Source organism: Maylandia zebra, linkage group LG6, assembly GCF_041146795.1.
Source record: "Maylandia zebra isolate NMK-2024a linkage group LG6, Mzebra_GT3a, whole genome shotgun sequence".
NCBI classification, from domain to species: Eukaryota; Metazoa; Chordata; class Actinopteri; order Cichliformes; family Cichlidae; genus Maylandia; species Maylandia zebra.
Genome location: NC_135172.1, coordinates 19,761,077 through 19,823,712, shown reverse-complemented (window position 1 = coordinate 19,823,712; position 62,636 = coordinate 19,761,077). Strand labels below are relative to the sequence as shown.

General features: G+C 42.1%; 1 protein-coding gene across 3 annotated transcripts; it reads right to left on the bottom strand.

The window, feature by feature from the left end:
• Positions 1–2,099: 2,099 nt before the first annotated feature.
• On the bottom strand, positions 2,100–30,754 carry si:dkey-27h10.2 (uncharacterized). 3 transcript variants are annotated; one of them, XM_076884822.1, is made up of 11 exons: positions 30,687–30,754; positions 30,474–30,528; positions 29,454–29,663; positions 29,156–29,305; positions 28,528–28,569; positions 27,552–27,631; positions 27,176–27,263; positions 26,951–27,061; positions 20,809–21,051; positions 17,886–17,970; positions 2,100–3,657 (listed from the first exon to the last, which is right to left on the bottom strand). In XM_076884822.1, the coding sequence occupies exons 2-10, from the start codon at positions 30,499–30,501 to the stop codon at positions 17,909–17,911; spliced, it is 1,014 nt and encodes a 337-aa protein (XP_076740937.1). In that variant the 5' UTR covers positions 30,502–30,528; positions 30,687–30,754; the 3' UTR covers positions 2,100–3,657; positions 17,886–17,908. The 3 variants fall into 3 exon arrangements, 2 of the variants coding, with proteins under 2 accessions (XP_076740937.1, XP_024658425.2); XR_013098937.1 differs by lacking the exon at positions 30,687–30,754 and having other exon boundaries at positions 20,805–21,051; positions 30,474–30,612; XM_024802657.2 differs by lacking the exon at positions 30,687–30,754 and having other exon boundaries at positions 30,474–30,612.
• Between the last annotated feature and the right edge of the window lie 31,882 nt (positions 30,755–62,636).

Here is a 62,636-nt window from a genome sequence, read left to right as displayed (position 1 = left end):
AAATCATAGCATGCTGTTTTCTTGGCTCCAATGGTAATCCAGTTAAGAGGTGACTGTGTGTGATTTTATAGCTGACAAAATCACCCTACACAGAAGCTGGAGGTGATAGCAGTGCTGGGATTTTGTTTTTTGTTTTGTATGATGATCCCAAGTTATTTATTTATTTATTTGTTCATTTGTGTGAGAACCACCAGACACTGCAACAGGTCTGACAACTGTAGGGAATTTCTTTTTTAAATTTATGTATCTTTTTATTTGGCATCAACCTCGCCTGCGTTTGTCTTTGATTTTAAAAAAAGAAAGAAAGATGGGAAGTGTTTTAAAAAATGGGTCAAGAAAGCGACTTAGTAAACTGGAACTAGTTTAACATTCCACAGCTTAACACGCTGACATAAGCCTTAATGGGTGTTTTGCTTTTTTGAAAGCTGAAAGTTTTAGTGCTCATTCTTCAGATTCTCAGCGTGCCCGCAACTCTTTTCAGGCATGAACATCTCAACTATTTTTAAAGTAGATGAAACAGCTCTCTCCAGCTTTTGATGTGTAAGTGTCTGTAGAGTTACCAGAATACCTGATGTATGAAGATATTCAGAAACACTGGATATCTCAGTACATTATTATAAACATCACATCACATTTTGCTGCATCATTTGTTTCACATTTTGGATTTTCTGGCATAATTCAAGGCTCCTGTTTGAGGACAGCTATGTGGGTGACGATCGTGTGCTGCATCCTGTCCAACCGTATATTTAGTTCTGAATCAGATTGCGGTTGTGCCTCGTGGTTCTCTCCTCATCTCTTGGCATACAAGCATACACTCACCAGGCTTTATTAAGCTACTACCTGCATGAACCACCTTTTCCCGTCAAAGCTGCCTCAATTCTTCGTGGCACAGACTCTGACTTGATCACATCACACTGTTGCTGCAGATCTAACTGCTCCACACGAACACAGACGTTGGAAAACCTTCCACCTTCTCATCTCACATAGATGAAAGAAAGATCAAGGATGTTGAGTCCTGAACATCTCAACGTGGGTGGTTTTAAAAACTATGGTTACACATAGATTTGTGAATGACGCTCTTGTTGTTTGTGCACTGATTCAGTGTAACCGACTCTCTTCTTTTCTCTCTCCCTGGTGTCTTTTGCAGTCTAGATCTCAGCCTCACATAAATTATCTGATTATGTAGAAGTTATAAAAGAAAAAGCTGTTAGGGATCAGCTGCAGGAGGTGATAAGCACCTTGGTAAAGGAGCTCTGACAGATTCTTTGAAAACAAGCTTTGACATCAGAGAGGTGGCTCACCCCTGATAAACCCCTTGTCTCCTCAGAATAGCCGAGGAAGATTTCCCCCACATTCTCTTTGCTCTTGCGCTACTCGCTAGCATCCTAATCATCCGGCCCGTTGTAAATATACACTGCGTATAAATAGGGGATAACTGAGACCTTTGGATCCAGTTCCGAGGAGGAAGAGGTTTGTGTTTTGCTGCACTGGGTGGTTTGACGCAGGGTGTCCATGACTGCGGTCAGGCCGGAGGGGCGTGCATACGAATTTTAGAACCGCTCCTGCCGTCACTGCTGCTCTGCGGGCTCAGTGCAACATTTCATCTGCTTAATGGCGGATTAAAGCATCCTGTGGGGCAGATTGATATAGGCTGATGCTGTCATTTGTCATTAAAGGGGAGCGGAAGCCCATGGAAACAGGCTGGATATAGCAGCTGGATCGGCCCCAAACACTGGGCAGCTCATTGCTGTAGATGGAAATTATAAGAATATTATGTGCCTCATGAATTTAGACAGGAAACATAAATATAGGCCAGTCTATTAGCGATGAGCTGAAAATGGACATGGCAGTTAATTAGGCTTTATTGTGTGTTAAATTGCACGGCCGCGTCTGTAATCGTATTCATGTAGATGTAAATTTGCTGTACAGTACCATTAAATATGATTCTCATTTCAGCCAATATGTTCAGATTTAATTAGTACTAATCATGGCCTCACTACACTAAAAGGAGAAGCAGGTATCAACCTATGTGCAGCACAGTGTTACACCTCACCAAATGTTAATTACTATTTGCTAACGGTGGGGGAAGAAAAATAGGCTTCTGGACAAAGAAAAAAAGTTTTTATTTAATACAAATCAAATGAAATTCAAACGAAAGTCACGTCATAACAAGTGGTGCAACACGAAGCTTCACACTGTTATAGGAAGAACGTAAAACAGCAAAATGGAGCTTCTGTAAAGCACTTCCTCTTAAACTGAGGAAAGCACAATTTGATCAGATCTGACAAGCCTCTGTCATTTTCATATTATTCATATTTTACAAATACATGCCAAAAATGAGTAAAGAGTTTTGGAGCCAGGATTCAAATAACTTTGTTTGGTGAAGTAGCAGTGACCATATCAAGCCAATCATTGTATATACACACACTTATGCATGGATTTATTTACATTATTTATATCAAGGCCAGTAATACCAATGTAGAAAACCTTAATATGCATGTTTTAGTTTAAAATTGTGCTTAAATGATTAGTTAATAGATCCATTAGTTAGGAGTGCTTTTACATTATTTCTGAATGCCTGAAACGGGTGATTCTTAAACAACCATTTTGGAAATGATTACCACTTACAGCCAGTGTATTTATTAAGTGAGCAAATCTGAATGCATATTCTCTGCTTCACACTCACCTTGTAAATTTATAACACTTTTTTTTTTTTTTACAATATGGCAAAAACGTGTAGTAAGTGCTTTTGTGTGCCTCTCAAATGGATTATGTATAATGTTTTAAATTAAATTAACATTTTTGTTTGTTTGTTTTTGATTGGTTAACAATAAGTGTAAACCAAACAAAATGGTTTGATTGGTGTTTGTCAGCCATTGGGTAAGAGGTGCAGTACACACTTGGACAGAGCGCCAGTCTATTGAAGGGGTTATGACCTGAACAGTGATGAATAAAAGCCACAATACATATTCAGAAGACAAGTTCAGTAATTACTAAAACAACGAAAAGCGAACAATTAACTTTGAAAAAGCTTACAGCACTGTCCAAAAGTCTTGAGATACACCTCAATTTAAAAAGTATTTTGCTTTCAAGAAGCCAGACGTTCTGGTAGCAGGGTCTTGATCAATAGTTCTCCAGGCTTTCTGAAGGTCTTTCAAGGTTTTCTTTGGACATTGGCTGTTGTTTCACTCCAGTCGTAGTACCTGACATTTTCAGAGAAACATCCATCAGATTTTCATCCACTATGCCAGCGGTCCCCAAACGCAGTCGTTTGGTACCGAGCCAACATCCAAAGAAGAGCTTTGAATGTCCTTCAAGAGGCCTGGAGAACTATTCCTGAAGGCTACTTTAAGAAATGACAAGAAAGCTTTCCGTTGTCATACCAAATATTAACTTCACACCTCACTAGAATTATGCAAACTCAGTATTTGATTACATATTGTACGTCCACGTATACTTGGACATGTTTAAAAATAAAAAATGTTTCCGATTTGTCTCGCAAAATACAAAGAAATATTGGCTGGCTCAAGACTTTTCCACATTACTGTATATGCTACAAAAAAAACAAAAAAAAAACCAAGCTTGTATCACAGTTATCAGTGAATACACTTTGAATAGAAATATCCTTTTCCCCGACGGCCTCTTTTTTCCTTTGGTCTGCAAAAAAAATAAAGAGAGAGAGTGAGAAAAAAGAAACAGAGCAATGAAAACAGTGCATCCTTTCCCACAGTCACGTGTTCTGCAATCACCTGCTTTTTCCACTTGTAACTTCTGCTTTGGCCAAGTTTATGTGGCCTTTGACATGACCTTTGATCCCTATGGAGAACCATCTGTTTGAGGGAAAGGATGACTGACATAATGCTAACTCTACATCTATTGCTGTGTTTTATGGTTAACTAGTAAGTGTTTAAACAGAAACAAACCAAGTCCCGGAGGTACAAATGACAACAGCACTGCAGGGCTCATTTTTAGAGTTTTTACAAATCTTTGTCCAAATAATGAGCTGACTTTTAATTTTTATAAAAGGTATTTTCAGAATCTTTACTTGAATACATCAATTTTCAAATTATGTACGGAAGCTTCAAAAGAACAATTAAAAAATTGGTTTAAACAAGAACCGTGACTACTCGAACAAAACAAATTTAAATACATCAACTTTACTTTTCTCTTCTGATAATAACCATCCATTCAAAATCCCATTTGTATAATTGCTGCTCATTGACTCTCATGATACCTCACCCACACAATTAACAGCTGAAAAGGTTACACCATGTGTCATGACCTTAAGTTGTGTGTTTTTTGTGAAGTTTTTATTAGGACTACTGACTTATACAGACTTGCACAAAAATACCTGGATGATAAAATGCTTCAGACCTGACAGATTGATTAGTCTAAGGTTAACTTTCCTGAACCAAGAGAAACGGTGCTCACAGAGGAACATGATGGCGATTTATAGTTTACCTGTAAATAATCACAACATCACCTCATATAATGACAAAAAATATTACAATCTGTGGCTTTGAGGTTCATAATCACAGAGATCTATGGACACTTACACTACGCTTTCATAAAAATAGCCTCAGACAAAGTTTCAGTTCACATCTTGCAGACTAACTGCAGCACCTTCATCTTTTGTGTATTCTGTGGCTTTTATAACACACTGTTACTTTTAATGCAGTGCCTCCACCCAGACAACATAATCAGCGAGTCAAAGTAATAGTAATCTTAATATCATTACTCATGGAAGAATACACACACATTCAATGACTACAGTACAGGAATACGATGCGGTAAGATAAGAAACACTAATTTATCTCATATGGTAGAACTATTGAAGTTGGTGAGCTGCTCTCATAAGGTAGCTTAAAACAGCAGAAATTTTTAGTAATGTAGATTTTTAGCATCTACGAAACTATTTAAATATATGTTTATAAAAGACAGACATCAAACATGGTTTTTGAATCAATGGTTTGAAGCCTCCAGTTTGGAATTTATGCCAGATATGATCATATTTTGGATGACAGAGTAGAGCTGGACAGTTTGCTAAGTGGCTAGCAGTTTTAGCTAATTTGATTAGCAGGGTGCAGCTGTAATTCAGTGATATTTGATGGGGTGCTAGCACAATACATGCTTAAAACACATGTACATGCAGAAAAACAAGCAAGTGCAACCTTAATGACTCTACCTCAACCTTTAAAGCTTCCCGTGACCTAAACCAAACTTAAACGTGACCTAAGTTCAGCTATAAAAACAGTAAAAATTAGACAAAGATACCATTTTTATTTATTTACCAGACTGCAAGCATGTTCATTTTTGAGTTTCAAGTTGTCATTTAAGGATCTATACGACTGCATTTGCTTCATTTTTTCACCTCTAGAAGTTAATGTTTTGCTTTTTTAGTGTTGTGGTACCAACAGTTTTACTTAGATTAGCTTAATGATTTTTTTCCCTCTTGAACACGTCTTTAGTGACTTAAACAACACCTGGGGACACGAGGAGCTGCTGCTGACTAGCGCTATAAAGGCGCGGGGTTCCTGGCTAGCTAGCATATTTGCCAGTTGGTCAATAATTAGTGCCGCTAGTAGTCGCTACCAGTGTTGGTCAAGTTACTTGAAAAAAGTAATCAGTAACTAATTACTGATTACTCCCCCCAAAAAGTAATCCCGTTACTTTACTGATTACTTATTTTCAAAAGTAATTAATTACTTAGTTACTTAGTTACTTAGTTACTTTTTAAAAACACGATTTACAACCTGAAGAGGTGATAAAGTGATAGATCTTTCAGCCCAATTCTACTTTTTCTACATAATCCATCATACAAAATGTAATCAAATGGAAAAGTCTCTTTTTTTAACTTGTTTTATCAGTTTTAATCTTTTAACTTTATGCATCAAGCAAAACATTTAATTATATGCAACATTCTCTGACTTGAATAAATTAGTTTAACATTTAAACCTATTTTCTACACATTCCAGCACATAAAATAAAATATTTTTTGTGTTTTCACTCACTCTTTCAAACAGATGCAAGTAAAACACAGCAGAAAATAAATAAAGTCAAAGACTCAGCGGTCCTTTTGCTCTATTTTCACCTGTAAAGCAGGAGCAGGGTAGGCGGAGGGTTACCCTGGTGTAGGTGTGCTGCGGTCAGTTGAAGAATCCGCGCGAGTGTCTCTGTGAATTTCCCATCACGTCGTAGCTACTCGGTGCTTGCTCGGAAGTTTAGGGGTTTTTTTCGCTGTAAAAAGAAGTTTTCTTCCCACGCACGATGGACGCTAATGTTTTTGTCACTTTTTATGGAATCAAACTCAAAGTAAGGTCAGTACTTCCACACTTTAAACGCTGCACGCTCATACTCTCTCCCGCACTCGATATATTATCCATTGTTGATCTGCACACAGCTGCTGTCACCAACGTCGCACTTGCTTACGTCACTGTCATGAGACATTCTCGCAAAAAAAATCACGGTTTTAGTAACGCAGTAACGCAGCGTTCCTACGGGAAAGTAACGGTAATCTAATTACCGATTTTGCAATAGTAATCCCTTACTTTACTCGTTACTTGAAAAATGTAATCAGATTACAGTAACGCGTTACAAGTAACGCGTTACTGCCCATCTCTGGTCGCTACACATCAAGTTTGTGGTGTGTATCCATTATAGTGAAATTATGGTTCAGTGGTAGTCGAGTGTTGGCAGCGTGTTGAAAGAAAGTGTCTGTCTTAGATGGGGCAGGTGTCAGAAGTCTGTACTATAGCCGGTCTCTACTCTTGCTTGTGGCCTGTCATGAAGAAGATTGAATTATAACCAGTGTTGGGACTGTAACGCGTTACTTAATAACGCGTTACAGTAACTACGTCATTATTGTGGTAACGAGCACGGTAACTAGTTATTATGCCAAAATCAGGAACGCGTTAGTCGTTACTGGGATTTAGATAGGGTCGTTACTCGTTACTTCGTGTGGTGGCTATCGCGGAGCTTCCACAGATTCAGTAACATTAGCAAGTGGTGGAGGCCAGCAGGTGGATGAGAGAAAGGGGACGCACAAGGAAGAGAGACCCGAGGCAGCCGCTGGTCCGAGTGTGAACTGAACTTCAGGTAAGAAGTTATGACCTGCAGTCTATCTGTGTCAGATATAACCCAAGTTTAGGTGGAGTTTATTTTCGTTATTCTGACTTTTTCGTACTGCGTACTAGCTAGCATGATGGAGTTTCTATACAGCTGGGTGGGTGCTATGATGTTAATGATGTTGAACTTTATTTTGTTCATAAGGTTAATTATTAGAGTTGCCAAAAAACGGAATCGTCTCGTATTCAGAGAAAATATCACGCGTTTCGTATTGAGGTGAAAAGAAACACAGCGGATGTCGCGCTAAACAACAGCAGCACGTTTAAGCTTGATCAGCTGTTGTTAGAATTTATTTAATATTAATATCTAGTATCAGCTGATGTTTGCAGGAGCCACAGCTGTAAAAGCTGCTGGTCATGATATCTGTTTGGTTATCTGGTGAGAGGGAAACATGAAGATGAAACCAGGAGATGTCCTTACTGAATCATCAGAGCTGAACAGGTGATGGAGAAACAGGTTTACCTTTTAGGTAACATGAATGAGTTGAAGGGAAGTTATGAACTGTTTCTGAGAGACAAATAACACCAGGATCCTTTTTTACATAGCTGACAGCTGGTAACTGTGCAGGGGCGGGTCTAGCAAAGTGTTGCCAGGGGGCCAGGTAGGGCATTAACAGGGAGAGGGGGGCACAAGGAAATACGTTTCTCTCTTATTCTCATTTAAAATGTCCAGCTTTTAAAAAATAATTATCTGAGTCTTACAACAAACGATTGTATACCATCAAAACAGTGTACATCACTGTCACAACAGCGTTTGTTTTCATTCAAAGGCTTTATGATTTTTCCCTATAATGGCGGGCTGGTCTCTAGTCAAAAGACTGGCAAAGTTATGGAGGCAACACATTAACAAGAAAATTATGAATAAAACCAAAGTTACTTTCCCTAGTAACTAGTTACTTTGAAAGTAACGAGTAACTTGAAGTAACTGAGTTACTTATGATACTAGATTACTAGTTACTAGTAATGTAACTAAGTTACTAATTTAAAGTAACTTACCCAACACTGATTATAACATACTTTTCATGCTGTCTTTTAATGTTTTTAATCTGTGTTGGAGTTTTGTTTTCTTTTCAGCTTTTCTTCCTTTTCTGTTCTGGCCCACTCAAAATGTCAGCATTTGACAGATGCACAAGCGACACGCAGTAAGTTTTTTTACAGACTGAGCATGTTTGTGGCAGTTGAAAGCCCCTTTTTTAGGCTCCCTGTAGGCAAATACCTCCACAAATGCGCACAACCACAACAACATAAATTAAACATTAGTGTCTGTCAATGTAATATGCGGATTATAGTCTGCAGGTCTGCATAGATTTTAAAAGAGTCTAGTTTTTCCATTTGAATGCTTCGATATAGAAGAACTAAAAGCTTGACTCACTTCACAACATAAAAGCAAAACAAAGTTTCGACTTTTTAGGATCTGTCATGTGACCCAAGTTCACTTTAAACCGTGTGTTACTGATGAGAAACAGAGATGTAATAAAGTCACAGTGTGTTTCTGACAGTTTGACACCGCCTGAGGAATGTGAAGCTGATGCCGGAGGCGATACCAGCAGGTGGATGAATGTCCATCTGTCAGCAGGCCCTACTGATCACAGCAGCCCTGCCAACTGCTCTAAGCCCGAAGAGGAATGTTTAAAAACCAGCCCGGAGAGGACAACCAGAGAGGAAGCATTATGTTGTAGGCTTTTTGGGGGAATCGTAGGTCAGCTACATTAAGTTTTGGACATGAAAATGGTTGCATCTCTTGCCTTCATTGTTTTGGAGTAAATTTTGTTGGTCCACAGATCGGAAGATATCAGATTTGGTCCAGATAACACTCTATTTTTCCTCCATTCAGTCAGACAGGCTCACAGTGTTGGTTTCTACTTCTACTTCTTTGCACCTGTAGAAATTTAATGCAGGGTTTGGAATCCCTGAAAGTCCAGCTAGTCTAAATTAGCCATAATAACTTTGATCAGTCATGTTTAACATTTGTAGAACGCTTTGGTTTGTAAATGCCAGGAAAACTTAATACATGCCCTCACCTTTGTTTTCTGCATCAGTTAACATATGTTACCATGGCAACAAGCTAAACTAAGATAATGAATATCGCAAACGTGACCTTTGGAGCATTGGTATGTCAACATCGGCAATGTGAACATGCTAACAGTCACCATATAGGTCTTAACCTAATTATAGCCTTAGACAGAGGCTAGCATGGCCACTTTCAGATTAGCTGAATTTGAACTGTATCATGTCTGAGTGTGACTGTCCCCGCCTCCCAGCAGTTACACTATTGATTGTGTCTAAAGATGCTTACATCATTCAAGATTCATGACAGCTATGCTTGAAGAAGTGACTGCTGAACAATGTGATATAGTATCCTCATCATTCCTTAATATTGAAAAGGACATGGGCAGGGATGGTCATACCAGGGGACTAGTGTACAGGGTTTATCTATGCAGGCTGAGCTGTAATGTACAGCAGCTGAATACAGCACAGAAAGTAGTGTGAAATGAATCAAAACTCTTTAATATATATCCAAGTTAACAATCTCATATGTTTTACATATATACAAAATCTCCCATGAATAATTCTGTGAATCAATTATCATGCCAAGTTCATGAACTACGTTCAGCTGCCATTGATCAAATTGCTAAAAAACTAGTAACCAGGCAGAGTAAAGGCAATACAGATACAGACTGCAAAAAACTGACCCACTGTGACACCACATTTTTAGTGACGGGCTAGTAACTCGTGTCATTCACCCAATCACACACATTCATACAGCGCTTTTACCTTATACACACTCTCACTTCCACTCTGATGAATGCATTGGAGGCAGCTCAGGGTTCAGCATCTTGCCCAAGGATACGTCAATTCACAGTAGTTCTAAGCTATTATTTCTGCTTTCTCCACAAAGTGTTTTCACTGTGCTTTCCCCACTGTCCTGTCCTTTGAGTGAAATGCAGCATGGTACACACATAAACTCCTAAATTAGTTCCTTTAAATGTTTTGTGGTTCCACATTCAAAGCACAAAAGAAGAATCTAGAAAATGTGACACTGTGTAAAATGCTTCAAGTGTAAATAGCGAAGGTCAAGGTCAGGCATTCTTTGACAACTCTTAAAATAAAAAGATTGAGGCCAAAGGTAAAGTACAAATGAGACGTTTCCAGTATTTTTTAATTTCTATGTCTGGGAGTATGCACAAGTTCTCTTGGGTCAGTGCAATGTTAATATCATCGTCAAAGGGCCAATGCAAGGCTCTGTATTGGCGTCTGTGTGTCTGTTTGTCTGTGGACTGCACTCCCACCAGTTATGCATGCCTCCTCCAAGGAAAAGTATACAGTGGGGCAAAAAAGTATTTAGTCAGCCACCGATTGTGCAAGTTCCCCCACCTAAAATGATGACAGAGGTCAGTAATTTGCACCAGAGGTACACTTCAACTGTGAGAGACAGAATGTGAAAAAAAAATCCATGAATCCACATGGTAGGATTTGTAAAGAATTTATTCGTAAATTAGGGTGGAAAATAAGTATTTGGTCACCTCAAACATGGAAAATCTCTGGCTCTCACAGACCTGTAACGTCTTCTGTAAGAAGCTTTTCTGTCCCCCACTCGTTACCTGTATGAATGGCACCTGTTTGAACTCATCATCTGTATAAAAGACACCTGTCCACAGCCTCAAACAGTCAGACTCCAAACGCCGCCATGGCCAAGACCAAAGAGCTTTCGAAGGACACCAGGAAAAGTATTGTAGACCTGCACCAGACTGAGAAGAGTGAATCTACAATAGGCAAGCAGCTTGGTGTGAAAAAATCAACTGTGGGAGCAATCATCAGAAAATGGAAGACATACAAGACCACTGATAATCTCCCTCGATCTGGGGCTCCACGCAAGGTCTCATCCCGTGGGGTCAAAATGATCATGAGAACGGTGAGCAAAGATCTCAGAACCACACGGGGGGACCTGGTGAATGACCTGCAGAGAGCTGGGACCAAAGTAACAAAGGTCACCATCAGTAACACACTACAACGGCAGGGAATCAAATCCCGCAGTGCCAGACGTGTTCCGCTGCTGAAGCCAGTGCATGTCCAGGCCCGTCTGAAGTTTGCCAGAGAGCACATGGATGATACAGCAGAGGATTGGGAGAATGTCATGTGGTCAGATGAAACCAAAGTAGAACTTTTTGGTATAAACTCAACTCGTCGTGTTTGGAGGAAGAAGAATACTGAGTTGCATCCCAAGAACACCATACCTACTGTGAAGCATGGGGGTGGAAACATCATGCTATGGGGCTGTTTTTCTGCCAAGGGGACAGGACGACTGATCCGTGTTAAGGACAGAATGAATGGGGCCATGTATCGTGAGATTTTGAGCCAAAACCTCCTTCCATCAGTGAGAACTTTGAAGATGAAACGAGGCTGGGTCTTCCAACATGACAATGATCCAAAACACACCGCCTGGGCAACAAAGGAGTGGCTCCGTAAGAAGCATTTGAAAGTCCTGGAGTGGCCTAGCCAGTCTCCAGACCTCAACCCCATAGAAAATCTGTGGCGGGAGTTGAAAGTCCGTGTTGCTCGGCGACAGCCCCAAAACATCACTGCTCTCGAGAAGATCTGCATGGAGGAATGGGCCAAAATACCAGCTACAGTGTGTGCAAACCTGGTAAAGACCTATAGTAAACGTTTGACCTCTGTTATTGCCAACAAAGGTTATGTTACAAAGTATTGAGTTGTATTTTTGTTGTTGACCAAATACTTATTTTCCACCCTGATTTACGAATAAATTCTTTACAAATCCTACCATGTGGATTCATGGATTTTTTTTTCACATTCTGTCTCTCACAGTTGAAGTGTACCTCTGGTGCAAATTACTGACCTCTGTCATCATTTTAGGTGGGGGAACTTGCACAATCGGTGGCTGACTAAATACTTTTTTGCCCCACTGTAACAGGAGCAGCTACTTGGCTGTAGTGTCTGCAGCTGCCCTGACCTTAACAGAGCACTCACTCTCATTGTTGCTTTTGTATATTCTTCAGCAGGATTCCAGTTTAATATCATGCAGTAAAAAATAGGTGTATGATGGAGAAATACAGCTCCACTTAGAGTAGAGTGACTAGACGAATTGTTAAATGTGTGTTGGACGACTCATCGCAACGGCTGCTGCGAACACAGTTCTGCAGAGACTTGTTCAGTGACAGGCAAAGAATGTGAGCCAGTTCATTCTGACACTGAGGCCACATTATCCTTCTGCAGTCACTGTGTACCCTGTAATAAGGACTATGTGACCTATGACCTTTGTGAAGGATTTAAACCCAGAACCTCTAAAGTCAAGCAGCCAAAGAAAGAGGGTAAACTCTGTGGTTTTGTTAAAGATCGATGATGAAGTTCTACATATAAAAACACAGCACATAGTGTTAATCTGCTGTAAGTGTTGCAACGTCATGCTTTAAAGTTTTGCCCTGATTTCAGGTTGAAAAAGTCTGGATGACCTCGTCTGCGAGTGTTTGAGCCTTCTTACCAAATCAAATTATGACCTCAAAAGAGGCTCACTCCAAACAAGCACACTAAACAAAAACATGTCCCATCACTCAGTTTTGTTTAGAGCACATTTTTCTAAGAGATTTGAAAGGTGTTACAGAAAATGTCATCTCCAAAGGTCAAAGGCCAAACGCTACTGACAGATTTATCCTCTTTACATTTCATCAGGAAGAGTCAGTCACTTGTATGCCTGGAATGGTTAGTCAATGATTTGTTGACCTTGACCTCTGCTACAGGTCAGTTCCTTCCAAGCATTTTAAAGAATTCAACTAAAGCACAGTCTCATTTCCTTTAATGTCCCTAAAAACACGAGTTCAATTCCTAACTTTAGAAGCACATTTTATAGATTGTTTCTATATTGGATGCGCTAACTTGCAAACTATCATTTTCTGAAGACGATCTGAAAATAAAACTGTGAGTTGGTGATCATTGTTTGGAAGTTTGATTCAATTCTGAGCAATACTCCAGGAGAAATGGCGATTCTAGTAAATCATGGACCAAAACGAACAAACTTATGAGATAAGAAAAAAATCCAGCAAAGACCTGACACAGGACCTGAGAGACACAGCTATCATTCAGTTGATCCATTTATTGTTAATTAAAGCCTCATCACAAATGGTCCCAGTGGATGGGTAGCTGTCAGGAAGCAATGCTTAAGGAAGGGGAACTGGGAGAAAAAGCTGAGTTGTGCCAAAAAACCTCCCCACAAGACTGAAAATTAGTGGCAACTGATCTGATGGAGTGATGAATCCAAATGTGAAGTTTTTGGTTCAGTAAGTAAGGATGAGCTCAGGAGAGAGGTACAATAGTGAGTATCTACAGTCATCTGTAAAACACGATGCTGGCTCCTTCCATTGTTTGGGACTATATTTGAACCAGTGGTGTTGGGGATCTATCAAAATTTATTGAAATATGAACAAAGAAATGTGCCATCAGATTTTAATCCACCATGTAATACCATGTTGAAAGCATCTGACTGGCAGTGGCTTTTTCAGCAAGACAATGATCCCAAACACTGCCAATGCAGTAAAAGCATACCTGGATAGAAAAACACACAATGGAACATTTATCAGTCATGGATTGGCCTCCCCAGACCCGGCATCTCAACATGAATAAAGAGTGTGGGATCATCTCGACAGAGAACAGAACAAAAATCAGCCAACATCCAAAGAAGAGCTTTGAATGTCCTTCAAGAAGCCTGGAGAACTATTCCTGAAGACAACTTAAAGAAATTAGAAGAAAGATCACCCGAGAGAGTTCAGGCTGTGTTGAAGAATAAAAATTGCTACAATTGTACAAACTCTGTTTTTGCCTTAACATACTGTATTTCCATCCATTTTTGCACACGTTCCAATAACTCACTCTGACTATTTCCCATTTTCCGAGCAAAATATAAAGAAATGAGTGATTCAAAACTTTTGCACAGTAATGTAAATCTGATATAGTAATTGATTTAAGAATATTTTGGCGATCGTGAGAGACTTTGATATAGATGACCATTTACTTATGATTTAGCAAGACTATAATTAAACAAAAAGAAAATCCCCTGCTCTGTGATCAGTCCATCCATCCACTAATGCTCATTTACTGCTATTTTAATCCATTATGTTATGCAGATACGATCAACCCTTACAGACATTTAGACGATGAATGTATTTTACCACAAGATACTTTAAACATGCCTTCTTAAATCGCATAAACTCAATGCTCCTGAAACTTCTCTCATCTCATAATAAATCATTGCAGTAAAACCGTTCACTCCACCATTCTCTCAAAGCTGCATGCACAGGATCATTCTGCAAACGCAGTGCAAATAACACAGGTGTAATTGCTGTCTTGTGACTTTGCAGTTGAAAAGTTTTAGCAAAAACTTGGTGCTTAGCAGCACAACGTGTAGGGAAAAAGGGGCTGATCCAGCCTCCGCCAGCTGTTTCTTTCTTTCTTCACTGTTTCTGCAGTGTGAAGGGCTTGTCGGTGTTTTCCAGCAGTCCCTCCCTTCTGCAAAGCTTCCCAGGTGTAACGGCTGACCTGCCAGATTGAACCACATCAAACCTCACGAGCAGGAAGCTTTCCTTCACTGTTATTACTGAGATAAAGACCCTGTGTTCAGCACTGCGCTATTGTCATCCAGCCCGCCACAAATTTATGTTTATATGTCTCCCAAGAAAATTGTAAGAAAATAGAGACAGCTTCTAAAAAAACCAGAAAAAAGTTTGTATTAATATTTTTATTTTCTTTTGTACTGTTTGTGTTACTTTGTGTTCCACACACAAAAGCTCAGGAAAGGCAAACCACCATCTTCAGCCACAGATCTTCATCTCTCTTCATCTCTTTGACCTGTTTCTACACCACCTTTCCAGTAAGTGCCTCTGCTGCTTCCCGCTAACTACTAGCTTTGCTTGTCTCAAAGAGTAAAATCTGAGTCTATCCTTCTTTCACTTCTGCCTCTTCCTCACCGTGAAATATTCTTCCCAGGCGGTACCGGCAGTTTCCACCAACATTAACCATCAGACATGAAAGCTTTGCTCTGACTGGAAAATAACACAGCAAAGTCTCAGGTCTAATTATGCTGGTTTAGTTTATGACCTGGCAGCTCATGTCCATTATCTTCCCCTCCAGCCTTTAAACTTCACCTTGCTCATCACTTCCCAAACCAGGTGGGGATCAGTGCAGTCTTCACTTTTCTTTTTTCTGATGGTTCTCCAGACTGCCTGTTCTCATTCCCAGGCCAGCTAAGAGATTCACACAGGGTGTCTTTTGGCATCTGAGGCATCATGTCTCACTCTTAACTTGTTAGGTATAAAAATGTAGTTGCTTTCTTAGAAGCCTTTCATCTCTCTTCAAGTACACCTTTAAAACGTGCTGGGTTAGAGCTGAGTACTTTTTGGATTTATGAAAAAACAAAATAAAACAGAGCATTCTGGATGAGAAACTTTTGATGTCTGCCACCTTTGTGCCTAACTATATAGACTGCTAGTGATACTAAAAACACAGCAAGTGATATTATTTGGCACATAACTGCATAAAAATCCTCCAAACTTCAAAACTTAGAGGATTAAAGATCAAGCCTTGCAAGCAGCTGGTAACATCGACCTGTCACTCGTGTGCAGATTAGGCAGTTTTAACAGGTGAGTAAGAAGAGGGAAAATTAGTAACCAAAGGTTTTTTTAAAAAATTATTTTCATGTACACTTCTACTGTACAGGTGGGTATTTTAACGTGTCTCTAAGACTGACCATTCCATGAACTGCAGTCTTTGGCACCTCTGCACAAACACATGCTAGCTGTTTGATCTATGCCATCCATTTGGACCATGAATTAAAAAGAATAATAATTACTTCTTGACATGACTAAGATAGAAAACAATGTTTTTATGTTGTATGTCATGCTTATTGTAAATGAATCCTGCAGGGTAACTTATAAAAGCAAACTTTGTCTATAAAACATAGTCATATTTGGCTTTCCTGTTATGCAGAATTTACATATTTCTAGAGACAGTTACATTGTTCCATTGCACTTTGAATAAAGTAAGGTGCTATGGATGGCACACGCTAAAGTGGTTCTGTGAGTTTTAGACTCCGTAAGCGCTTTAGTAAGTGCTTTGTTAAGCATGCTCATTACTCACTCTGAAGCCTAAAATAATGCTCATTTCAGAGCACTAGACCACATCCAGCTAAGCTTCTCAGACTAATGAACACACACGGCATCAAACTGATTGCATTTATATGCTTGGTGTATTATGCAGAGTTAGAGAGCTTGCATGTATATTTTCTGGGACTGTTGTGGAGGGCTGCACTGTTGAACTGAATTCAGTATTGAACTGAATTAAGTATTAGTATGTGTCTAGTTATATGCTTTATGTCATTTTTCTATTAATATTGTTATTGACATTATTATTGTTATTACGCAGCTTTCCACAACAGTCCCAGTTTCTCATGTGACTCCTTAGGAAAATTAATTGCCCACTCAGCAATATAATTAGAGAGGCATTTCATTGGTCCAACATAGCCAGGCATATAAAAAATGAACTTCAGTTACAGGAAAAGAAAAACTAATTGCCACCACAGAGTCTAAATCCACAAACAAAGCTGCCTGCCAACTACTGAAGAAAAGATTTGTCACAGAATGTACTTTGACGTGACACTGTAGAAAAATCACAGCTGCTGTTAGCAAAATGAAAGCAGTCTCAGTCCCATTCATCATTGATAATGGGAAAACCTGCACTTTTCCTACGGACAGCACAATAAGAACGTTTTGAAATAGAGGTTTGGATGCCAATGATCAAATAGTTAACTGTAATATTGTGTAAATGCATAGCTGATTTCACAGTCATGCTGATTGCCTTCATTTTTCTTATCTTAAAGACCCACTAAACATGTGAGCAAGTATCAGAGACAGAACTAGAAGCGATTGCCTTTGCAGAAATGGACATTCCCGGCATTTCTGAAGCTGCTGTTTCTGTGAGAGCGGAAATGATCCGTGACTGAAAACGCCGAGCTCCCGAGCAGTTAGCCTCTCAGATGTGAGCTTATCATCAGCTGTTAAGAGCAGTGTGAATTCCTCAGGCCTCTGGCTGCAGCCCGGAGCATTGTTGAGCTGATAGGAAGAGAGGGTGGACTGCAGGTGCAGATGTGGGCCTTACATCCAAAGCATGTGATGATTAGACCGAGAGGATCCATGTTACTACTCGTGTGAGAGAAGGATGTCATCCATCAGCGAAAAACAGAGCGGGAGACGTCAGATGAATAAAGGAGTGATGTCAAGCATGACTCAGAGTTTGCAGAAACACATTTTGATAGAAGTGTTTGGCTTGGGTGTGTCTCTCTGTTATTGCCTAATTGTGGAAATGATGGCGATCCAGTCAGCAGCTTGCAAAATTGACTTTGATTCAACAATCAACTTAACTAACTCGTGTATGTAATACTACTTCATGTTTCACTTATGCTCGGTTTTGGTTGCAGTTTCCCATGATGAGTATTTATAAGCCGCTGGATGTCAGGCTGTCAAGATGATTTACAATTTCAGGACTTGGACATTAGACAAATTTAGATTTTATGGTTATGGTATTTCTATTTTTAATAAGTTACTTCAGGACAGGAAGCTGTAACACTGCACGCCCGCTGGTCGTATGTGGTTGACTTTCAGCTGGTGGCGGGAGTTGTCCTTTTATTAACAGCTAAGCTGGCTGAGCGGTGGAGCAGCTGCAGCACAGCATTTGTCTTGTAGTGTTATGTAGTCTTACCAAGTTTCTGAGGAACAGCACGGTTACCAGGCTGCCACAATATCTCCCACCGGACAGTCGAGAGGAACTTCCCAGAAGATCAAATCTATTCAAAAGAAACAGAAATAGGGTGTAGCTGTGGGTGCGTTGTGGATGCACACTATCATGTCAAAAACCACTTGCTTGACGGTCAAAACTAGAGGAGAAGTCAAATCAAGGATAAAACAAGAAGCGCACACCTCTGCAGAGGCAACTCACTCTCTGGGGAGCATTTACTTTTAAGGGAATAACGCTGTATTTAGTACATATTCATTTTGTTTTCGCCTTTCTGTTTAAATGTGCTTTAAGAAGTTTGCAGTGCAGCAAAAATCAGATAAGAGCGACGTGACAGATGTTTACTTTGATTACACAAACATTATGTAGGAGTAGATATTGATTAAGTAAATAAGTGGACACGAATAACGTGAACTTAATATGTAGCATTATAATACGGTATATGTCTAACTGGCTGGCAACACTCTCTTTAAAGGTGTAACAAATTTGGGGATCAGCTTAAAAGTAAGGCAGATGTGAAATGTAAAAGTGAGGTAAAATGTGATATTTAGAATCCCCATATCCTCGTAAAACCCCGCTATTAATTTTTGTCCTCTGTTGGGGGATATGAGACTGAGACCGCTACACCAAGCACCTTTTATGCAACCTATATGACATCCTGGGCTTCCATATTTTATGGCCACAAGGAAGGTTAAGTGATACTTCTATTGCTTAGACTCAAATTTCTTCAATTTGAGGATCTTAACTTTAGTAAGAGTTCAGAAATGCACCCCATTCAAAGTGAAACTTGTATTCAGTGTCCTTTGTAGTGGATAGCGGGACTTATAGCTCACATTTTTAACCATGAGGAAGCAGAGGGCAGGATGAGGCAGAAAGGATTTTACTCAGGACGGGGAGTCAGTCTGTCAGAGAAGAAGGTGGAGGAGGGCCAGACATCAGAGCAGGAAGGTGAGTGCTCAGTTGACATATTAGCTTTTGAGGAGTCTAAGCTGGCACCGACTGTCTGTAATAATAAGAACTGTTTAATGTAGGGCTCTGAAGGTTTGGGGGGAAATACACACCAGCTCAGAGTTTGATTTCTTCTTTTATCCTGTGGATTTATGAATTTATTAATATCTATGCTAAAATGCATTAAACTGTAGGTCTTCTGTCTTTATCAATTCAGTTTCAATCATACTGGAATTGGGTTGCAAATATTTTGAAAACAGGACATTACTACCCAAAATCACCACAAAGGACGTCCTCTCATTACATTGAACAGAAAACAGGCAACCAGGTTTTAGAAAAATAAAGTCAGAGCTCACAAACAAGGGGGTGGTGCTCATCACTGAACTGAAAGTAGCATTAATACCATACTGAAACTGGGTTGATTTGTTTTTAATGACACATGAAAACAGGACAATGCTGCAGTATTTAAACTGAAAAATACTTAAACTGACAACCCATCACCTGACAGTGATGGGTTGGAGGTTAGAGTCCACTTCCACAGTTATGTACAAAATATTTCTCTGCCCCACTAAGCCATTATGTGATCAAACAAGACCTGATGTCCAGAAGATATTAAAGACATTTTGTGAAAGTTTGACCTTATTTGACCTTGAAGAACAGGTTAGAGGTCCGAAGTAACGTGATATTAAAAATCCACATATCCATATCATTGCCCGTATGCCCATATGGTGCCAATACAAACAATGGCAGTAAAAACATAGTTTTAAATAGCTCTATACAGCATTATTATCTCTTTACCGATCAATCATACTTGATATTTTTAATCTTTTTCCAGTAATTTAAGTTGACTATACACACGGCTTTTTGTCATTTTCCAACCAATAAATTAATAATTAAGTTGACACTGAAGACCTTGATGGACTTAAGCCAAATTTGAATGGTGTCATGGTTGTTGACAGAGTGTTTTGTGTTATTTATAGTCATTGATTTCATTATTTATGATTTTCTCTTGGTGTCTGCTTCTGTGCGCCTCCAATGCTCCATGTTCCACGTTCCCTGTCTTCTCAGTCAGTGTCATGTCTGTGTCTTTGGGATTCCTGGTTCTTAGGTTTTGTCCCTTTGCCTTCCATGTTTAGTGTGTCACATCTCTAGTGTAGGGTTTGTTCTTTCTATGTTTAGTCATCTGTCTTCCCTCTCAGCCGTGTCTCGTGGTTAGTTCTCGGTCGCCGTGCTTGTCCTGTGTTTCCTGGTTTACTTTGACAGTGGGGGAGCCTATCCCAGATGCCACAGAGTAAGAAGTGGGGTACACCCTGGATACACCTCTAGTCTGTCACAGTACTCTTTAAGTGATTTTGCTTACATAAATTTATCACAAAAAGACAATTTTTAGAAGATCAGTTTGATTCGAGTTCAGCTGATCGCAAAGATCACACCTACACATGCTGTTATTCCCTATTACTTACACTATTCAACCACTAGAAGGGGCATTCTTTCACACTCATTTTAGAGAAGATCCTTTACACAATTACACTGACTAAGAACTGTGTACACATGTCAGGCTGAAAGAAAAAGTCTTAATCTACCTTCCAATGTTTCACAGTAATCTAGATTTTCAGGGTAAATAGAGGAAGGAATTCACAATATGCACGAAAGTTCTGCTTTTGTTGTTTCTCTGTTAGACGGCAGTGTGTTGAAATGTTGCATTTTGTTGTAACTCGGATATGAACACGGAAGAGCTGAACGTTTACCCCATATAGCAGAACAGTAAGTTCGCGAGCGAGTTTGGGATTTGTTAAGACAAATCCATGAGACCTGAGTGTTTGAAGGCCTGCATCATACTCAGTGTACTATACGGGCGTTTCTGTAAACTGTATTTTAGGATTTCCGAAGGTGAAGGACCTGTGATGAATGTTTAGAGGGAACAAATGATCTAAATACCAACTTCTCGTCTGAATGAAGCCAGCGTTGTTGCTGTTGTTCTCATTTGTCTCCTTCAGGGACTCCACTGAAGTCTTGTTGGAGACAGCGGCCTCATCATCAGTTTTGACTTCCACAGTGGACTCCACAGGTGCAGGAGGCTCAGCTACATCCGCTTTGGGCTTGTCCTCAGAGCTGTCTGGAGCGGGAGCAGGAGCTGGAGTTGCAGACTCAGTGCTGGGATCAGCAACAGATTTATCAGTCTCAGCTGTAAAGGACAACAAAAGCAGAAAGCACAGCTGTTTTTTGTGGTTCTCAAGATAAAAAACAGTGATTAAAATAAATGGAAACTGAAACAATGTGGATAAGTAGAATAAACACACGGACTGAGTTTGAAAATACTGGAATGCCCCTGTATTTGTGTCATACCTTTTCGACAGAATGTTAAACTTTTGCAATAAGTTAATTGTGTGAAATTCTTGAAACATTTCTTCATTTTTTCCTTTAAATCTAGATGACATTGCAGAACCGCTGTTTGAATTATTTAGGTGCCCCATAATCACAGCATTTCCACTTAAACAGCCTGAAGTAGTTTGTCCTCAGGCATGATATTTCTTGGGCAAAAGCATTTGAGGGGGCCACCATGTTGGTAATGATGCAGCTGATTAGTGATCACTTCCTAATGAGCCACAGCCATGCAGCTGTTGGAGGCTGTGGGAAAGTAGGGCGGCCCCATTATTATCTGACCCAGTCTTAGGGAGAGGGAAAGGAGAAATTAGGGAAAGAGGAAGATGGCTGTTCTTCAAGACGTAATTGTGGAATGACTAAGCTGGCTGGTCAGTCGTTATTTGAGCCTTTGCTAAACTATTCTTCACAGGTGGATTCCTGGCATGAATCAGCCTCTAACTACTATTTCGTTTGGGTTTTAAACATGAAGCCAATGCGCAACTCTTTGCTTTTTTTTCAACTGCCACCAGGGGGCAACACATCTATTTGCAAACAACAGGTCTAACGTTCTCAGTACTTCTTCATCACCACTCTCAAAGCAAACATCACGTCTGTAGAGCTCATTCTTGACATGAAACCATGCTGCTGCTCACTGATAATCACCTCTCTTCTTAACCTTGGCTTCAACAACTAGCTTCATGGTATGATTCTTCAGTTTTATCTTCTGTAGTGACGCAGCTCTGCACACTTCCATTCCTCAGGCATGATCTCTCCCTCCAGAACTGTGTTAAACATCCTGGTTAAACGTATCTTCATACCGTCCATCTGGACCAGCTGCCTCTTCCACTCCTCTGCAAGTCCTCTGCACTTCCTGATTCACTGTCCTCCATCCGTCGTCCTTTTTCTCTCATTTCCCTTAATTATTAGCTCCTCAAAGTACTCTTTCTCAACATACTCTCTTCACTTTTTATAAGAGTTCAATGTCTATCCTTAACCACCCTAATCTGCTGCACATCCTTTCCAGTTTGAGCTCTGCCTAGCCGATCTTTACAAGCCTTTTTCTCATTTCTGTTCAGCCCCACATACAGCTCACCATAAGCCTTTACCTTAAGAGTAAAATATAGTATAAAGTGAGGAATACCTTGTAATTGAAAAAGCTGCACATGTACAGTTCTCCGATAAAAACAAAACAAAACAAAAATTATAACTTGGTTTTTTCCTACTTGTGGAAGGCTGTCGGTCTACTGTTTACCTCAGCTGTCAATGTTGGGTGAGAAACTTTATTCACTCTGGAAAAGGACTCTAAAACTATGTGAAAGGAGTGCAATGTGAATCAGCTCACTTTTGACCATGGCAGCCATACCGAGTTGAATTGTTGCTGGGGATATTCTGAGCTGTTGGTAAGTGCTACTGTTTTAGCTACTGTTAGCCTCTGTTAGCTGTTGTTAGCTTGTGTTACCTGCTGTTTGCCAGCATTAGTGAAACCTTTGAAGTGGGTCTAAAATTGCTGGACTCCACCACTAATTAAATAAAATTTCATATGACGTGAGTATGTAACTGTTTATCAGAGGAAAGGTGAGATTTTTAGGATACTCAAGCCTAATATTAACTGACATAATGTTAGCCTATAGCCAGCTGGTGTTTTTATATAGCAAACTTGTCAGCTGTCTGGAGACAGTAAGATTACATGTCTAATCTACTGAGAATAAGAACGTGCAATAATATCTGTAATTAATTAGCATTTGTGTTAGAGCCCTGACTTCAATTCAGTAGATGAGATTTTAGGTGAGGAGGAAAAGGATCAAAAGACCTCGCCTCTAATGATAAACCATAGTTATTATGCTTAATATCTTGAGTTTAAAGTTTGAGGCACAACTTACTACATATGTGGCCGGTTTTTAGCCGCAAATATAAAATGCCATTAGTAAGAAGCGAGGAGTCATTCCTGGCCACTGAATTCAAATATGGTGGGGCAGCTTCCACAAACCACAAACCCACTGCTATGTATTTTTAATAGATTTATTATAAGTTTATGAGAATGCATCGGTTTGTTGGAAGATGTAATAACACAGTGAAATGTGAAACCTAGCTGACATGTATACCAGTCAACTAGGTTTCATTTGACCAGATTCCATTTGGCATTGTAGTTATGTTACAAAGTTACACGGGACATTTACGTAGGATTTTGGGCATAAATATTTTTTTGAGTGCAGCAAAAGCAGCTGGTTAACAGCAGCTTGGATTTGTGTTTCCATTCAAGCACAGTATTGACTTACTCACAGTACAGTACAATCACTATTTAAATATTTACATAAAAAAAGGGGGGAAAAAGTGCTTCTCGTCAAGTTAACACATATAGTCTGATTCTAAATGCTGAAAAATAGAAGCACGTGTGTTCGATTTTTCAGTGGGATGGCTGAAAAAAGCACCTCAAACACTTCCTGTAGATATACCAAGCTATTATACCCACATTTGAGCAAATTATTGTGCGTTTCTAGACTGATGGCAGTTTTTATACATGCTGCCTTTCAGGTCAAGGGCTGTGCAGAGTAACTTGCTATCAAACTGACCTTTGATTGGTTCATTTCAGAGAGAGCCAGGACAGTTGCTTTCCTTGCTTTTGCTGTCAATTGTGAGTAAATCCTGCCTGCTTTGATTTGATGCTTAAACACACCGACAACACGTGAGTAACTATTGCTTTCTGTGTGAGCGTTATTTGATCTGTATATTTGAGATGTATCCACGGTTAAAACACAGTTTTCTGTTTAAAAATGGCCACTGTACAGAGAAAAAAAGAGAAGTATTTGTGATCGGTCCAAATACAAATGATAAATAATGTTGCCAACTCACTGGCCAGAGGAGTACTCGGTCCTGATAAAAGATCATAATGGGTGATAAGAGTCAGCTTTTGTGTCATTAGTTAAATCTTTCTATATAAAATAGCTGTACAGCAATTTTGATCCTGAAGAAAAATATTAAACCCAACCAAAATAAACTGTAACAAATGCACCGTTTGAATCAGTATGCAATATTTCTGGAAGTGCAAAGCTCTCTCAGTGGTCAGCAAGACAAGACAAGTGAAAAGTCTCCTAAAAACGTCAGCCCATACCCCTTTTGCACGACACGCAGTTTGCAAAAGTCACAACAATGTGCTTATCTCAATGTGTGGCTTTAAGATGCCTGTCAATGTGAGCCGCAGTCATTATTTTCTGCTACTCAGGGTCTGTGTTAGATCTGTGTCTCTGCACAAGATTATACACCACTCTATCTGACATGCAAGAAAATAGGCTGATCTTGAGCTACACCTCAATAGTGTGAATGCCTGTGAGGCATTCACACTATTGAGACCCTGTTTCTCTTTATCCTTTATTATTCTAGTTGCTCCATTTCTTAACTACTCCCTCAGTTTTCAGTCGATTTTCACCGTTCAAACTTTAAACTGTTCTGCTATTTCTGCTATATCTTTTGGTGATGATAACTTTTATACTTTTTCAGATATTCAGCCTTTTATGCCATTTTTTGGCCCATTTGCTAACAGGGACCACATTATCAGTGTGATCACTAGTTTTGCTTGCTGGGCTGAGCCACGTTTTAGCTCAGTGAGAGGGGCAGTCGTTCTCTGACCAGGAGGCCCGGGATCGAATCCCGCTTATGGCAACATTTTTTTCAGTTAACACTTCCACTGTTTAAACTCTTTTCCACACAAATTTCAGCTTTTCACCTCTTTTTGCAACATTTTCAGTTTTTCACTACTTTTCAGCACAAATTCCAGCTTCTTAAGCTGTTTTTAGCACAAACTTCAGCTTCTTTTCCTCTTTTCAGCAGAAAGTCTGCTGATTCCCCTCTTATCAGCAGTTTTCAGCCTTTTCACCTCTTTTCAGCACAATTTTCAGGTTCCTTATCTCTTTTTTGCTGAACATTCAGCATTTTCACCTCTTTTCTTCTTCTGCACAGTGCACATTTTTTTTCTCTCTCATCATATCTATGTTTGAGACCAGAACTGGTTTGGCGCAGTCGGATGCGCAGCTGCCGTGAGCTCTGGTGGCAAGGGTTCGAGTACATGTGACAGATGCTGCACATCTTCCCTGCTTACATGTAATCTACTTTCAGCAGAGTTCAGCTTCTACACAGTGTTTTCAACAGATAGCTCTCCTTCTTCTGCTGTTTTCAGATTCCACTACACGGCATTCACACTGCATTTTTGCAGGAAATGCAACTTTTTCTAGTTTGCTTTCAAGAGGTCTTTTTTTTGCCTCATATGCTGTATTTCCATTTATGATTGTGGATTTTTCATTAAATTGCTGCACCTGTTTCCAGTAAAATACAGAAGAAGCAACGACGGGCACAAGATTTTTTACACAGTACTATGTCATAAACTACCTATATGGAAATGACATGTGTTTAGCAGGCTTCAATTTCCAAAGCCTGAAAAGGGCGTATATGCTTGTTTCCTCTCACACCGAATTCAACTATTGCCCCCCCCCCCCCCCCCCCCCCCCAAAATCAACTTTGCCTTCTTCAAATTTAAAATGATTTTTTCAAGCCCTAAAATAGTAGATATAAAAAAAAATTTTAAACAAACAATGAAACTAACTTGCTGTCTTGACACCTCTTTTGCCCACAAAACCAACAGTAGCAGTTCCCCAAATGTCTGCAAGTGAGTGTACATTTCTAGTAGGTGCTACAGATTCTTGTCACAGAGATTAGACAACATTAGTATCAAACGTAGATGGCAAAATTTCATTTTTACTGTCACACGAGAGGGGGAAACAAACAAAAAGCAGACCCTTTTCACAACAACTGGGACAAGACATTGTTGGGGAAGGCAGAGAGACACGCCACAATGTCACACAAGGAGAATACTAGGATCGGACAAACTTTATTCATTTACAAGGAAACGAAAATATTAAAGCAACAACATTTTAATGAGCAAGTGCATGACAAAAAGGGAACAATGTTGTATATAAAAGTCACAGAAGAGCAAAAGCTCATCTCCATGATTCCCTGCACAAAGGCTTAGGGATACAGCTTTCCACAACCTCAGGATTTATTTATTTATTAGATCTTGCATCTACTTGGGTAAAGGGAAACTAACCATACTCCTTGTTTCTTAACTTAGCTCCCATTTCCATCAAGTGGTGGGCTAAAGTACTGCAGGGCATCTGTTGTGGGAGCTTTTTTTAAACTAGAAAACTTTGTTAGCTGTGCACACACACATTTCAGAATACTGGAGAACTGTGTGAGTCAGACTGGTGTGTATTGCATCAGATTTTCCCTCTAAACAAACTGACTTCATTTCATATTTTAAGTTTCGTGTTAACCGTTAAGTCAACGTCTGAGTCATGTACACATAAAGATTTCACTATTTCAATATTTACAGCATCCGTGGATGTTGCTACGGTAACGTGTGAGGAGCGGTGTCACGAACAGGACTTCCTTTTTGTTCTCTTAACACATCTTAAGAAAGAGGAAGTGGCAAACACCGTTATACACTCACACCATTTTTAATCCACCAAACACATGCTGTTTATCTGAGTTTCACACACGCGGAAACCATTTTCTTTAACACATCATAACAGGAAAGGCGCTGGTGTGAAAAATTCAAAGTGAATTATTGGTACAATATCAAAAAACCGTTGTTGAAGTTGTGAGTAAAATCTGGGTTTCCTATTGTGACAAGTCAAATATTGTGAAAAAGATCCAGACAGGTTTGTTCTTACCTTTCTGCTCCTCCTGTGCTTCGGGTTTAACTTCATCTGCGCCTCCTGGCTTTGCCTCCAGTTCTTCTGGCTCTTTCGCAGTAGTTTCTGTACTTTCGAAGGTTTTCAGACCTGAAAAATATTCAGACAGGAAACATGTTTATTTATTCAGATGGAGGAACCTGGTTCAAAAAACAGAACGATGTTATATTTAAGGCGACACATTGTCTCCAGCCAATAACTGACCATTTTGAGGTGCGGTATCAACAGGCGCCACGGTGCTGAGAGGGATGTTGACTTCATCTTGTCTGGAGGAAAAATCAACTGAGTAGCGCTGAGGAGATCCAGAACACAGGGGAACGCATTAGTGCCTTTATTTAAATGTTTTTCTTTACATGCAACACAGATCCCTGGCTTAAACTGAGCAACAAAAGCTGCAGTTATATGACCATGATACCACACATTTTGAAAAAATCTTTGGACCAAACAAGGATATCAGTTCCCCGCACACTCCCAGTCTTTATGAATAAATCGCTGTCTGTACCTACATGTTTAGCAAACAGTATGAAACCCAGTCAAACCATTCTTTGTTGGGTATTGAATGTAGAGCTTCTTTACTTACTCTTCTTCTTTTCTTTGCCACGTAACAGACAAGTAAAAATGCCACAACCACGAGGATGATAATGACTAGAATGATGATACCTGAAGGAGGAAATACAATTCATGTTTAGAGTGAAGCACATCTGCCAACACTGTGGCTATGCACTGTGACCCACAGACCTCCAAGTAAAGACCTACACTCACAGGACACTTCATTAGTTACACTATGCAATCAGTGATGCCTTGATTCTCCGAGGCGTAGATTCAACAGGGTGCTGAGAACATTCCTCAGAAGTTTCTGGTCCATTCTGACATTTATACAAAGCAGGATGGATCCATGCTTTTACAGCATATTGCTGACCCTACCACCAGAACGCCACAGATCAGGTAGCATTTTTCAAATTCAGTTTTCGAGTTTTGTTGAGTTGTGCAAACTGTAACTTCACTTTCCTGTTCTTATACAACAGGAGTGGCACCTGATGGGGCCTCCTGCTGCCGTTGCCCTTCTGCTTCAAGATTTAATGTGTTGTGCATTCAGAGACGCTCTTCTGCACACCTTGTGTCGAGCACAAACTGATAGTTTGAGTTGCTTTTCCCTGCAGTCAATCTATTATCCTCTCCTTCTCCCAGAGTACTGCCGCTCACTAGATATTTTCTGTTTTTCAGATCATTCTATGTAAACCCTAGAGATGGTTGTGTGGGGAAAATCCCACCAGATCAGCAGTTGTCCCAAATACTCAATCCTGCCCCAACAATCACGTGACATTTAAAGTCACTTAAATAAAACTTTCTTCCCATTCTGACGCTCTCTTGTTCATGCACATGCCTAAATGCATTGAGTTGCTGTCATGTGATTGGCTGAGCAGATATTTGATCGATGAGCAGAAGAACAGGTGGACTTAATGAAGTGGCATTTGACTGTAGATTTACACACTAGATTTGACAGAAAAGTTCTAGCCTCTGTGAGGCACAGACATGCTGACGTATGTTTAACTCACCAGTTTTGTCAGAGCCAGCTGTCTTTGGACTGGACGTGGAACCTGTGAGATATACAAGACGCTTGTATGAAATAAAAAACCTGCCAATGAGTTGTCATAAAACGTTAGTCTATCCATAATCCAATCGAAAAACACCCACAGCTGACATTAAGGATATTCATATTCATTTGCACTTTTGTTTCAAGCAATTTCAAGCAACTCTTTCCTCTAGCTCAGGGAAACTCATTTAAGATCAAGGGCCACAAAGATGTCCAGTGGACCAAATTTGTATCTTTGCTAGGCCAATTCTGGCCTCTGGAACTTATGTTTGCCTCCATCATTCTTGTTTTATTCCTGCAGAAAATATCTGGATGTTTAGCTGCAAAACGTGCCTCGATGCAAGCACGCCAGGGTTTATCTGAGGTTTTCCACTAAAAACGGTTGCATGACGAGGCTGTGAGCTAATCCTGTCGAAATGAGGAGAACTGCAAAATCGTGCGAACCTTTTCAATTGGATTGTTGCAACAACTGTTTCATCTGTTTGATCTGCAGATGAAGGGTTTATTACAATCAACACAGTTATTGGCATGCAGAGAGCTATGAATAATCATGCTGATTTTGGTAATGTAAGAAATCAGTCCCAGCTTACTCTTCGGGAATGTGCCTTTTGTGGTTTGAGATGCCACAGGACCACCCGGTGCAGGTGTGGTTTGAGGTTTTGTGGTCCTTTTAGTTTCAGTGACAGTCTGACTGCTGGGCTTTGCTCTACCTGTAGTAGCAACACTTATTGCGCTGTTTCCTACAACAAAACAATCAAAACATTTTTTTTATGTTAAGAAAAATAAGAAACTGTGAAGTTTGGACCATTTACAAGGGTTAAAATATCTGAAAGAACTGCTTTACAGTATAGGCTTTATTGTAAAAGGAGTTCAGATAATAGCTCTCACCAGAAGATTCAGTGCTGACGTTCATTTCAGTACTTGAGTTGCTTGTCTTGATGGTAGTTTGATCATAATTGATGGTCGTGTTCATTGTGCTGGTGTTGGTAATGAAGGTGGTGGTGTTGGTGATGAAGGTGCTGGTGGTGTTGGTGATGGAGGTGATAAGATCTGTCTCAAGTATTGTTTTGTTTGCTATGGCGGTCCCCACAACCAAACCTACACAAAAAATAAATATAATGTTCTAATAGGTCAAAACAATATATCAAACCTGATTACCTTATCATTAAATTCAGTTTCAGCATACCTTTTTTGGCCTTTCTATGCATTTCCTCTTGTCTTTCCCCAGTTCCTTTTACCCAACACGCATTAGACCCACTGTTTCAGAGTGCCTTATCATTTAACACAGTATGAAACTCACAGGTAGTACAATACACACCTATAAAACGTCCACTTTCAGCTCATAATCTTAAAAAAATACGACATATATATAGCAAGAAAATAACTTTAATACAATGCATTAACAACTTGGGAAATTACTCCCCAGATGTTACAAAAACTTTCATTTCTACACATTTCTACAGCCATATGTGAAATCGTGCACAAAAGCACTACAGCAGGATATAAGACCTAGTTCCCATTATATAAAACACACGCAGCCTTATTGAACTGAATCTTCCTGTGTGTTAAGGCAGCGTGCCCGAGAACCTTTTTATGCACACAGTGGTTTAAGTGCAACGTACAACACTCTCACATTTAATCTGCGAAAACAATGTTCTGTCAGATTATGTGATTTTATTAAATTCACATTGTAAAAATTACGATCTGAACCCAGATGGAAGAATTTCTATTGAGGGACACACCCCATTCTCATTCACACACACACACACACACACACACACACACACACACACACACACACACATTATATATATATATATATATATATATATATATATATATATATATATATATATATATATATATAATATCTGTATGTATAATATAATATAATATAAACAGTCTTACCCAGCATAAAGAAGAAACCTGATGGCATTGTAAGTCTGTTGGATGGCAGCAGCAGCTGGAAAAGCCAAACAGAAATAAATATAAAGTATCCGTATTTATATGCCTCCTGTCTAAAGGTTGTGCTTTCATATGCAGCGGTTCTTCCTTAATGCTTCAGAGCATTGCATGCCTGTACAGAAAAAAGAGGATCAACCAAAACTCTGACCACATTACTTGAAATAGCGGCGTTGCTCAAACGCCGTAGACGAGAAGAAACGTTGTTGCTCTGTTGCTTCAGAGGCGACTCTCTTCGCAGACCTGCTGCCACAAAACTCTGTTTGTTCCCCATAAACCTAAAGCTGTGAACAACAAAGCAGAGTGACACCTGTTGCCGACTGTGAGCGAACATCTCACTTCAGATTCACCTCTTTAGACCTGGGAACTTATGTTTCGGTGTATTTTCTCCAAGCAGTTAACACCTGCATGTGTTATTCTGGGGAAACTGTGTGTTTCTAAATATAAGCCTTTTCACCAATTGTTCATTATTGTCACTTCTGGCTTATGCTCACTAGATGTCACTGTGACTAAGGGGATAATGCAGGAAAAAGGTGCATCTTTTCTGATGGAAGCTTAATTATGTAGTAAAAGGGCATACAAAATGCATGAATAAAAAAAAAAAGTTAGGTTTTTCCTGCAGTTTGTCAAGGGGGTAAAGGCATGTTAATAGCAGAGTCCAGTGGTCTGACAGTGATGTTTTTGATTATAGTGAGAGTGGAAGATTGGGTTATTTGCTGATTAAGAGAGATGAAAGATTGATTTTGCACTTTAACATTGTCCTATGTTAATGTCTTTGAGGTTTTCGGACTGTTGGTGACTTAAAACTTAACGTTTGAATCTCCACGAGCCTCGATCTCCACGAGCTCCAGGAAGCTCGTGACTGTATTTGTTGCCATTCGTCATACAACCAGATGACAACCCATACCATCACCGAAAGCAATCTTTTCTTTCTGTATTGCCACCATGTTTTTGGTTGCTTCTGAATGTGTGCGCTATTGTGCAAGTGCGTGAGCCTGACTTGCCTTGTGTTGCGAAGGCGCATGTGTGCTCAGCCTTGTGGGTTCATTTATTACTGTTTATTTCCCCCCATGCCAGCGGTAATCAGCAGCAGGATTAGCGTTAACTGCCACCCAGTCACTGGCAGGCTCCACGTGGGCCGCTGCGCCCCCCTCCCCCTCCCGTCGACCGGGTCTCTTCTGGACCCACTAATCCTGCAGAAAAACCCATGTCTGGCTTCCTCTCTGGGCCACCTATCGCCACATCACAGAGCCCAGGCAACAGCATCAGTCCCGGCCTAGTGGATGAGCTAATCGCGGAGAGGAGAGGAGGAGAGGAGAGGGCATGTGTGTGTGAGAGACACGGAGAGGGGAGAGAGCTGGACCACCCACCCAGAGGATTCAGAGGCACAGGATTCACAGCCCATTCTGTTGACCTGCCACACCGCCCCAGCTCTGGGCAAGGCCCTCCCCAATTGTTCCGCCTGCTAACATGAGGACGGGGGTTAGAGGAGGGGGGGGTGGATGAGCAGTAAACAGTGGGCTGAGCTTCTCTCCTTCAGCGCACAAAGGGGCTGAATTGTGTCGGACTGGAGCACTTTTTAGAGTGGCCCTGCCATGGGGCCTGAATGAAACATCTGTGGAGGCTGAGCCCGAGGGAGAAAATGCTATTTTGCTGTTCAACCACACTGACAACCTGTTTTCTCTTTCTTGCCCCCCCCCCCACACACACACACACACCACCACCACCACCTCCCCTCACTGTTATTTCTCCCTTGGCCTTGTAAAACTATTCATACTGTATACTCGCATTTGCCAAGCAAGTTACAGAGAAGTAACAGTACACGAGAAAGAGAGCGTGAGCGGTGGCCCGAAGGTTTGGTTGGACATGAAGTCAATTCTTTTTTTCTTTTTCTTTTTTTTGCAGTTTTCTTATATGTTTTTGATGCAGGACGTGATGTCCTTTTTTGTATGGAATTATATTTTACTTTAAAAAAAAAAACCCAACAACATAAAAAAAAGGACAGCAGCTTCTGTCTATGAGTTGTAGCATACCTTTGTGTGTGACTGGAGGTTCTCCATCTAATATTACCTTGTAATACACTTGAGGTGACTGTTGTTGTGCAATATAGATATTAAAAAAGACAACTTAAAGAATTTCCTCTCATATATATGGTGACTAAAGTAACGCATGGAGGATATTTGCTCTCCTCAAAAAATGCTGCAAGTACATGCATCCATCAGCATCACCTCTGCAAGGCCTCCTCCCCTGACGGAGATCCCCCCACAGTCCACCCCGCCTCCCCTGACACACACACACACTCTGCTTGGGTTCCCCACAGTCCAGCTCCACCATGTGAAGCTCAAAGAGAGAGACCACTGAGACATTTCAGTTTAATTGAAGGGGAAACAAAGATCCCCGCTTATTTCCTGGTCACCCATTTTCTTTAATCAATTTCCTCTCTTTGGTCCTATATCATCTGTAATTACTTTCCCTTTCCCGCCCCTTGTGGGTTCCTCTTGCAGCAAAAGGTCTACACACACACACACACACACACACACACACACACACACACACACACACACACACACACACACTTATTGCTAACCCCCTACCGTAAGCAGGCAATACCTTCAGCATCAATACTCGTTGCCCCCCTTTGGCTGCTCCAGCCTGAACAATGAAGAAGGCCCACTGGCTCCAGAACCCCACTAAGCAACCCCTGACCCTGCCCACCTACTCTACTAAACGACAACACACACACACACACACACACACACACACTGAGGTTCATGTGGCATGTACTCTCATACTGAAGTCGCAGACATTGTCTCACACACACACAAGTCACACGAGCCTGAAGTGAATGGAGCGAGGGAGAGGGCGAGGGGGGTGGGGGTAGGTTTGGGAGGGGTTAGGCCCACTTTAAATACCAGCTCAGCTTGTAATCGCTGGAGTTTGAACTTAGAAGACTTCTTATGCTAAGAGGTCAAGAAGCCAGAACACTCATTCGCTCCTTTCTTTCTTCCCTGCTGCCCTCTGTCAGTCATCTCACTCAAAGGGTCTCGCTGAGCCGTTTAACCGGTTACATACAGTTACACCAGCGCCGAAACCCTCAGGAAACCGTCGGCATGGCGATTTCAACAAGAGCACACGAGACGTGAGACAAATTCATCGTGGCAAAAGCTCGGCTACCTCCTGAGCTCGAGCACCACAAAGTGAATCTTCTGCCAAATGGAAATTTTCAGGGAGCACTGAGCTCTGTTTGTGAAGAGTTACCAGAGGAATTCGTTAAATGTAAGACTTCCACGCCAACCGGGAATATGAAGACAATGCCTGTAAATGTATCCATCTAGTGTTGCAACAGCTGCTTACCTCAGGACATTTTGTTTACATCTGGTAGAGGGTGGATAAAAATGCCCTCCAAATTATACACCTTTATTGGACTTCACGTTTCCCAAATATGACCACCCAGAGAACATAGCCCATACCACCCACACACTATTGGGTGGATTTATCACTCAGCTGATGAATGAAAGCAGCTTACAGTATTGGCATTGTTGCCTTGTTTGATGGGGAAGTGAAACATCAGAAACACCTATATAAATAGGCATTAGGCATTTGAAAGGAAAAGGTGTTGTCTGCCAGCAACAATTGCAGTGTAACTGCCAAAAAAGGTTCTAGTGCAATATTGTAATAAAGAAAAAAGAGCTGAGGTGGAAATGTTAGTGTGTGGTACAGGCAGGTCTAATACAGGCTTCCAGTTAGTAAGCAGCATCATAGGATTATACAGATAAGGGGTAAACGGTGCCAGCCAGAGGATATGAATGCCACCATGGCTGATTAATATTTTCACACTGTGTGTGTGTGTTTTAAATAAGTATAAGAGCTTGTGAGGTGCTAACGGAAAAAAAGACTTTAAATTAAATCTTTCCCTCACTCTGCCATTCTCTTTCCTCTCCAAAAGTTAACCCTTTATTAGTGAATGGAGGCAGAAACAAACCATACCTAATGTCAGATACGCGAGCGGGCATGGTTAGTTCAGGTAACTACTGGACCTGACCAATGATGTGTTTAAGTGTCTGTTGTCCTGTCTACCTCCTTTATCCCCACTTGATTGTAGCAGATGGCTGCCCCTCCCTGAGCCATTTTCCGCTGGATGTTTCTTCCTGTTAAACGTACGTTTTTCCTTTCCACTGTTGCCAAGTGCTTACTCATAGGGAGTCCCCTCATTGTTGGGTTTTTCTCTCTATTATTGGAGGTAGCTTACAATATAAAGCACCTTGAGGAGACTGATATTGTGTTTTGCGCTATATAAATAAACCTGAATTCAACTGAATTCAATTGAAAGATTCTCTTATATTTAGATCTGACATGGTGCTGTGATTTATGAATGTATTAGCTTCTTTTCATTCATTTCATCTGGTTTAAAAGTTTGAATGCCTCCAGTGCATCTGAGAATGTGAAAAGAACTTGTGGTGTAGATTCAGGGACAACTGTAATATAAGGCTAATGCCTACTCACATAGTAATTCCCATTCACTTTTAAAACTACATTCCAGCACTATGTCTAACTTCTGATGGATTTCAATATTTGAAAACACACAGTGAACAGACATTTTATTACTTGCACCTTGCTAGAACCGGATTGGACCAGTTTTGCATTTAAAACTGCCTTAAATCTTGGCGGCACAGCTTCAACAAGGTGCTGGAAGCATTCCTCACAGATTTTGAAGGTTTGACGTGTTGTGCCTTCAGAGACACTCCTCTGCATGCTTTGGTGGTGATGAGTGGTTATTTGAGTTACTGTTGCCTTCCTATCAGCTCGAAGCAGTCTGGCCATTCTCCCCTGACCTCTGACATCAGTAAGGCATTTCCGCCCCAGAGAATTGCCATTCGCTGGATGGTTTCTCTTTTTTGGACCATTGTGTGTAAAACCTTGAGATGGTTTTGTGGGGAAAATCTCAGCCGATCAACTTTTTCTAGACCAGTCCATCAAGTGCCAACAACCATGTCATGTTCAGCGCCGCTTAAATCAACTTTCTTCCTCATTTTGATGCTCAGTTTGAACTTCAGCAGGTCAGCTTGACCATGTCTGCGTATCTAAAGGCAATGAGGTGCTGCCATGTGATTGGATATTGGATTAGATATTTGTGTTAAAGCGCAGTGGAACTGATGTGCCTAATTCAGTGATTGTAAATGAAAAACCCAGAGCACTAAAATAAATTTTGAGTTATTCATTAGACATCAGGACTTGTAATAATAAACTTATACACACTGAACACGTCATGGGTAGGTGTGATGAGTTCTTCTTCATATAGACTCTTTGATTTGGCATTTTTAATTAATGCAACTGAAGAATTTTTTGTCAACCTTGGCAACAGCTGGTGATATTTGTCTTTTTAACCATGTGGCAGGCATGTGGCCTTTACTGATGACTGTTTATCTTGAGGAAGGACATGGTTCTTCGAACAGCACCCTTACAGAGAATAGGAGCAGTTGTGCTGCTGTTGTGTCAGAAACATATTCAGATATGATCGTCCCCCTCCATTAGCTACACAGTTATCCCTCCTTACTGTGAATCCATTCAAGCTACAGACGTTGTACTACCCTTAACCTCTGACATCTGAAATATGTCAGAATAATTCTCAGCTTACGTGTGGCCTGAAAGGTCAATAAAATGTTAATATTCTCGAAAAATATGTTTTCCTGCAGAGCCTAAGCCTTAATTGCGTAGATCTGTTCCCCACTTGTGCCCCATCATTTACTCCTCTGTCATCTTTCTTTCAGACTTTCCTAGAGAGGCCCCTTCTACTCATGTTGAAAAAGTGGTGTTTATGAATATTAATTGCTTCATGCATCATTTTTTTCTTACTCACCCACTGACTCACGTAAGGATATCTTATGTACTGCATATGTAGATAAATGGTCTTCTGATTTATGAATTTTGACTGCATTTCTTTCATTTTTTTGGTCTTGTTTGTGCATGCGTGCATTTACACACGTGCACAACTGCAGGACGCGTGATCTGTTGATGGGTCTCTGTGAGTTTGTTGAGCCCATGTGAAAAGGAGGTTTAATTCCCTCTTGTTGGTGTGATGATCGAAAGATTGAGGCCGTGTTGTGTGTCTTAGACACTAGGGAGAGAGTTTGAACAAGCGCAAATCACCACTGATACACACGTACAAACACACGTACAAACACACGTACAAACACACGTACAAACACATACAAACACACGTACAAACACACGTACAAACACACGTACAAACACATACAAACACACGTACAAACACACGTGACGCGCTTCTGATTTTGGCCTTCATGTGCGAGATTAAAGAAAGACGCCAGCTGAAGGACCAGGACCAATTCCTGGAGTGTTTTCCAAGAGTTTAATGTGCAAATGATAATGGTTCATCCAAACCGTGTGTGTGGTCAGGAGGCGACACACACACACATACAATGACGGGCCTGCCCACACACATACTCTACTCATACAGACACGCAGCACACATTGACTCTGTGATTGGAAGCCTTTGGTCTTCATCAGGTCAATCAGTGGAACCGTGAGACCTGGAGGCTGGATGTCCTTCTGTTTCCAGACTTCAGTGTGGCCTGTTCCAGTAACTCCTGAGCAAATACAGATCATAAGGATGTGTGTGTTCCTGTGTGTTAGTGTTAGCATGTGTGAGAAAGATAAAGAATCGCATTAGTAGTAGTAGTACAAGGAGGAGCTGGGAACTTGCTCTGTGTGGGGTACGAAATCAAAATGAGGGGGTATGACCTCATTTTCATTTACCGTAACACACATTATCCATCCAGGTCATTAGTGCAACCATCAGCTCTGAGGCGCTTGTAATGCTTATACTTTTAGGTACAAGATGTGTGGTACAGGAGATCAGTAGCTGGGAATATACTTCGGATAGAGTTTGTTCATGGAAGATGTAAAGATATGTTCGCTGTCGCACTCACACTGAGGCTCCACCTGTGACTGTGTCATGTGCACGCGTGTGTTTGTGTGTATATTATGTGCTTCACACAAACACACACACACTTTAGTGAAGCCCACAACAGAAGGTGAGCAGATGTGCTGCTGGCCACAAGCAAAGGCTGGTCTCGCATTCTGAAGTGATAGCTCGCATATGGCACACGGCAGCAATAGTAAAATCTGACATCATTCACATTCTGATATATACAAAAGGAGAAGGGAGACAGACTGCAAACCTATTTAGCACGAAAGGAATATTCATGAACGTTAAGAAAGCGTACTCTCTGATAAGGAAAACGTATAATCACGGCGTTCCACTTCGCTGCCGGTTTGTGTGACAGCTGGTGACTGATTTTGTTTGTGTTGAGGTTTTTCTGAAAAATACATGTTTAGCCTGAATTCAGGAGCCTATCAATTGGAAGACCATCGTCTCCTTCCTCAACATGAAGATTAACACAATTGTGTCCCACACACACACACACACACACACACACACACACACACACACACACACACACACACACACACACGCACAATTCAAAAACTCTCATTCTTGGCGTGCCCATGTTTTAATAATGTGCAAATAACGTTTTCATGTTTGCTCATGTTCGCATAAACAAAATAGCTCGAGTACTTCCTTTATGTTTAAGTCACACTGGAGAAAAAAACAGGAAAACAGAAAGAGAAGAAATTTTCCACATTTGCATGTAGCTGCGGTGACCAACTGATCGCCCAGAGGAGCGTGCAACATCCTGAAACTCTGAGCTACCGCTCTCGATTGCAAGCCAACTGCTGGTCTCCAAACTATAGAAGTAGAGCCTGTTATCACTCTCAGACAGATCGGGGAAGATCTAATAATAATTGTCTTGTGTTTCAGGTTGACAAGATGTTGCAATCACCAATTAGTGAAACAAGTCTCTTTAGAATAGTGGACTCGACTCAACTTGCTGTGTTCTGGTTATATACCGGTTGATGAGCACCTATGTCAAGTTGTAGTTGAATTGCCCTCCTGCAGAAACAACATCATTGTTTATGATTCTTTTACCAGATCAGTGATGTTCTTGCTAGACTTGCTGGACACCAATCACATGTCGCTGTATGAATATTACAAACTGATTGTACGTAATTGTCAACCTAATCCCATTCATTTACAAACTCCTAGCAGACTCACTATATGTTATTGCCATTTTATAGCCATCTTGATGCAAAGTTACTTTTAAGACAGCAGCTGATTGCGAGTGCGGACAGGCCTAATAACGAAATCGTGAGTTCACCGCACAAGGTCCAAATAATTTTACTCATGCTGGGGTCTCCAGCCACTGTTTTTCCAAATGTGACTGTAGCATTAAAGAGAATCTGAAGCTTCATTTGAATGAAGTCATGCTTTGAGTCAGGTGTTATCAAAATGCCATATCGGTAAAAGTTTTTTTATATTAGCCATCTTTGTTGTGTTATTCTGATATGTGCAGAGTACACTGGAAGCAGTTTTTGTAAACAGATATCTGAATGTGAACATGCAGAATCAAAAATTCTTGCACTATATCATTATTATATTACCTGTTCTCTGCACATCTTGGATAGTCAGTGGGTTTCCTATGCTATCACTAAAGTAACCCTTTCTGTTAATGTCTGCACTAAAAATAATTTCAATTTCTAAACCACAAAACACAAAGCAGTGTTGTTAGACATTATAACCAATCAAATAACAAAATCAAATAAGATTAAGTCAAACTTATTCTAACCTGTGTGCCCGCTTTTTCCTTCGTGCCACGTTCCCATTTATCTTTAAAAGGACTACATTTACCTCAAAGTGAATTGTTGAGACGATAATGTTGTTGTTGTAAGAGAGAAACCTGGCTGCTAAAGCAAAAAAAAAAAAAGCTGAGGTTTGACGTTAATTTGAATAAAAAGAGGGAAGCGAGCGAAAGACAAGGACCACCTGATCTGTCAGCTCGTGGTTGCCAGAGTTGTTGGACAACTATCCACAAGTGGGACGCTGCCAAGAGTGCAGAAAGTAAGTAGAAGCGAGCAAGTGACGGCATCCACCAACGTCCTGCTAGTGATGCGAGAGCTCAAAAGCTTAACGTTCTGTTTAAATAAGGGTTGTTTTTTTGTTTTTTAAAGAATTCTGATTAACTAGTAAAAAAAACCTTTTCGTGTTGTTGTTAGGGTCAGTTGGAAAATTGTTTGCAGATTAAAACCACATTTGGTTAACAAAACAGAAATTTTAGATTCATGCAGAAACTATTCATTCACACAGTTTAAACACAGATACATGTTCTTCAGCGCGTTGTTGCATAATAAGCTGAGATCCTTTTACACAAAGCAACAACTCAAAAATATGTTGGGTGGGACTTTTCTTCTTTGTGATAGAAAGTGCATAAAAATATAAAGTGCTGCGTTTATGTATTTTTTTAATCTTGCGAGGAGCAAGATTGATGCCATCAAAGTGATGCCATCTTTCCGAGTAGATACCTAACACCACGGAGCGTGAGTCTCCCCCCACCCCCCTTATATTCCACCAACAAACAGCTCTGAGTGAATTCAGGCCAAATGGTCTCAAAGATGATGAATGCAGGAAAAATACCCCTGGCTTCAGCTAAACTTGGGATTGCCCTGTTTCCTAAGAAAACCACAAATGTGGCAGATTAAAGCTATACCACACCAAGCCTGCCAATACCAACTAGCTTCATCTGCCATTTAAAGCCTTCTAATCCATCATTAGCAGGAAGCCAGGCCTAACCTTGCCACAAGCTTTTCTGTGCGCTGGAGTGCAACCACGAAATCTGCTCTGACTCGCTGCTGCCAGGTTCAGTAAACTGTAATCTCCCGCATACGAGCGAACTGGAAATCGTCTCGCTTCCTTACAAAAGCGCGGCCCTGTCACAGCCTTGTGAAACTGGTTTATCTGATTTTGAGTTCTTTCAGTAAAAATGATTTTTTATTGAAAGTGTCCCCGCTTGTTTATCGCACCCTCGAAACTTCCTTTTGATCCGTTCCCAAAACAAGAGCCTGCAACGAGGGCGCGGTGTCAGCCTTACAGTAAATGACCGACCCAGTTTCCCTCATTCCATGACACACGGCGCAGCCAGTAATGACCTCGGGGAGGGTCGGGTTGGAAATGGGGGTGAAGTGGAAGCAGAGCAGAGTGTCCAGCAATGCATCACCGATGTTCTGTGTGCTTTCATCTCCTGCTGATAAGTGCCATACCTAATCAGGTTAAAGCAGCACATGCCGCAGAAAGAAAGGAAATTCCGGCCAAAACGGTAACGTATTTGTTCCGCTCTCATGCGTCGCATTCCTCTGGCTAATTAAGAGTATATATCTGACCCTGGAGAGAAAACGTCCACATTAGTCCGACCAGTCAGTCGGTGTGGTCCATCTGCACTCTCTCTTTCGCTCTCCTTGCCCCCCCACTCTTCCCTCTCCCTCTAATTTGGCACACAGATGACAAAAAACGTAGGGGAGTTCTCAGTAGGTTTCTTTCTTTCTTCTGCGGCTCCCCTCCCTTTTTGTTCTCCAGTATTAGGCCCCATCATTACTGACAGGCTATCAGTTGTTCTCATACCAGATTATCTACTGCCAATGACCTCCGGGTCATGGCTCCGTGCTCTCTGCCACTTTCTCTCTTTGCTTTGGCTTTGTCTGGCCACAGATACACTTCAGCGAGTTTTAAGGCTTTGCTGACTCCAAATCAGAGATGCTGCTGATCATCACACCTCTCTGAGCTTCGCTGTTTGAATTGAATACAGTAATTTCAGTTAAACTGCAATGAGTTTATTAAATACAGAGAATATTAGACAGTCTCTTCTGGAAGGGGGAATTCCTGTTGTTGCACAAGGTTGCTCACATGGAAAGTGACAACTGAGAGTGAAATAAAAACAATGTAGACTAAATGCAGACACAGTTTCAGGTTGTCTTGATGTTACATTCACAGATGGAGGAGATTTTAGGAGATCTTTAAAAACAACATCAAAAATGACATTAGTCAGCTGGGTTAATTTTAGCTTAATTTTGTCCCTAATCCTGCACCGTAGATGAGAGAGACTGATGACACTATGATGACTGTGACTTAGCAGCAAAAAATGTGGATTCAATGCAGATGGAAGAAGATCGCCTTCGGCTTTGTAAGGCTGTGGCTACACTGAGCATGAAACATACGCAGAGCGTTCATGGAGCAGACGTCTCGGCACTGCGCATAAACTATAATCAGTGATGCTGGCTGCTCAAATTGTGAGCGCAGCAGGTAACTGGATGAGTAGGTTTCCATATTTTTCCCCCGTATCTCTTAAAATTACAGGGATGCAGGAAATGACTGAAGCATCTGCATTTATTTTGCCGCTCTCAGTCCAGCAGCTAGACTACTTACATAGGCCACTAGTCTGAAAATGTTTACTTACCTGGATTGCATCAAACCTGTAAATAACCTCAGATTTCAGAGCACGTTGCTGCAAGTGTGACACAACACTTATGTGTACTGCACATGCTCAGTGAAGATTGAGGTAAAATGTATATTGGGTTTTTTTATGTTTGTCTTTTGTGACCCACAGTTTGGCTTTTTCCAGCGTTCTTACCCAAGTAAGAAATTAAACTGTCTTTGGGGAAAAAAAGTAAGTACACCCTGCTTCCGTAGGAATTAAGAGGGTAAGTTTTAGCAGGTTGCTGGTCTGAAGCATCCAGGTGTGCATTAACACAACGCTGCGATCTTGCCAAGATCTTTCCAAATTCACCCCAAGGTGAATTTGGTCTCACCAAGTTACAAGTTACAGTTCATGACAACATAGGTTTGCAAAGCTGCATCTGAACAAACCAAAAGACCTCTGGGACAATGTGCTTTGGACAGATGATACCAAAGTTGGGATGTTTGGCCACATTTGGTGAAAACCAAATGCAAGTACCTCATACCATTTATCAAGAAGTGATGGTGGAGTGTTGATTTGGGTTTGTTTTGCAGTCACAACGACCTCTGTATCCTAAAATAATCGAATGGAATGTGCAAACATCTTGAGAAAGTTGAGGGTAAACAGGAATGTTTCCTCTGGATGAGTCCGACTCCACCAAAGGAAAAGGGGAAAGATGCAGAGAAGACAGCGCGTGTCCAACAGCTAAAGTTTGGCAAAGTGATCAAAAGCACAGCAGCAAATCTAGAGCAGAATCACTGAAAAAAAAAAAGAATCAAGGTGTTGTAATGAGTCCAGACTGTGCAAAAACAAATGATCACAAACCTCAATGAAATGAAGGAATGTTGTGAGACCAACCATTTCCTTCCACTTCAGCGTTGTGGGGGGGCTCCACCTTATCCCAGCTGTTGTATGGTATCGATACAGAAGAGTGGGCACAAATTCTTCTGCAATGATATGAGAGACTGATAAAGTCATACATGATGATGATTACTTCAAGTTATTGTTGTTAAAAGTGGCTCTACAAGCTGTTGAATCATAGGGTGTACTTAGTTTTTCTCTGCATTCTGGCTTAATGCAGGTTCCATTCACCAAAGACCTGGTAAAGGACGTATAAAACATTAGAACTGACAGAGGGGGGTGCTTTCTTTTTACCATGACTGTGCATTGGCTGCTTGGTTCAAACCCTCATAAACACTGCAGCTTGGTATTCAGCCTGTGAAGCATTATAGGGTTGTGTGTTTGATGGTTTGATGTCTGAAACATAAGGCGTAACAATGAGAGGCAGGTAAACGTTCTCACTGAGGTTTGTTTGTTTTGGGATTTTTTAAAATGGTCTTTTGCATGTTTTGTGTGCAATAAAATATAGAAAACAAGCAAGCATGACATACTATGAATGCCTAAAGTCCGTCTGTATCTGAAAACACGAGCTTTTTTTCCTCTCATAACTCTTGTGCTTTGTTGATTTCATCAATCTGCAGGCAAAACATGTTGCAACACACATTGAGTCCTGGCTTCCATTTTCAAAGAAAAATTCACTTATCCAAAAATAGATTTTCATGTCATTGTCAGCTTCGTGTCATAATCAATTTCTGCAAAAGTTTCCACGCCACACTTCGACAGCTAAATCAAAACAGGCCAAATTACTTGGTAATTTGGCTGCTTCCATCCACAGTCCATGTATTTATAACTGCGCAAACAGACTCACTTTATGTCCCATCAGCTGACGTACGCAGCATGCCACACACATAGCAGCAGGAAGCAGCCCAGTGTACTACACTTGAAGTTGTTTACATTACATTGCAGAGAGAGGAAGGTGCATGAAAGGCACATCATGATCCTGACCCATGATCCTGTGCGCAAGTGGATGTCAAGCCACAGTCCACATGTTCCAAACTGGACTGTGGTCAAGGGAAACATTAACAGAGGTTTGGCAGGAAACTTCAAGATTGTGACTGTCTACAGCAGGCAGACAGGCACAGCAGTGTGTGTGTGTGTGTGTGTGTGTGTGTGTGTGTGTGTGTGTGTGTGTGTGTGTGTGTGTGTGTGTGTGTGCGTAGCACCACCACAAAACCTGTCATAATGTCACCACCTCCTTTCTGTAGCACAGCATTTGCAGGTCATATAGCATGAAATGAAGCTCTTTAACAGCAGATGGGACTAAAGTGTGTGGGAGGGACAAAGGTTTGTAAGGTCAGTGCAGATCAGCACATGCACAGAGGCTGTGATGATCCTCGGTTGCAGATATGGCGTAAAACACCAAAAAAAGCTGCATCGATGTAAGTGTGTCCAGCGAGACATTAGTCAACAAGGAGAGGAGGCCAGAGCTGTGATGATATTGCATTATGAACGCTAGAGTGTAGTCATCCACAAACAGTGCTCACGCACTTCAGACTATAAAGCATCTGAAGACCACATTCATCTGTAACAGCTACCATTTACACCAGGGTGGCTTGCAAAGTCTTTTTTTTTTTCTTTTTTCTAACTCATATTTACTCTGCAGAAGGTAATTAGTGAGTTGATCACAAACCATATTTATTCCCCTGTGGTCAACCACAGCACTCTTTCCACTTTGAAGTGTTTGCTGAGCTAAAACAATATTTAAATGCTTCCAGATATTAAGACAGGACCTATTCTCAGCTTACTTGTTCTTTTTAATGGCTGGAAATTATGGCCGACTGAAATAAAGTAATTCATATGTACACGTGTGCTATAAATGCACTACAGGATAGATAGATAGATAGATAGATACCATCTTTGTGGCACTCCAACCCATTTATATTTCTATACTTTTCCTGGTTACCACCAATATGCAGGCTCCTAATAAACAATTGCATAGTATGCACATTTTAAAAAAAGAGTTTAAGGTTTTACACATCGGGATATAATGGAGTAATAAAGAATCGTTTAGTTCTTACCAGGTTCTTAAACACATGTTACACTCTGTTATTGTTTAGCAACAATGATCCAATAGCCTGTACAACCACTTTTAGCAACAGTAACTTGGAGTAATTGTTTCCTGTGTGACTTTATCAGTCTCTCACATTGTTGTGGAGGAATTTTGTTCCATTTTACTTCAAAGCAGTGCTTCAGTTTATTGAGGTTTGGAGGGATGCAGTTATACGCAAATACCCCCCAGCAGGTCAGTGACCAATGACCTGCTGCATGACCCAGTTTCAGACAGATGACCTCACATTTGACTCTGGTGTACAGTGGAGTTTACGGTCAGCTCACTTACTGCAAGGTGCCCAGACCCTGTGAGTGCAAAAACAAATCCAAATCATCACCCCTCCATCACCCCACCGTGCTTCACAGTTGGTGTGAGCTGTTTGTGCTAGCGCAGTGTTTGGTTTTCTCCAATTGAGGAGCTTTGCCAAGGCCAAACATTGCGACTTGGTCTTGTTGGAAGTCTTGTGGTTTGTTCAACTTTGCAAACCTAAGCTGTGCTGCCATGTCCTTTTAAGAAAAACAGAGGCTTTCTACCGGAAACCCTTCCTAGCGAGGCATACTTGTTTAATAATGCAATGTTTTGTATTTTACTGTCATGAATTTTAACATGCTAAATAAGCCCTGTAGAGTGGATTTCTTGGCAAATTTCTCATTTAATATTTAATTATTGTTGCTGTTGTTTAACTGGTTTTGGTCTGCACCAAGTGCTCGGGTCTTGGTCTTTAGAGGCTCAGTGCTCATCAGCTGTTTGCTTCTCTCCCCATTCTGTTGCATGGTTCTGAGAGGGTACTGTACAGTTATCTTTGAAGGGTTTTTCCACAAAACGCAGCTGCAAAAGCAACATAATAAAATATAATAACGAGGAGCTGAAATCACTGTAATGTCAAATTCAGCTGAAAAATCCCAGCATCCAACCCATAACTTCTTCCACATTATTATATTGTCTTCATATTGTCCTTTGATTAACCTTTAATATAGTTTTACCTACTTTAAATAACAGATGCTAAAAGACGAGTGGAGACTTTAATGGAAAATGAATGGATTAGTTTGGCATGAAATAAAATGTGTGCTTCCTTATGGGCTCTTCCCTTCTATGATTGTCTGGACTGTTTGGCTTTTTTTGTGTTTATTATTTGTAAGTTTTATGTATAAGTGGTTTTTTTACCCACTGTTTCACTTACTGTAAGCATAAAACCTAAAACACGCTGCTGTCAGATGAGCAGAAATATACTTATTTCTGGTGCAAATTAAAGTTTACATTTCACCCAAGTGCTGGTTTGCCCACGAGAATGTGCACACACACACACACACACACACACACACACACACACACACACACACACACACACACACACACACACACACACACACACTGGTCAGAGGTCTGTGGTTAGAGGCTTGTTGTAGTCAAACAGCATGATGAAGTGTGTGGAGGCTGAAGAGAAAGAAAAGCACTTCCTGGGCAGCGACGTGTGACGGGAGATATCAGAGAATCGGTGCAGGGTCAACCACTTCTGACAACCACCACACCTCTTGACATCCACCCGAGACCCTGGGAGTTGTGATGAGCGCATATGGGTCAGTGGAGACTTGAGATACATGGACTCATCACTCAAAGAGTGTATGACCGGCATTTATCTTTTGTGTGTGCGAGCCCTTTTATCTCTCTCTTTGCTTGTGTGCATGCTATCTGATTTCTCCAGAAGCAGCACGGGCTACCCAGGTGGTCCCGAGTCATGAGGAGAAGAGTCAGTGCATTCAGACAGTAAGCAGGTAACCCAAACCTTCACACCCCCTGCCTGCAGCTGCTTGGTCTCCTCCCTCAGGAACCCGGGCTTCTTTTACACGCTCGGCCCTTTGTTCCCCTCCCTGCAAAACATTAACACTACAATGACCTCTACAGAGAAACTCGAGTCCATAAAAACCTAATGGAGTAGGATGAAGGAGACAGGAGGAAATGGCTGCTGAACAGAAAAAAGATGCAAAACTTAATCTATATTCGACAAAATGAACCTTCATCATCTGTATCCCTCTATCAGTGGTGAGGCGAGGGGGTAGAGAGGAGGGGACAGTCTTGGTGTGGTAATAATGGTCTGTCATTTTTCATCAACATTCCTGACAATGCATGACCCAGACTGGAGCCAGAACACACACTTGGGGAGGTGACACAGTGCACAGAAATACAGCACTTGGGTCAGAGGGTCGAAGTGAGCCTGCATTTGTATGTGGTGATGTGTGTGTGTGGCTGGGTGGGTGTTTTGGGTGGAGGGTATTGCCCTCAATATCATATCTGGGAGGTTTCAAAAAAAGAGCAGACTGAGGATGGAGATCTTTTATGCCATCAGGGTGTATTTCTTGAGAGAAAGTCAAGCACACGAGCCCTCGAGCTGAGGTCCTCCTGGAGATGATGGCCACGCCACACAAACCCCCACGCCCGAACCTTACTCTTAGCCCCCTTCTCAAATTAGATCCCAGGTCTAATCAGAGACAGCTTGGCGTTGTGGGTGGAAACTAGCCACAAACCTCATCTTCGAATGACTGTTGGTTACTGTTAGAGGCCCCCCTGTTCTGTTGACAGGGCAGGATGTAGCACTATACGAGGCGCTCTCAATTCTCTTGACCACACAATGGAAAATGAGAGAGAGACCACACAACAATGAGTGATTTTCAACACAGCGGCTATCCAAAACCCAGATTCAAAGTGAAAAACATACCAGAATAACGCCAACCAAATTCAGTGCTGCTCAGTGTAATAGCTTTCTTTCTCTTGAATGGCAGGTGAGGACATTAAACAACAAAGAGAAGAAAAAAAGAAAAGGTAGTCTAGCTTTTTCCAAGAATAAAAAAAAGTTTAAAATGGCCTTGCACTTTTGAATGCGCAATGTTTTCTAGCTCAAGCTGAGGGAATCATGAGGAGTATGTAACTGGTGACAATACAAAAAAAAAAAAAATAGCAATATTAAGCACACATGACATTAAATGTATTTGCTTGTATAGTTTTAAGAAGGTGAAGAGTGGCTGATCTCTCCCTTAGTGATAAGATACAGAGTTCATCATCTGGGGGTGACTCAGAGCAGAGCTGGTACTCATCTACACCTAAAGCAGGGGTCGGCAACCTGCGGCTCCGGAGCGGCTCTTATAGTGCGGCTCCGCGTGGTTTGGGAAAATAAATTAGAAGTATTTAGCTGAAGTGTAATTTATTTATGTTAGTTCTTTTTTAACTTGTATGTCTAAATTGGAAGATTATTGTCATATTGAAATACAAAAATACAATTATATTCTATTATTTTTTTCATCGCTCAAAATAAGCGTCAGACTCGCGGAAGCCGATATACCCGCCGAAATGCCATGCATGTATCGAGACTTTCGACCCCAGGTAGGCCAATTATGGACCTTTGGATCCACATTATGTCAGCAGCTATTCTCCACTGTGAACTATGTTAAAAACAAACACCGCTCACGCCTCACAGCTGACAGCTTACAGTCCTGCGTAAAGATGAAAGAGACTTTGTACAGCCCCAATTTGCAGATGATGTGCGCAGAGGTTCAGGAGCAGAAGTCCCATTGTAAACATACCACGGCAGACCCGACGATGTTTCCATGAACACGCTTTTCAGCATCTCTTTATAGACCACTTTTCACACACAGTTGCTGTACGCATACAGCCGACACATACCAACACAACAGCATAGAGAGCACAGACGTAAAGGCGGCGAGGCCTGATTGCGGGTGCTGCTCAGGTGCATTGCCTCCCCTGCAGCGGTGCTGCAGACCACACCCCGCCACACACATTAAACAGGTAAAATACACATTTAGGCAGAATTTTGCAAATATCTATTTTTCATCTTTTAGCAGCATAGTGCTTTTTTTCCAATTATTTTTTAAAGTCAGGTCAAGGCTCCAAAAGCCCAAAGGCGATATAAGGGTGGCGGCTCACAACAGTTGTTGTTTGCTGGATCATTTTAGTTCAGCTGGGTGTCTTTCCTTTGGTTATATTTCTTTAAGAGTTCAAAATGTGTTAATTACATAAATAAAATGTAATTTTCTCATTAGCACTTCAAGGATTTCATAAGCAACACACCTTAGTTGTTCACACAAAGCATAAAGGTAAAAAACAATATATACAGTGTTATCTTCATTTTAAATGTCAAAAAGTATTTGCGGCTCCCAGTGTTTTCGTTTGCGTGGAAACCGGGTCCAATTGGCTCTTTGGATGTGAAAGGTTGCAGACCCCTGATACCGTTTTGGTGAATCTGACAAGGACGTGTCCGAGATGACTCCAGGCATGTCCTTCAGGAGCGAGGCCCCGGGGCAAATCAAGGACACAGTGGAGAGATATTATCTCTCTCGGCTGACTTGGGAACACCTCTGGTGGTGATCAGTTAAGCCTCTTTTCCACTAGTACCTACTTGGCTCAGCTCGACTCGACTTGATTCAATTTGGAAGGTTTTCCATTTGGTGGTAGTACTTGGTACCAGGTACTATTTTAGTACCTGCTCGGTCGGGGAACCAAGCCAACTGAGTCGACCCAAAAATGTGGTGTCAACACACTGCATGCCACCGATTAGGCAGTTAATTACGTCACTTGATGAGTCACGCGAGCAACTTCTTCACAACAACCAAGACCACAATTTTTATAACCTGGCAATGAGGGAAATGGCTGCACAAAACACAACACACAAAAAAACCCTGTCTCACAAAAAGCTGTGGACCGAGCACCAGGTATACCATCGTCTCCATGTCCTCCATTGTTTTGGTGTGTTTGTGTTGGATACAAAGGACATCCAAGACTTTTGGACGCGTAGCTATAACAACCACCACACACATCAAGGTTGGTACTCAATTGTAATGGAAAAACAACATAAAACTGAGGAGAGTGGACTCAAGTTGAGTCGAGTTCAGCCAGATAGGTAGCTTGTCTGCTTTTCTGCTTAGACTGCTGCCCCTGTAACCTGGACCTGGACAAAGGGCAGATGGGTGGGGATGAACATTAAATGTGCTCCATGTCATTGTGCTATTGTAGGCCACAACATAACTCACTGAAATATAATGTTTTTCAACCACCCAAACACAATCTTCATTCAGTGCAGACTGTCTCCATCAGATTAGGTTCCCTTTGATCTTCCTCAAAATAAAATTCAGTTTGTAAGGTCTTCATTGAGATAGAGTAGAAGACATCCATTGCGCTTGTGTAGACCTGTGTAGATGCACAACTGCACGTCATCTGAACTAAATTTGTAAAAAATAGCACCAGCATTTTCAGAGGTCCAGATGTGCCCAAGGAGTCCACTTCCAAGAGGAGGTTGGCCAAACTTAAACCAAAGTAGGGACTCTGATTTTTATGGGTGGAGTTGCAGAGCTTTTTCACTGCACCTCATATATGTCCTTTCCCTTCCATTTTGGGTCCATTCACAGGTCAACAGGCAGACCAACATGTGTGGAAGAACTGAACTCTGAACCTCCTAACAATGAGGCAAGCTTCTTACCTTATCTCGCAGGGTGAGCTCATCCATCCATCCGTCCACCCAATCCCCTGGAGAACAGTCGTGTTGACCAATTTTTAATTACAATCTTATTCTTCTCATCAAAATCTATAGTAGCAAATATGTGACCTCGGAAGACTTTGCAGATGTTGACGTTTGCACTAAATTAGACAGCAATCAGCCAACAATGAGGCCTCCTAAGCCGCTGGGATGAAACACAGAAAAAGAAAGCAGTGGTGAATTTCTGGCAGCCTCCCCTTTGGCAAGCCTTCATGATTATCACTTTGTGTGGAAGCATTCATTTTGCTCTCAATTGCAAGACAAGAAAAAAGTCAGTTCCCCTTATTACACTGGTAATGATAGATTGCTCTGGCAGAAAGCACATGTCTGGCCAGCCGACCTGTTGCTTTACTACCTACACCACTGATGCCAGAGCAAATGGGTCCTTATTTAAGTCTTGTCAAGGGTAAAATTGGGGCCTTAGCTAGTCATTACAACAGTGGCACATAGTCTAATTTGGGTCATGCTGCGGTGGCTTAAAAGCAGTGTGAGCACAGTTTTTACTGCTCCCCATGTGTCATAGTGAAAATGAAACAAATGTGCTTATTTTACATCAGTGACAAATGGAAATCTGTAATAGCAAGCACTCCATCCCTAAGGATGTTTTTCTACTCCCGACCAATAAACATTAAGAAACGAAGCACTCCCACCAGTCAGACTGTTCGCGGTGGATGTGGATATTTTCACAAGAATAAATGAATGAACAATAGCTTAATGTAGACATGACAAACATTCAGCGGAGTTTCCTCATCCCCCCCCCTCAAAGTCACATCTGCTAGAGATTAAATTGTGGTGTTAAAATCACCTCAACCACATGATGTAGTATCAACTAAGCAAATGTTACCATCTCAATTCTTTTTCCATTAATAAAGACTTCATCTAAAGCCGGCCTCTTTCTCCGGAGTTAAATTATTAATGTTGAGTGCTCATTACAGCTGTTCAAACACTAAATAGCCAAATGACCCGCGCTCTAAGAAAACACAGTGATCTCTTCTGGCAGCGTGTACAGAATAATGTGAAGTAGACCATAATAACGTTTATCATATGTCATAGGACGTGGAGGGCCTGCCAAGAGAGGCCTTCAAACTCAAACACTGCGCATGAATGTTTGTGTGTATGACACAAACCAAAACAGGCAGCTGTTAACACCAGGCCGATGAAGAGGAGCGGGCCCAGTGACTGAGGCCCTCCTCAATGTGCTTGTTTCATCTGTTGAGGAGGTCCAGAGATCAGAGGGGCAGAGAGAGGGGGGAAGTCTCTTATGGAGCCGATGTCAAGGGCCAAAAATAGCGGAATAGCTCTTTTCTCTGTTTCTCTCCCTCTGTGACTCATCTGGAGTGTGGTAATTAGCAAGAGACGGTTCGCCACCATCGTGGCTGGAATCACACAGACCATGGCGGTGACAAGGCCCAAAACAAACGCTCCTTAAAGAGGGGCAGGGTTGCAGGGCAGCCGAGGTGGGGGTTTAGAAGGGAGAGAAGGAGCGAGGAACGAGAGGATGTGTCACACTTGGAACCAACTGGTATTACCAAATCCTTCCACGGAGCAGGAGGAAGCAAGAAGGAGGGAGGAGGAAACCAGGATGACAAGAGGTGAGCCAGAGAGAAGAAAAAAAAGACGAGACGAACAAGAGCTGTCTCATTGCCGGATGGCCATCTGCACCGCATTTTCCCCCTGGATTTTCCAATTATAACTGAAGTGAATTAAAAGTTCAACTCCCTCCTCTTCTCTCTATCTTCCATAAATGTTCTCTCCACAGCATGTAGTAATGGAGGTCTATTCAGCAGCTAACCCAGGAGCTATACCACAAAAAATCCACACTCAACTATAATTGGCTCACTAGACCCCTGGGCATTAAATTACACCCCTCGCACATCAATTGATTCACCTCCATTTTCTCTGCAAACAAAATGGTTCGTTCACATATCAGCACAGACCCCGCTGAGCAAATAAATGTCTTCATCATTGCTGTGCTGTATGTTTTGGGTCAATGTTTTCTTTGCATTTTGAGTCATATTGATTTATGTCTGGGCCTCATAGTCTGAATGTGTGTGCGATAGAAAAACAGAGAGATAGGGAAGACAAGCATACAAAGCAAGCATTTGTCTATGTGCACAAATGTGCACAAAGGCAAAAGATGCAATAAGCCTCTTACCTTATGTAGGGCGGCATATAAAAACCACACAATATGTTTTGTGGGAGGGATTATTGGGATCAAAGACAGAGGCAGATATGAGTTTCTGTTCCTGGCTAGTCGAGGAGGGGGGTTGTCATACCAGACATGGTGAGCACATACATTTCCTTGGGCCCTGGGCGTGTGCTTAGGTTCTCCTGGGTGGACTCATTACTCACTGTGAGCACTGGGGTTGACGGAGAAGCCTGTGTCACACCCACTACGCACTGACCGTTGTGTAATCCCTCCTGGGGTTTTGGAATGGGCTTGTAATGATGACTAGTTTGATATGGTTTCACTCTCTGTTTCACGCAGAGACAACTGGGAGACAGTCCTGCAGACACAGACAAGAACCTGCTGTGGTGTAAGCGATACTACCCTGCGAGAGCTTCTGTCCATAGCAGGGAGCACTTAGTAGAGGTTTGAATGTATAAACAAAAAAGTCAAGCGGTTTAAAATGAAGCTTTAACGTTGGTGCACCACCAACATGGAAAGCTTAAAACAAAGAAAAAACCACTGTAGCTGTGTGTCAGCACCTGCCTTTATTGAGCCACCTGTGTAAGTATAAACCACTCCATGAAACACAGCAGGTGGCAGAATGCGCTATGAGCTTATAGTACAATTACAAATATAAATTCAAGCACTCTCTTTTTTTTTTTTTTATTAACCAACCAAATGAGCCTACTAAGGCTCCAGTCAGATAGGTGCGGAGACCAGTTGGTGACGCCCTGGCAACTGTACTCTGCTTGCTAGGGAAAAATGTGCATTTCCCAACCAGCTGGCAAGTGCTTGCAGGCATTCACTGTGAAACTTATTACCAAAGGCTGAGTCACAAAGGCCTAGAGACCAGTCAGTCACCCCTGGCAGTCACAGATTAGCTGGGAAAAATATGCATTCCCCAACCAGTTGGCAAGTGGTTGCTTGATGTCGCTATGTGAAACTGCTAAAGAGGTATACAGCAGTCTCCAGCAAACACTCCTCAACTGGTTGGGGGTTACATATTTTTTTAAGCAATCAGAGGTTGCCAGAAGATCATCAGAAGGTTGCTGAGTTGCTGAGGGCTAACTGAACAAGTTTCTGTCAATTTTTTTACGGTACGCTGTCTGAACCCCCTTAAATTTTTAGACTTCAGGCTGCTGTTATTTGATGCTCTATAAATTCAGTGAATTGAACTGAAAAACTGCACTAATAGGTGTTTTCAGAAACACAGGTATTTTCACCAGATGTTTTGTGTCATTCACCTTTTTAGCCTCTTTTAGCTAATTGGTTTTGATTGTATTGCTCACCTTTCCAAAAAGCGAGCAAGCTACCTTTGCGTTCCTTACTACGAGACAGGAAAAATTAGTGTCTAGGTAGAAAAACTAAAAGGGAATTGAATACTGGAACTACATTTGACAAGAGGTTTGACACAACTGCTTTTGGCTTGTTTTTGCCTCACATGTCAAAAAGCAGTTGATCTCACTTTTCCACAGTATCTTCATGCTGATCTGTGCCAGATCAGAAACATCTTTTTCACAGCAAAAACCTTGATTTTTGGCTTTGAATTTTGACTGATTTCAGTCAAGTTTGATCCTTGCAATTGCTTTTGTGATGGAGCTCCTCCTATTGGTGATTGAAAACATCAGAGTCAGCTTAGCTGTGGTGCATGGTTTGTTCCCCTTGGTGAAATCCAGTTGAAAAACTGTGAAGATAAAAAAAAATGATCACAAAGTGTTTTTGCGGATAATAATATGATGGAGAAGCAAAAGTGTTAATGAACATAAAAATGGTTGAGGGCACTGAGGACTTCAGGTGTTCATTACAGACATGAAACTCAAGGAGCCAAATAGTATTAAGACATCACTGTAGTTTATTCAGCTCTCATTATTATTTTTCCAGCTTCACGCATTTATAATATTTGAAGTTTATAAGCAATAAAAATCGACCCACCCATAAAGAGGAGTGGTATAGTTCTTTGACCTGTTCACACTCTGGCAACGTCGGGCTCGCCCCCGTGATTTTGTCTCTTTATCAAGAATGTTCACAAATCCCTGTGAATGACATCATCTTGTTCTGGGGAGTTGTAGCCAAACAGACACAGAGAGAAGCAGCACCAAGCGTAGCATCCAGATCCAAGCCCTCAGCAGTCAGTGTCTTGAGCCAGCAGACCTGGACACCAGCAAAGAGAAATATGCCAAATACCTCCCCCCAACCACCATCCTACCCCAACGTTGCCCCCCACCCCCCACCCCCATCTATTATTTCTGCCCCTCTCTCTGTTCCTGAAAGCTTGGTTACATCATCCTCAGTGTCCACATTTCAATAATGCCTGTGAAATCTCCCACTGGCTACAGGACATGGGGGGGGGGGGGGAAGCTGGGATGGAGAAAGCTTGCAGAATGCGTGATAAAAGAACGACAGCACGCATACATAACCCATCATTTGTTGTAAGACAACAGTTCGAAACATACCAGTTGAATGTAGATTTCTGTCTGTCTTCTCCTTTCCTCGTAATCCCTGAAAACAGAAGTGTAATGGTAAGCATTTGTATTGACTCAGGCCGGTCAGCCAAGTCCCCCTCCCCTAACACAGCTCCATGCAGGCCCAGCCATAGCAGACATTTTTGTGGTGAAATCATTAAACCCACGTGCAGCTCTCTCTCTGTGGTCACTGGGGGTCGTGCTCCTCTGCCTTTAGCTGAATAAATCATAAAGTTTGCCGGGGGACCACACAAGAAGCCAGCCCAGTGCAGCCAGAGCATCCAGCCTATGCAGCCAGTGCAAAACACATGCACACGCACAGCCCCAGACCTTGTTATTTTTCTGAAAAACACCAGCAGTGAAACAGAGACAGAACGAAGCGAGACAGAAAGTGGCGAGGAGCGAATACAGCAGAGGCACAAAAAACAAGTGATAGAGCACTACACCAAAAATAATGTCAACGAATGTACAAGTTAACAGAAAAAATAATAGGGGAAAAATCTTGTAAAACAGAAAAGCATAAGGTAAAATACAGCAAGGTGGAAAAACAGACTGCCAAAGATGTCAACAACATTTGCTAGCAACATCAGTCAGGATACAAATGAAAAACCTTTTTCAGCATTGGGCTCAGGAGCATCATAAAGGAGAGAAATCCTCTCTCCCTGTCTGTCTGGGATGGATGAGCTTGCCAGACTGATCCTTCAGACAAGATGTGACCGCTAAAGGAGGAAACGCTGTCCTGTCTGAGGATCGCATACCGTCTGGGTGCATTTTTGTGGGATGCACCAATTTATACCATAAATTACTAGAACAAATTGCAAGTAAAACAGAGAGGAAGAGGAGCTTCTGTTTGCAGACACTTCACTATTACATTTCCATTGCAATTTTACATTAGAAAATATAGCTGGATGTCTTTATTCGAGTTACAAAAGACGAAATATTATTTATTTAAAGCCTCTATGATTATATAGCAATGTGAAAAAGAAAGTACTATTCTTTCAGTTCAAGGTTTTATGTATCAGTACATCATCTAGTCCTTAGCAGGTTCAAAAATTATGTAAACAACCTCAGATGAATACATGACACACTGTGAAAAAACAGTTACAGTAAAAACAAATACTGTTTTCATAGGAATTAAAAGGATAAGTAGTACTTTGGTGCTGTTAATTAAATGCTCTTGATGAGCAAGTGTGATCACCTCTGTAAAGGCAGAAGTTTTTGCACTTTGTTGGGCTGGAGGGTATGAAACACTGTTTTAAAACAATGCCAAGGAGAGAAGACATCAGCAGTAATTTCGAGGCTTTTGGCACCCATCAGCTTGAGAAGGTTTATAAGGTCATTTCCAAACAATTTGAATTCCTTCATTCTGCAGAGAAAGATTATTAGCAAATGGAAAACATTCAAGACAGATGCCAATGTTCCCAGGAGTGGAAGTCCCAGAAAAAAGGTCAAAGAACTGTGTCATGCTTACAGCCACTGCAAAAAAAAAAACCCAAGAGCTACATTTCACACTCTACGGGTCTCAGTTAGCATGTCAAATGTTAACATTCATTAAACAGAAAAAGACTGAACAAGTATGGCTTATTTGGAAGAATTGCCACACTTCTTCTCCCTACAAAGAACCTGGCACCATGGCTTAGGTTTGCTAAGTTGCATCTGAACAAATGAAAAGACTTCGAGAACAGTGTCCAAGGGACAAGAAAATGCCATAGTGGAGATGTTTGGCCAAAATGCACAGTGCCATGTTTGGTGAAAATCAAACACAACATATGACTAAAAGCACCTACTACCAACTGTCAAACATAGTGATGGAGGAGTGATGATTTGGGGGTTTTTTGCAGCCAAAAGACTTGCGTATCTTCCAGTCACTGAGTCAACCATGAACTTGTCTTTATGCCTACATATTCTAGAGTCAAATGTGAGCTCATCTGTCTAAAAACTAATGCTTGGCCCAAAGTGGCTCATGCAACAGGACACTAATCCCAACTTTACAACAGAATGGTTGAAAAGAAAGGAATCAAGGTGTTGCAATGGTTCAGAAAATTAAAAGTCCAGACCTCAACTTGATTGAAATGCTGTGGTGGGACCTTATGAGAGCTATGCATAAACAAATGACCACAAACCTCAATGGACTGAAGTAATGTTGTAAAGAAAAAGGGGCCAAAATTCCTCCACACACTGGTTATGCGTTTTGGCTTAGTTTTTGTTAAATAAATAACGACATGGTGTAACATGTGTTGTTGTTTATCTGAGGCTGTATTTATGGGATTTTAGAACTTGGCAAACACCAGCAAACTTTTTATTGTGTGGAATAAGGGTGTACTTTCTTTTCCACGACTATATATCATGTAGGTATATAAATAATGGTTAACATTAATGGTTCACACTTAACAGGGGAACATAGTAGTGCATATAGTTCTTAAAGAGCCTGATGTTTCCCTATATAGTTGGTGGAGACCAAAAATGAGATCAAAAAACAAGTACGTCTTACAGCTGTCAGTTACGTACAAACAGAACTTCAAGTCAATTATGATATTTTTGTAGGACTGTTAAATGTGCAACTTTGCAAGTGCTTAAAATGTTTTTTAGTAGTATAATACATTGTACAGTTATTTCTCTACAATTTAAAGTCTCACATTCTTAATCTTATACAAGGAAAAGAAAGAAAAATGCTACTTAGAAAGTTTAGTCCAAACATAAAAAGTAATATTCTTCCGATAGTATAACATTACGTAACGGATAATACCTGATAAATAATGAGGCATTAGCAAGTAAGTAATATTTTTAACTTATTTTAACCCAATTTTATATATATTTTAAGAGAACTGCAGTTGATTCCAAAAAATATAGTACAAATGTAAAGTATTTAAAAATGTGAGCTCAAAGGTAAGGCATAACACAGCTGTGGCTATGAATTGTATTGTTACGGGAGTGATGAGTAAGAGAACCCAGACGCGGATCGCTCGTTAAGATTGAACAGTGTCTTTATTTACAGTGAAGCAAATCCAAAGTAATCCATAGTGCTAAGTCCCTTCCGTGCTCCCCTCTTGTGTCCATACGACTTTCGTAAACAGTGACGTCTCTCCTCTCGTATCTCCGTCTCACTCGTAGCCTGGAAAAAAGGCAAACAGATGCGGTTAGCCTCCCTCCGCTATCAAACGTTTGTCTAACACTCGCTGAATTCGAGTCACTACCCGGCTTGGTGGAATACTCCAGCGCTGTCTGTCACTCAGCCACACCATTAAATAGTTCTGTCACAATGGTGGATGATTGGCAGCAGCTGGCGAGGAATCAGTTGCAGGTGGGACCACTCAGAGTGGCGGAACTTCCGGGTCGGACATCTCCCGTTGCTACGCAACCGCGTAACAACTACAACGGAGACAAAAACAGAGCGGGAGAACAAACACACACACACACACACACACACACACACACACACACAGGTCGCCGGTCGGGGCACCGTCGAACCTGACAGTACCCCCCCTCTAATGGGAGCCTCCCGGCGACCCAGCAAACTTATCAGGGTGCCTGCGGCGGAAGTCTCTCACCATGGCAGCATCGAGAACCGCGGACCGCGGCACCCAAGAACGCTCTTCCGGACCGTACCCCTCCCAGTCCACCAAAAACTGAAAGCCCCTACCGCGGCGCCGGGCATCCAATATCCGCGATACGGAATACGCCGGCGAGCCGTCGATAATCCGGGCGGGTGGCGGGGGCCCGGAGGGCGGGCACAAAGGGCTGGACCGGACAGGCCTCACCTGGGACACATGAAAGACATTGTGAATTCTCATGGAACGGGGAAGAGACAAACGTACAGTCACAGGATTCAACACGGCCAGGATGGGGAAGGGCCCGATAAAGCGTGGAGCCAGTTTCCTAGACTCGACCCTCAGAGGAACATATTTCGCAGACAGCCATACCTGTTGCCCGACCTGGTATGCAGGGGCCGGAGCACGGCGGCGATCCGCAAGTCTCTTGTTCTGCTCAGCGGTCCTCAAGAGGGCGGTCCGGGTGGCGCGCCATGCCCGCCGGCAGCGCCGCAGGTGGTGCTGGACTGAAGGAACCGACAATTCCCCCTCCGACACAGAGAGAAGCGGGGGCTGATACCCCAGGGAGGCCTCAAATGGGGAAACCCCAGTAGCCGCCGACGTGCTAGCATTATGGGCATATTCGACCCACGCCAGTTGATCGCTCCATGATGACTGGTTCGAAGAGACCACACAACGCAACATCGCTTCGAGCTCTTGATTAGCCCGTTCCGCTTGCCCGTTGGTTTGAGGGTGGAAGCCGGACGACAAGCTGGCCTGGGCCCCCAGTTCCTTACAAAACTCCTTCCACACTCGCGACGTGAATTGGGGACCCCGATCGGACACAATATCTTGGGGAACCCCATGGAGACGGAACACCTGCTGCGTGAGAATCTTGGCAGTATCCAGGGCCGAAGGGACTTTCGGCAGAGCAACAAAATGAACAGCCTTTGAGAAGCGATCGATCACGGTCAAGATGACTGTGTGACCCGAGGAGGGGGGAAGACCGGTAACAAAGTCCAGTGCAATATGAGACCACGGGCGGCTGGGCACAGGCAATGGATGAAGGAGGCCAGCAGGGGGTGAACAGGAGACCTTGTTTCGGGCACAAACGGGGCAAGCGGCCACATACTCCCGAGCGTCCTTCCCTAGAGTCGGCCACCAAAACAAACGTTGCAGAAAGGCGATAGTGCGGTTTTTACCCGGGTGGCAGGCAAACTTGGCCGTATGGACCCAGTGAAGGACCTTACTTCGGACCGCCGCGGGAACAAACATCCTCCCATTGGGCCCAGTGCCCGGATCAGGTTCCGACCGCTGGGCAGCCTTAATAACCCGCTCTATGTCCCAGGTCAGAGCCCCCACGAAGCACGAGGATGGCAGAATGGGTCTCTCCTTCTCGTCTGGGTCGAGATCCGGGGAAAATTGGCGCGATAAAGCATCTGCTTTAAGATTGCGGGAGCCAGGTCTGTAAGAGATGGTCAAGTTAAACCGAGTGAAAAACAGAGCCCACCTGGCCTGCCGGGCATTCAGTCTTTTGGCCGCTTGGAGGTAGGTCAAGTTCTTGTGGTCTGTCCAGATAACCACCGGATGCTCGCTGCCTTCGAGCCAATGTCGCCACTCTTCAAGCGCCAACTTAATGGCGAGGAGCTCCCGGTCTCCAACGTCGTAATTGCACTCTGCAGGAGATAAGCGACGTGAGAAAAAGGCACATGGGTGTAATTTTGCATTCACTCATTGGGATAGTATTGCCCCCACACCTGCGTCTGAAGCATCCACCTCCACAAAAAAAGGTTGACTGATGTCTGCCTGTACCAACACCGGAGCTGAGGAAAAGAGGTGCTTGAGTCTCACAAAAGCCCGTTCAGCGCCGGGAGACCACTGGAATGGCTGCTTAGGAGAGGTTAGGTTGGTGAGAGGCAGGGCGACCTGACTGAAATTGCGGATAAACCGTCGATAGAAGTTGGCAAATCCCAGAAACTTCTGCAGCTGCTTACGGTTCTTGGGTTCAGGCCATTCCACCACTGCCCTCACTTTGGCCGGATCTGCCCGCAGCCGTCCCTCCTCGATGATGAACCCCAAAAAGGAGACTGTCTGCACGTGAAACTCACACTTCTCTGCCTTTACAAACAGCCGGTTCTCCAACAGGCGCTGCAACACCATTCTCACGTGCTTGACATGGTCAGCTGGGTTCCGAGAAAACACAAGGATGTCGTCTAGATAAACGAAAACACAATGATTAATGAAGTCCCGTAAAACATCATTTATCATGGCTTGGAAGACCGCCGGAGCATTCGTGAGCCCGAAAGGCATCACCAAATATTCAAAGTGCCCACGATGCGTGTTGAACGCCGTCTTCCACTCATCCCCCTGGCGGATTCTCACCAGATGATAAGCACTGCGGAGGTCCAGTTTAGAAAAGATGGCAGCCCCCTGAAGGAGTTCAAAAGCAGAGGTGAGTAAAGGAAGCGGGTATTTGTTCTTAATGGTTATCTTGTTAAGACCTCGAAAGTCAATGCAGGGGCGGAGCGTTTTGTCTTTCTTCTCAACGAAGAAGAAACCTGCCGCGAGAGGAGAGGTGGACTGCCGGATTATCCCGGCCGCCAGCGAGTCGGTGATGTAGCCCTCCATTACCTCTCGCTCTGATTTCGAAATACTGTATAGACGGCTTGTGGGCAAGGGAGCGCCGGGTAGCAAGTCTATCCCCGAATCGTACGGACGATGGGGGGGAAGAGACTGGGCCTTTTCTTTACTGAACACCTGGGCTAGGTCGTGATATTCAGCTGGAACTGCAGTCAAATCGAGAGGAGCGTCAGGTGAAGATGGGCTAGTGGACGTCTGGCTAACTGTAGCAGAACGTAAACACTGTTCATGACACTTAGGACTCCACCCAGTTATCCTGCTGTTCTCCCAATCGATCTGCGGGTTATGGCGTTCGAGCCAGGGGTAGCCCAAAACTAGCGGAGTGTGAGGAGCCTTGAACAGAAACAGGCTGATTTGTTCAACATGGTTTCCGGAAAGAGAAAGAGTCAAATCAGTAGTGCGATGTGTTATACTGGCCAAGGGGGCACCATTCAGCGCCGCCACCTGGAGGACCTCAGGTAAGGGTTCAACAGGTATGCCCAACGTCTGGGCCAGGGCTTCGTCAATAAAACTTTGTTCGGCCCCCGAATCGATTAAAGCACTACATGGGTGAATACAGGACTGGAAAATCAATTTGGCAGGACAGCTGAGGTGGGGCAAGATGTTTGCGGTAACGCCCGTCAGTATGCCCACGGCTACTGACGAGCAGCGTCTTTTCCCGACTCTGGGCATTTATCAGAAAAGTGTCCTCTCTTTCCGCAAGTGAAACACTCACCCCCCTGAGGTCTTCTCCGTCGGGCCACAGACCTAAAGCTGGCTCGACCGATCTGCATGGGCTGCTCCTCCTCCAACGGCTGTTCCTCCCACTCCCGTCTCCACTCGAGAGAGGGCCCTGCCGAGGTTTTGCTGCTGCCCGCTGGTCGCCGTCCAAACTCACGCCTATGCTCATCCAACTGAATGCACACATTCACCAAAGCACTGAGCGACTTAGGCAGTTCTCTTGAGGCCAACTCACGTTTTAGATTTTCGTTCAGGCCGTTTATGAAAGCCCCTCGTAGTGCATTTTCTTGCCAGCCGGTCTCCTCGGCCAAACTCCAGAAGTCAATCGAGAAGTCCGCTACACTCCATCCTTGTTTCAGGGAAAACATGCGATGTGCTGCGCTGTCGGCGCTGGAGCCTTTGTCAAAAACACAACGAAATTTGCACAAAAAATCTTCATAAGAGATAGCAGGTTGCATGCTTACCACGGCCTGGGCCCATTGTAAAGCGCGTCCAGTCATTGATTCCACCATTAACCCCACCTTGGCTCCATCTGAGAAATAAGACCGAGGCTGTTCTCTAAAAATGAACGAACATTGTGTTAAGAACCCGCAGCTCTTATCCAGATCCCCACTAAACTTCTCAGGGGCCGGCAGCGGGTGTTCGCGCTGCAGTGTGGGAGGGGAAGGAGGCAGAGGAGAAGCCGCGGCTGTGCTGAGAGACGGCCCGGGCGACGGAGCATCAGCTGCAGCC

What these genes read in the sequence shown, in the direction of transcription:
- si:dkey-27h10.2 (XM_076884822.1), bottom strand. Translation starts at nt 30,501, where the DNA reads ATGCCATCAGGTTTCTTCTTTATGCTGG. An exon ending in AAAAGGCACATTCCCGAAGA is followed by an intron (nt 28,570 to 29,155) that starts GTAAGCTGGGAC and finishes TATATCTCACAG; the next exon opens with GTTCCACGTCCAGTCCAAAG. An exon ending in TGGCAAAGAAAAGAAGAAGA is followed by an intron (nt 27,264 to 27,551) that starts GTAAGTAAAGAA and finishes GGATCTCCTCAG; the next exon opens with CGCTACTCAGTTGATTTTTC.